Source organism: Poecilia reticulata, chromosome 1, assembly GCF_904066995.2.
Source record: "Poecilia reticulata chromosome 1, P_reticulata-male-v2, whole genome shotgun sequence".
NCBI lineage: Eukaryota > Metazoa > Chordata > Actinopteri > Cyprinodontiformes > Poeciliidae > Poecilia > Poecilia reticulata.
In genome coordinates, this window is record NC_088830.1 from 3,099,584 (window position 1) to 3,160,531 (window position 60,948).

Below are 60,948 nucleotides of genomic sequence, written 5' to 3' on the forward strand. Positions count from 1 at the left end.
TAACTCAACATTTGCATTTTGATGAGATGATATATTTACAAGGGACAGAACAGAACAAAACAGATGCAGATGAGTTTTTAAAGCTCAATAACCTGCAGAACCTGTGACTGCACCATCCCACAATAGTGAAATAACTGGTGGTCTATTGATAAGTTAAAAAAAATAAGACCATCACAAGTAAACAAAAATAATTAGTTTTCAGTTAAATTGAAAATTATCCAAATTTAAATAATATTTTTGAAAAAAAGTCAGTTTTTTTATTAGAGTATAAAATATAAGACTGTGCTGAGATTTATTCAACCTTTCCACAAAATACACAAATACAGTATTTACCATTCAACTGTAGAAATAAAAACAATTTCAGCTAATTTAGTGGCACTTAATACATATTTAATTAAAGAAGTTACAACAACATTTAATTTCCCTTTGGGATGAATAAAATATTTTTGAATTGAATTGAATTGAATTTGAATTTAAAGCTTAAATCCAAAGAATGTCCATGATTACTGGAGTAGAGACAGAGGGTGAGGGAAATAATAACTCTACCCCTGATTTGGCAAGTTTGCACATTAACAAAAATATTTGATTAAATAATTCAAAATAATAAATGTTCAGAGCACTTCATCTGCAGTTTCAGTTTTCTGTTCAAATGTCTGTCAAAGACTTTGTTTCAGAGTGTTTTGTGGTTATATTTGTTTCCAAAGTTCCTTGTGGTTTTCTTTTTTTTCAAAACCTCTGATTTATCTAGGAGACAAAACAAAAGATTTTAAATAGATAAAATAAGTCAAATACTGCTACAAACAAACAAACAAACAAAAACAAAGTTTACCGCTGAGTCAAAGATATGGCTACATGCTGTAATGGATTTTGAAGAGCCATTGCTGGTCAGTTCTGTTTGCAATGCCAATTCTTCATCCAGCAGCCACAGCAGGAGCCAAACTGCTGCCAAACAAACACCAACGCCCACCTGTCAGCTGACTAACATTTTGTTCTGCCAAGCAGCAATAGCAGGTCTTGGAAGGGTTTATTGATCATGTGACATTTAGTGGTTTCTTTTCTATGTATTTTGGTAGTCTGGCCATTGCCGTCCTGTGCAATTCCTCTCAAAAGAATTCTTGCTTCCATCACAGTCTGAGATTTCTCCCCTTCACTTGGATTGTCTCCAGTTGATTTTTGACTGGGCCAATCAGAACAGAAGGAGTGGTGAATGATGATGTTGATTTTCTGCAATATTTTAGAATTGCACCCTGCCTGTTTTAGCAATGACAGTAGAGGAAGTAAACGAAGCTGGTCAGTCTATGTTGGTCACACTTCCAAATATTGAATTAGCATCCATCTGTTCAGCTCAGCTTTTCTCTCTTTGCAGTGGATTATGTTTTTTTTTAAAGTGCAGGCCATGTCTGTTAAGTGTCATAGTGTTGAACTGGTGCATCATTATGTCATGGACAAATGTTAGCAGTTGAGTAAAATTTAAAACTGGGCTCTTGGCTAATAGGGGCTAGTATTTTACAAACATCTGTTACAAAATCTAGGGGAATATATTTATATTTACATTTATATTCATATTTTATAAATATGAATTTATAGTTACTGTTGTGTTCTTGATTTTAGAAGAAAAGAAACGTGGAACAAAAGAACATGTACTTTAATAGTGAACAAACATTTTGAACAAACGTCTTGCTTGCATGCTGACTTACACATGTCACAAAACCTCCAGTAATTAATGTTAAAGATCGCTAGTGTTTAACGTTTATTATTCATGAACATCACAGTTACAATAAAATGAAGTTTGATCAAAACATGCATAACGACTGAAGTGAAGAATCAACACCGGCTGCAGAGTGTCATACGGATCAATCACTGTCCATTTCTGTCCTTCTTTGCAGACTGCACATCCAGACGTTATAGACTAACTGTGAATTGCCTCAGGCAAAGTCCGGGACTTGGCTGCATAATGATGTCACTCAAGCATTGACTGCAGACAGAACGTGCCTCAGAGTTGGAGAAGAAATGCAGAGGGAAGAATTGGAGAAAAGGTTGAATCCTTGTTGCCAGATGGATTATGTTTACCACCTTTGCTAGACACTGAAATTCAACAATTTCTGGCACGACTTCACCACCTTCCAAGTTGTTTAGAGAGGCAAAGATCTTGCGGAGTAAAGACTCAAGCAATGCTTCATGTACAAGAAAACAACTTTATTGACAATAAACATCTGGACTCTAAAATTTACACAATTTATCCATATAATTTAGATTACAGTGGGGGTAATTATATAAAATCAACTTTTTTGAGATTTATATCATGTTAAAATGTTCCCCCGCATCAAAAGCAGACCTGGGAGTCAATGATCCTTCAATCTCCATTTGCTTGCTCCCTTCTCAGAGCTGTAGTCTCCAAGCTAAACATTTGCTTCACAGAGCAACCCACCCCACGCTTCCCTAATACAGCTCCTTTAGAGTAGCCGCAGCAGCAATTAGCAAAAACCTAGTGGAACTGTGAGTCTGATGACCTCATCATACAAATTATTTCTCAGTGCTACGCAAATTGCTTGCCGGTTAATGGCATGATCCGAAGCATTGTTGTGATGACTTGGTGAAGGCCGGGCCTGGGTTCAAACCTGGGTTCAGGGTTTGTGCATTATCATTTAGATCCCAGTCCTACCCTGCTTCCTGGCACCCTGGGAGCTGTGGTTCCTTTTGGAAGCAGGGCTGGTTTGAAGTCAGCCGTTGGTTGTATCACTGGCCACAGGGGTGGACACATAGAAGAGTCGTCCTTCAGATTTTTTAGACAGGAAACATCTGCTTCAGCTGCACCAAACACGAGTCCAGCTCAGACATGATGCTTAGTTGAGATTTTTTTTATTATTGATTTAGTTAAAGGGTAAAGCTGAGGTAACTAAACAATCTGAATTTCTAAAATTCTACTTCTAGTAACCACCATTATGAAGAAAAAAAGAATTCATAGAAACCTGTCTAATATAGGATTTAAATTCTATATCCTGATCAAAAATAAAAAAGAGTTTTACTTTATTATCAGCGGCCAACTTAATGCCATCCAGATCAAGTGATGGACTAAACAGTTTATTCTTCATGTGCTTTGGTAAAAAATCAATAACTTATGTTAATAGTAGAACATTTTCAGTTGAATGAAGCTGACACTCCATCTGCAAAAAAAATAACAGAAAATAGAAGAATGAGCGCTTAGTGCTTTGTTTGTGCTGCTTTGGTTTCTGAGATATTAAAACCGAGTCTAGGTCATCCAGCGGTCACTATTCCCCCATCTTGCTCCAGAACAAATGAAAGCAGTCTTACTTTTTAGTTCTTCATTTGTTCACATCTGGATTTTTAGCAACAAATCTGACCTTCTGAGCTCAGTTTAATGTCTTGTTTCCAATCATTCCATTCTCTGATGATTGTAACATCAACAGTCAAGTGTGAGCAATACATTTTTTATGTTATACATGCTGTGGCAATTACAGAAAATAGAATGTCATATTTGATAAAAGCATATACTGATTCAACTCATCGTGTCAGTCCAGGCTCCATGCACCTACATCTGCAGTGTGTGTGTGTTGGCTTCTACTTTTCAGCTGCTGCTCTAACTGCTCCTTCTTTTTTCTGTAAATTATCAGAGGGAATCATCTCAGATTAAATTCAGGGAAAAGATAAATTGCTTTTAATGCAAAGTAGAAGGAGTTCATCTGGGGAATTGAAGACATGGCTGTGATTAGAGAAGGTCAGTGCCTTGTTTCATTTGTTGTGTTATCTGTCATGGTGACTAATAACAGAATATATTAAAGTACAGACAATGGCAGAATAATAATAAAAAAGGCACCACGCAGGGATTTTTAAAAAGACGGAAGAGGACTCCATCTTCAACTGACCAGGATCACCCTTTTCAATAAACAAGTAAAAAAAAATTTAAATACATTTCTAAAAAATTAAATAATTATCTTTCACAAACATTTGACTAAATGCATCTTGACCACATGCCTTTTGTAACCATCAAAAAGCTTCTAACATCATTCTGGATGTTTGCGACTCTTCACAGCTAAATTAGAGTCCAAATGAACTGATTGATTTCTTCAGGCAGATTGAGCTTTTAAACATCAGACTTTGTTGAGACCATCCCACAGATTAATTGTTGTCCTGCTTTATCCACTCTAAATCTCCTTTTGATGTATAGTTGGGCTCATTGTTCAGCAAGCAAATGGAGATTGAAGGATCATTGAATCCCAGGTCTGCTTTTGATGCGGGGGAACATTTTAACATGATATAAATCTCAAAAAAGTTGATTTTATATAATTACCCCCACTGTAATCTAAATTATATGGATAAATGGTGTAAATTTTAGAGTCCAGATGTTTATTGTCAATAAAGTTGTTTCCTTGTACATGAAGCATTGCTTGAGTCTTTACTCCACAAGACCTTTGCCTCTCTAAACAGCTTGGAAGGTGGTGAAGTCGTGCCAGAAATTGTTGAATTTCAGTGTCTAGCAAAGGTGGTAAACATAATCCATCTGGCAGTGAATCTGATTTCTAACATTTCTAACTTGTAAAATGATTAAGTGTGATATAAAACAATAGCAGTTAAACTATACAAGAAACATAATACATAATGTTACATAATGTCACATACATAATTTTGCTAAAAAAAATTAAAAAAACAGTTAAAAACCAAATTTACCCATCCATCCATTATTTTACACTTATCCCTGTTGGGGTCGGGAAGGGTGCTGGTGTCCATCTCCAGAGGCCAACCGATGAGGGTCGGGGTCACCCTGGACATTCACCAGTCCATCACAGGACAACACCAGAATATAAACATGAATAAAACATATTTTTTCCAGGATATCAAAAAGCAACAGATTCCACCATTTGTATAAAAGTTATCATTTGCTTTTTAGTTAAATTTGATAAAAATGGGATTATAATAATTTAAATGTACATTATGTACTTTTATTAAAACATAATCAGTTTCCAAACAAATATACCAAGAACAACGTTGAGTATTGACAAACATCAATGTTTTCTCACAATTTATATATATATATATATATATATATATATATATATATATATATATATATATATATATATATATATAATATTGTATTCCAGGGGGACCTATATAATAACACCATGATATATTACACTCCAAAATCTGTGGATCAGCCACAACTTTAAAAGCACTGCCTTAATAATTTGTAGGTCTTTTCTTTAACAGAAGTTTAGCTTTTCAGGGAATGAATGTAGGAAATTTGTGTTGTGCTGAGTCATTGCCAGGCATGTCCCAATCAAGATATTTTTTTCAAAATACCTGAGTGATTTAAGATTAGACATTTGCTAATAGTGAGTTTCAGATGTTTTGCCCTTATTATTGTTTTTTTTTTCTTCAAATTAATCAACAAAACTTGTCTTTTTTTGACCAAGATACAAAAATGTCATTTAATGTCTAAGTGAAAACAATGAATAATGTGTAATGTAAAATAAATGAATAAATACTCAAATCTTTTAAATCGACTGACCTAATTCAACAGTGGTCCAGCCAGTTGGTGCTAGTAGTTTCACAATGAGTGGAGTGGAAATCACCTGAGTACAGGGGTTATGTGTCATGGGGTTGTAGTAAAAAGGCACCTGTGTCTAGAAGGTCCATTCACCTGTTAATTGGAATTCCTGGTTGCCATGACAGCATGAAGACAAAAAAAACATCCCAAGCAAATCAGAGGAAGGGTTAGTGAAAAGTACAAGTCAAGTGATGGATACAAACAAAATCTCTAAGGTGTCAAACCGTCCCTGGAGTTCAGCTAAATCGATCCTCAAGAATTGGAAGGAATATTTTACACATTAAATCTGAGACCAGATCAGGCCATCCTCACAAACTGACTGCACGTCACCGGGTCACCATGACTACACTTAAAGAGCTACGAGCTTGAGCAGCTGAATTGGGAGAGACTCTGCATTACAACCACTGTTGCCCATCTTCTTCACCTTTCAAAGTTTTATGGCAGAGCAGGTATGAGAAAGCCACTGCTGACGAAAACTCATATAAAAGCTTGACTAGAGTTTTCCAAAAGGCACATGAGACTCCATGATTGTTCTTTGGTCAGATGAAACCAAATGCAGCTTTTTGGCCATCAGACAACATTAAATGTTTGGCAGACACAAAACACTGCTAATCACTACACAAACTGCATCCCCACTGTGAAATCCTGGTGTTTCCATTTATAGGAGAATTATGGCAACATTTATTTCCCAGAAAGACAAGGATCCAAAGAATCCAGTCAAAGCTCCACAGAAATGGTTTGAAGACAACAAGGCAGATGTTCTGGAGTGGCCAAGTCAAAGCCTCGACCTCAATCCAATAGAGAATTTGTGCCAGGTCTGGAAAAAAGGGTGTTCACAGCCAATCCCCAAGCAACCTGACACAACCTGACACAGCTTGAAGAGATTTGCAAGAAGGAACAGAGGAACATTGCAGAATCCAGATGTGCAAGCCCGACTGACCTGTCCACACAGACTCAGATTGCAGCTGAATATGCTTTCATTAAATACTGATTTGAAAGAGGTGAATATTTATAAATCATATATAGAAATCAGTTTCCACTTTGATATTATACAAGGAGTGAGGGGTTGTTAAACTTCAACACAAAAAACTAATTTTGTTGCTTTTGATTAATTAGATAAAGTAATAGGAAGGGTAAAACATCCCAGGTGATGAGTGGTTTTTATACACCCCGTAGGTCGAAGACATTCTGATCATATCCTTTAGACTAGCGGTTCTCAACGTGGGCGGTACCGCGGCAGGGGGCGCTGGCGGACATTTTTACAAAAGGGGGGCGCTGGGATGCCTTTGGGGGGCGTTTAGTCAAAGGTAAACTTTACACCTTAAATGCACAATAATGCCAGTTTAGACTTTGAGCAACTTGGTAAACTTGACAGCTGTTCTTCTATTCAGTGTTTGTTAGCTTCTTTTAGCTTCTTGGCGCAGCTCCGCTCTCCTGCTACTGGTAGCTAAAATCACGATACCCTCACTGTGTATCCCTCTGAAAAATGAACCCATTTAAATAAAGAAATAAAGAAATCCCTCCATGGGTGATACCACGACAGAGAGCGTTCATTGTATAGCGTTAACACCGGAGCTGTAAGTGGTCCGGTATGAAACGGGGTGATAGAACAACACAGCACTTTTAAATTTCAATAATCAGAATGCAGAAATAGTTTCTGTTGTTTTAAAAGGTTTATGTCAGTCTGCCTTTTCCCCATCGATACTCTTCCCGATCGCCCTGCACCTTAGGGGTTAAAAAAACAGACAAGCACATTGCGCAAAACTCTGAAACAGGAGAAACAGGACATGAAACGGAGCGACGAACTAGATGTGAATTATGGCATAAAAACAGAGAATCAGACGCTGAACAGTGAAAAAATCAACACATGATGTGAAACGCATGACGATTAGGAGCTTCACATCATGAAACGCCTCCTAATCGTGAAGATTACTGATGGTCAATAAACGATAAAATAAATCTAGCGACAGGAAAGAAACTAAAGTGGACATAGCAATAAACCAAGAGAGGATAATATTAATCAAATGAAACTAAATGAAAATGAATGAAGAACAAAATGCAAGAATAAACCAAGAAACTAAAGTAAATACAGAGGAATAAACTGGTATGGCAAGACCTTTCGAGCAATACTTAATACAGAGACTGTATGGCAAGAATAAACAGACACTATTTCCAGATAAAAGGTAAAATAATATTGTTGAAATGTCATGGGTTTGTTGAGACCATATCTAGTACTGAGAATAAATATATCTTACAGACCATAACAGTAAAGAACGTATCACTTATTTATGTTTTTAATTAGATTTGATATATTTATTTCTTCAAAATTATTTTTCATGTCAGTGTTAATGTCATGAGGCTGATGACTCCATGACACTTTCAGTTTGACTCATTAGGATTTGATTAATAACCAGATTTGTTCTTTGTAATTTCTGTCCAGTAAAACTATTAATCTATAAATCAATAGACAGGTCTATATAAAGATATAATCCATGTTTCTGTCTCATATTTGTATGGCATTAAAAGGATCTGGAACTTTTGTTTTTCCACTGAAATCTCTGGTTTGCACAATAAATGCCATGTGGGTGAAATTTTATGGTTGATATTCTGATGTCCCATTCTCCTGAAGGCAGCACAGAGCTGCACCACCAGAAACCGACAAACACTGAAGAGAAGAAGAGCTATGATTAATGTAGTTACAGTTCTATCCATGTTTTAATGCTGCAGAGCTCAGTCGTTTGCAAATAGTTCAAAGTTTAAACTGGCATGTTGTACATCTTTTATCTGCTCATTTTGTGGAATATTTAACAACTAGAAAATGGCACAAAATAAGAATATTTTTTCCACTCTGATTGGCTGCTGTTAGGCCTACCAAGTTTAACTTGAATGTTTATTGCATTTTTCGTAGACGCATGTGACAATAATTTTTTTGTTCTCTGGGAAATTATTTTTGATGATAAATACAGAAACAAGCATAAAAATCAAAACATCTACAATAGTGATAGTTATATTAATAATAAAATAATAGTCAGTGCAAAGTAGCCTGCAAATTCTTTGGTGGGGGGCGGTGAGGGACCTGGATAAAGGCTAGGGGGGCGCTGGCCCAAAAAAGGTTGAGAAACACTGCTTTAGACAGTGACAGACATTTTTTTCCGTAGCTGCTGCAGCAATATGAGGTTAGTTACTGGAGGAAGCTGTTATGATTTGAAAATACATCTTTTATTTCTACAGATATATCTTACTCAACACCTGAAGTTACAGTCTTAAATAAACTCACAAAAGATTTATGTCAGGGTTTCCTGTGACTTAGTTTATGAATGGTGTTGAGTGGATTTTTCATTTTTCTATATTGTGATTGAGTGAGTTGTAGGACTTGTTTTGTAACATTGAAAACTCAGCATTTTTTGGTCGTGAAATTGACTATTATTTTCCTCGTATAAGCAATTATCTAAGGATTTCTGAACAGAGCACAGAACAGGTGACATCACAGAGATAAACAAGAAGTTGTATTTTGTAGTGTCTTTCACAGTAATTATTATAAAAGGTGAAAAACATCTAAACTGTTTTAGAGAAGGTATACTTGTAAATTTAAGAAAATGAATGACTAGTCTGTTACTTAATAGCTAACACTGCAGACCTGTGATGAACTAACAACATGGAGCTGAAGTTGAATTTAGTTCACTTTTAGTTCAGACTTCAATTCTGATAATGAAAACATACTGTATTAATCCTGTTTGATATCAAACATTAATCCTGTTTGATATCAAACAGGATTAATACAGATAGTTTAAGATAGGAGATATTCTCAAAGATAAAACATTGATTAATTATGAATCAATGTTTGTATTATTCATTTTGAAAGTGGTTTTAATGTTGTGGCTCATCAATGCAATGTGTTTAACTCATAATCACAACCACACAAGTACAACAAAACAAAGAACAAAAGAAAACAAAAAATTGAGGTTTGATGACAAAAAAATATCTGAAAGTGTACACACTCACAAATATGAGATTTGAATTGTATTGAAATACATCTTTATAAAACACACTAACTCTTATTGATGTCCTTGGAAAAGTTGTTAAAACATCTATGTTTTTCATCACTAAGAAAGTAGAGTGGTGAATATTTGTAGCAGTGTTAAGAGAATTTGAATGTAGGTTAAAGTCTATTTTCTTTGTTGGATTCAGACTTTCAGTGGTTGCAGGCAGTAAAGAATAAAAAAGATCAGGTTTGTTGCTATGTGTTCATCATTCTACTGCAGCCTAAATTAATAGCAAACTATTTTCCTTTTGAATAGCTTATAATATCACTGTTCGTCCTTTGACTTTATTGTAAACCTCAAACTGATTAAATGGTTAAAATAACAATGAGTGTTTTTCCTCAGTAACAGGATCCACACAAATGAAAGATGTTACTCCTTCCTGGTGGTACTTAGGAACACTAAGAATGATCATCAAACCCGATTCCAGTAGCCAGAATTATTCTGTGCCACTAATTAAAAGTCAGCTTCTTCTTTATGATTTCTCAATCAGATAATTGCGATGAACATAATAAACTAATATGGACCTATTTATGAATACTGACAGTTTCAGTTATTTCATTAGATTATGCTGGATGATCTGCATCTGTCAGGTTTAAGAATATTAATTCCTCCACCCTGATTCCCTTACAGGTGACTGGAGATAGATGTGTGTGACAAAACTAATTTGTTTTGTTAAAAGTCATTACTGAAACAGAAGCAGAGAAAACAGAGCAGAGTACACGTGTTGAAGAAGAAAAGAAGAAGAGAAAAAACCGTGAGGACATCAACAAAGGTGTCCTTCTCTTTGTAACAGCATGTGAGTCCACAGTGAGCCATTAGCATACAACTACAATGAACCTGTAACATACAAACTGAATGAACATTTGAGCAAGAGTGGTAGTTTGAGCCATGAAACATTGTTTACTGTACAAATTAAATATGTGATCTTGAAAGTTTTGTTCTCCCTGCATGTAAAAAAGTGTCCAAGGCTCCTTTCTATTAAATTAATCCCGTTCTTATGCCTTCCTGAGATTGTTAACCATTGAAGCAAACCGGGCCAACTTGGAAACCAAATTTTTGGTTCCCATTGCCGAAATCGGACACAGCTATGTCGATTATGGGGAGAGTCTGGGACGTCGGTGCCTCAATTTCCAAAACCGTCCTCTCCTGTCCTGAGCGTACCTGCACAATATCAAACAACAAAAAATGAAGCACATCTCTGCATGTTTGCTTTAATGTCACATGTCTGCAACACTTACTTGACAGCCGTCGTATAGCGGACTGATGTAATGTGCGTTCTCGTGAGTCAGCTCCTCCCCGTTGCTGCCTCTGAAGCGCAGTGCATGTTCATGACTGTAGGTGGCCACGTGTAGCCAGGCGGCAGAGTTGAGGCAGTGATAGGTGAACGTCTGCTTTGCTGTGGCACTGAGAAGCTTCAGGAAGGTCAGCTGAACAATGTCTATCGAGAAACCATCTGACCCTGTGTAGGAGAACTGGAAGAGAGCCACAGAATGACACGTTCAAGATAAACAAATCATTTCATGGTCAAATACAGCGAAGACACAATGGAAACAAAAATTAGCTCTGTGCACATCAACACCACAGGGTTGTAATTTTTGACAAACTAAGAAGCACAAATTGCATCTCGTATTCAAACTTTCGGCAGAGCCAAGTAATTTTTCAGAGCTCTGGATGGTAGTCCCTCACAGCAGCCTCATTTAGACTCCAGGAACAAATCTCTGTCTTCATCCCTCAAACTATCTGATCATACTGTTGCTTGTCACAATGAAACTGACAGCCTGTGTTCTGTTTTCTTAGGTAAAATAATTGAAGCTGTTATTCTGGTCATTTGTGGCTCTAACTAAACCAACACTTTCTTTAAAAGCATCCCCAGGGCTGCAGAGAGTGTACCAATCAGTGCAGACTTCCTATCTATTCACTCAACCAATTTTCTCCATGGAAACAAACCAATCTGTGCAGACAAGTTTTCTCTCTGTTGTTGTGGAAAAGAGCATCACCTCAGCTCAATTACCATCGATGCTGCTTTTGATCACTGAACATTTAAAAAGCCTGAAAAATGAACTTGTGGGGAAAAAAATAGAAAGCTTACAAGAACATGTACATAAACTCAGTGGAGAAACTAATTAGTTATTACATGGACAGACTTTTAGATGATTTTCTATTGATCACCAGAAATGGATCTCTGTTGCTAGAATCATCAAAATTATCTTTGAAATCACATATAACTCCCCATAAAGTCAGAATGAAACTGATGCAGATTTATTTATCACATTGTACCTGTTTGCCTTTCCTGAATTTACTGTACCAGGTGTTAGGTTTTTCCCCTTTCCATGCTGCTAATTTCACCTGATGGAAACAAATAACATGAAGTTAGTACTGCTGTAAAACAAAAGAAGATTTAGTAATCTCTTACTGTAAGCTATATAAACTAACCGACTGGAACTTTTTGTCTGGGTACAAACACGTTTCTCCCTGTGCAGTAAAGTTACAGAAAGCTTTGAAGGCGTCTCTGTGGCAGCCCTGGTTGGGGTCTATCCAATACTCCCCTGGAGAGGCAAAAAACAACAACAACAACAACAAATTCACACAAGGACATGAATGTTTTAGACATGTAAACAGAAGAGGCCCAGTTGTTCCGATTCAAAAAGTTCATAGAGTGATAAAGTACCACTGGGGAGCTCTGGATGGAGGAGCCAGAGCTCCTTGCAGGTGCGTGCTGGGCTGTGGTAAGTCCCCATTGGGTTACGCAGACCCTCCACCTCAACTTTCATAGATGAAATTGAAGCAAACACTTCTTCCATGTCCTGAGTCTCATTATCTTTCACCAAACCATCCAGTGTGGCCTGGTCGCTTTGCACCCAACCGTCGTCCTCTCCTCTGTCCATGGTCTCCTCCTCATCCTCCACTGCAGCACCATCCACCACAGGGTGAGTTCTTCTTCTTCTTCCTCGCTCTGGAAGAGGCGAAAAACCAACAGCGGCCCGTCCCTAGGGAGAGAAAACACACCAAAAGAACAAAGAAGAAGTTAAGGCAGAGTCTTAATGAATACAGACACTTTAATGGCACAACTTTTGCTATGGGCTGAACTCACAGGTGATCCTGGAGGCCCCACAGGGCCAGTGTCTCCTCTGGGACCTATCGGACCCTAAATAGTGAATAATACAATGTACTTTAGGTTGTACTGTGGAGCTGCAAACAATGAGTGTAATAACAGGGAATAGTTAAAACTTAAAAATCAGTATCAACTGTACCTGGTTCCCTTTGGAGCCTTTTTGGCCAATAGCACCCTATTAGAAAAGGAGAGGTGTTGAGAAGAGACAAGCATAAAACTAGGATTAGTAGGTTTCCAGAAAACTGTCAGGTTAGCAATTGTTTAGTCTCTTTACAAGCTGTGAGACGGCCTATAGTTTACTCACAGACAGTCCTGTGGGACCAGGAGGTCCAGGTAGGCCTGCTGGGCCGACTGGACCCTAATTTTTATTCAAGGAGACAAAACTGTAAGTAAACAAGACGAGCTTCAACAGAAACAAAAACAAAGAAATAACTGCCATCTTAAACACTGTTGTTGTTGCTCAACGTCTGCTTGAAGCTGGAAATGTCCCGATCAAGTCTGAGGTATGCTTGGTTTTTGAAGTTGCCACAAAACTCAACTCTTGAAACCCATTATTAGTACCCTGTCATTTTATGTCAGCTGCACCCATAGTTTCTGTGAGCATACAGTTAAGCTAATTATTAAGAAATCCCAATCTATTTTTATGTGTATGCTGTACAAAACTGTATTATAAGCAACAAAATCTGGATTTACAGAGCAGGCTCAGTTTCTTTAAACAGCAGGGAGCATCCCATAGAGGTGCTGCCCTCTCAGAGGTGGAGGTGAAAATGAAACATGTTTAAAAAAATTGTGTTATCAATGTACATTTTTCTTATTAATGTGTACCTGTATGCAATCTGAATTATTTCACCAAGTGACTCTCAAGTATATAATTTCATTGTGTTCTGATTAAGTTCTGACTCTGGGTGTTTCAGTACCTCATCTCCTTTTGGACCTTGAAGGCCTTGGTTTCCTGGTAGTCCTCTATCACCTTTCTCTCCGATGTCTCCTGGAGGTCCTATGAGTCCGATTAGTCCACCATGACCCTGTGATCACATCATGAACAAGGTTACAAACACAATGGTGAAAATATTACAGTAAAAGAATAGTTGCATGTTTTTGATGAACCTTGTCTCCCTTCCTGCCATGATCTCCCTTGAGGCCGGGTAAACCTGGTGGACCCTAAAGAGTCAAAGGTTACATAGTCAAAATCATGGTTTTTTTGTTGTTTGTTTTTTCCATCAACCTGATCAGATCAGTCCTAAAACACTAGTATTCATATAATTTCATTGATACATTTTCTCTACTCAATTGAAGAAATGTAATTTATTTTTGATAGCTATAGATCATTATTATTAATGTTTGCAATTTTAGTTAAAGGTTAATTAACATTTTAACCAAATTCATACCGTCTCCCAAACAGAAAACTTCAGGTTAACTATTTAGTGGCTCTCAACCTGAAGTAAAAACAAGGTCAGTGTCCTTGAACCTTTAGATGTTTTCCTACATCAAATGACTAAACGGCTTCTTTAGCCTTTATTCAAGCTCCAGTCAGCCTAACAAACTAAGTTGGGGTGTGCTTAAACTGAGACACACCTAAAAGCTGCATAACACTGGCAGTTGAGTCCTGCAGTTTGAGACCCCCGCTTTGAATGAATCCCACCACCCGTCCAGCTGGCCTTGTGTCAGGCGCTTAGTGAGCGAAACAAATGAAAGGTAACTGGACGCTCCAATTAGGCGATAGTTGTTGTCTCATGTCTAGAAACGATTCACTTCATTTGTAAAAGTTCATATTATTAATTAGTCTCATGCACATTAGCCTAAACATTTAAAATGAAGATCTCACCATGGGACCTGGAAGTCCAGTTTGACCCGGTGGCCCATTTAAACCCTGCTCACCCTACAAACACACAAAAAGAGAAACTTGTTGAGCGTGGTCTTTACTCTGCTTTCTTTCTATTGGCACAAACAGACTCACTGCTGGCCCAGGGATTCCTCTCAGGCCCTGTGGACCATTTTTTCCTGGATGCCCTTGAGAACCTCTGGGTCCGGTCTTTCCAATGGGACCCTCCAGTCCAAGGGCCCCCTGACAGAACGACAGAAACATGGGACATCCTCAGACACATGGGTCATTTCAAAGGTTTTTTTTTAAAGATGCTTCAAATGTTTACCTTTGTTCCTTTCAGACCTTCTTTGCCTTCCTTCCCTGATTTTCCCAAGTGTCCCTGAATGTTTACAGGTGAGTTGAAAGTAGCAGGAAATCATTCAAATTTTGAAACTTGATACTAAGAAAATAAAAATTAAAAAAACACATAATCAGAGATACAAACCCTTCGTCCAGGAGGCCCCGGTGGTCCAGGCTCCCCCGTCGGCCCTGGGGGTCCCTGAGGAATTCAAAGAATGAGGTCCCCTTGTATGATAACATAATCTTAAATAATGACATTGAGGACGTCAAAGGTTACAGTTTATAAAGTGAGACTTACAGATTTACCAGGTTCTCCGGTGTCTCCTTTAGATCCGAGGAGGCCGTCTACACCCTAATGAGGAAGGGAACAGAGTGGGCAGAGGAAAACTAAACTACAAAACATGCATAGCTGTATTAAAAAGTAGCATTGGAAAAATATTGTGAAAAGCACAGCTGAGAATTTACAAAAACTTTGTGCACAACAGTGAGTAAATTGCAAAGATGCAATGTTAGTTTTATACACAAATAGCAGGTCTAAAACAAATGTAAAAATGCCAACAAATGTTCATATTTATTTACTTTTTGATTTTGTCCTGGAACAGATCACAATCTTTCACTACAAACACGCAACATTAATAAATAAAATATCCATCACATACATACATTAAAGAAATGTTATATTTAAATGATCTTGTGGTTTCTTACAATGTTAATATTAAATATGCAATATATAAACATAAATATAAATAAACAGTTGTGGTTAGGAGTCGCTTCCTTCCCTTCTATATTTAATCTTTAATTGGAATATGTGGTTTAATCAAAGTTTAACTGATATCATATTGACTTTTCTATTTATTTTTATTTTTTTACAAAATAAATGTTTAGCTTACATGCAGTGATTTGCAAAAATATGTTGAACTTTTCCATATTTCGTCACTTTCCAACCAGAAGCCAACACATAGCAGAAGCTCCTCCTGCCACATGTCCGCTGTGTCCAACATGACTTCTGTCAAACTGTAAACAGGACTTCTTGGCTTCTCTAACAACGACTTTCTTCCAGAAAGACATTTGTGCAGTGATTACTAATAGTTATCCTGTGGACAGATTCCCCCACCCGAGCTGTGGATCTCTGCATCTGGTCCAGAGTCACCATGGGCCTCTTGGCTGTGTCTCTGATCAGAGCTCTGCTTGTTCAGCTGGATGGCCTCGTCTTGTAGATTTACAGTTGGACCAGACTGTTTCCATCTCTGGATGATGGATTCAACAGTGAGATGTTCAGAGTGTGGGAAATCTTTTTACAGTCTAAGTCTGCTTTAAACTTCTCTGCATCTTTCTTCCTGACCTGTCTGCTGTGTTCCCTGGACTTCATGATGGTGTTTGCTCTCCTATATTCTCTGAACCTCTGAGGCGTCACAGAGCAGCTGGGTCTCTACTGACATCAGATTACACACAGCTGGACTCTGTTTAATCACAGGGAGCCATCGAGTAACTTCTGAAGGCAATTGATTGCACTCAAATCAAAGGGGGCTGAATACTTCTGTACACTCTGCTTTTCAGTGTTTTTATTGTAAAATATGTTTTGAACCACATATATTTTTCTTTCTACTTCACAAATGTATACCACTTTGTGTTGGTATGCCAGATAAAATTCCAATGAAATATATTTATATTTTTAGTTGCAATGTGTCAAAATATGGAAAAGTTCAAGGGGTGTGAATAGTTTTCTAGTTTTGTATGTTCTTAGAATGTGAATGCACATCAAATGTTCCCACACATACAACACAAGCTTCTGAGAAATGTGTTTTACGTTGCTGCCTTACAGCAGTGAGATAAACAGATGAACAGTCAACACTTTATGATTATTTAAAAGACAAAACAAGTGAATTTCAAGCAGGCACTCACGTTGGGTCCTGCCTCTCCCTGCTGACCAAGGTCACCAGTCAGACCTATAGGACCCTGTGGAAAGAAGAAAATACAACACATTAAACCTTACAATCAAAGCACATATTTTGTTAATTTTCAACAATGTGAATTTGCTATTGCTAAAATATTTCAAATGTTTGATTAAAGCTAAAGTGAGTCATTAGGCTAAAAAGTTTGTTTCCAATAGAGAATATGGCAGGCATCTCTTAAAACATGTGAGAAAATAATAGAAAAAAAACTATTATTGGTCAAACAACAAAAAATATTTTTTTGCATTACAACAATCACACTCTTATATTCGCTAACCAGCATTTTTCATGCTGGAAAATTAGATTTTAGGGATGTGATCAAAGTCTGTGATAGTGAAGGCCTCTGTGTCTTCACCTCAATCTTTAGCTGCCAGCCACAGATTCAGTATTGGATTTATGGTCAGAACTCTTCACAACAGAGGAAACACAAAATAAAATAAAGGGTCTGAAAGAAAAATGAACTAGAGTTCTTAATCAGTTCAGAAAGGCCACAGGAAAGTGGCCGGTTAGCAAGGAGCTGAGAATCTGGAGGCCATCGATGACAGAGAACCAGGACGACTGGAGGTTGGTGGTGATGGTAGACCCTGAAGCCATGAAGAGTCTCTGAAGGCCTGTAGCTAAAAATGTATATCTCCAGGTGGAATGCAGTTATGAACTAAAGACGCAAGCAATAAAAGCTTTTGTAGGCTGAGGTATGACAAGCGTTTCAGATGATTGGTCCTGGTTGCCCTGGGTTACTCCTCCTCTGTCTGGGAATAATTTTGGTTACTCCTGGAAAGGTTCACTAAGAATTTAATCTGTTTGTGGATTCTGCCTTAAGTCTCAGAGGCTGAGAAAAGACTCTGAGACCATTTGGATGTTACTCACTGTAGTTCTAGTCTGTTCTTGAATTTTTTTTCAGCTGTACCTGATGCATTGATTTGAATTCCTTTTATCCAACTTCCTGTTCTCAGACAGACTGGTCCTGTTTAAGTAACTTCTTGATTCTTGTGGCAAGTAAGATGAAGCTCTTTTGTACCTAATTATAATTAATTCATGGTTTAATTGGAAGAGGCCAAACTTTCTCAACAAGAATACTGCAGTTCCCCCAGAGATTTGATGGCTTATTGTTGCCGTTAACAGGGCAGTTACTTTATCACATAGCTTCTTTTTTTCCTAATAAATTAAATAATTTTCTTGTTATACTCATGTTTATCTCGGTCTGATATTAAAATTTGTTTAATGATCTGAAACATTTATATTTGACAAACACTCAAAGACTAGGAAACCTGTAAATGGTAAATACTTAACAGTATTGGTATTTTACTTTAAAACCACAAATTTATCTATCACCCATTTATTTAATACATCTGTTCAATTCTTTAGGAATCGACTGAGCGTGCTACAGTAATGTGTGTCATTGCACATCACACAGTACAGTTTGAGTGGCCCTTACAGCATTGCCCTTTGCTCCATCCTCTCCTGGAATGCCCCTGGCCCCCGGGGGACCGGCGGCTCCTGGAGGGCCCGTATCTCCCTTTTCACCTTGGTCTCCTTTGTCACCCTGTAAGCAACAGGAGAGGAGAGAGGAAATGTAAAGTGTGGGAGACTCTTAAGGCAATACAATTAATTGCTAAATAAATTTTTATTCCAAGGATTTGCAAGCTAAAAACCAAACAGACTCACTAGCCTTCCTGGAATACCGACGGGTCCAGGGTCACCCGCTTCTCCATCCTCTCCCTAAGAGGAAAAAATATTAAGTGCAAAAAATATGAGAAGTATTAGGATATTCAAGTGAAAACAGTGAAGTTTTTTTTACCTTTTCCCCCACAACACCCGGCTGTCCAATCATCCCAGGTCTGCCGGTTTGTCCCTGTGCCACACAAATTATGTTTATTACCGTACGATTTAATTCTGGAAAGATTAAAGATTCAAAATCAAACGCCTAAGACATTACCAGTCCTCCCATAGGTCCTTGAGCACCATTGGGGCCTTGTAGTCCAGGTGGACCCTACAACCAGGTAACCACAATAAATCAACATTTTTTTCATACATTTGTGACATTAGAAAAAAAGGTGCGAAAGCAAACAAATAGAATAAAGAGAACATAAACTTACCATCAGACCAACATGTCCACTCTCTCCCTTTTCTCCAGGTAAGCCAGGCATACCCTGGGACAATATGTACAGAATTATTTAACTGAAATAAAACTAAATTAATATCCTTCAAGAATCCCCACACTCGCAAACCTAACCTGTAATCCTCTCGGCCCTCTGGAGCCCTTGAAACCACGGGGCCCCTCGTCTCCTTTGGGACCGTACATACCCTGCTGCCCTCGAGGGCCAGACAGTCCATCTACACCCTGTTAGACAGGTGGAGTCTGATGTGAATACATTCAGGATCAACGTCTCGTGACATAGTGACAACAGATTGATTACTGGGATCAGTCCATTGTGATCGTGTATTTAGGAAATGTAATCATATTGTGATATATTACATTAAAAAAACGTCACAACAGAAATTCTCTTTTTCAACCATCAGTCCTAACAAGGCAGAAAAGAAAAGAGATGAAGACTCACTGGAAGACCTGGCTGACCAACTGGCCCCTGGGTGCCAGTAGGACCCGGGGGACCCTGTTGAGAAAGCACCAAAGAATTATGCGAAATTGGATCAGGTGATCATAACTGATCCTTCTGAAGCACAACCTGACCCCACACTCACCGCTTCCCCCTTGTCTCCTTTGCTGCCTTTCTGTCCAGGTCCTCCCTGCTCCCCCTGTGGACATGAAACACAAAACATCTGGAAACTTTCCACTTGACCAGCACTGAATGGTGAGTGGCCAGCTGCGAACTTAAAAATCCAATATTTCTTTCAATTTATGAACACACCATCCCAAGAGCTAACATCTCGAGCTAACAACAGTTTTTGATGTGGACTTGGTTACTGAGGGAAGAACACTCCAATCTGAATACTTTCAGTATCATTGAGGTGATGCAGAACATTTGTAGGAATCAATTTAAAATGAATCTGTATTTTCTACAGTTTCAAACAGGCTGAGAATCCAGCAGATAACAGGAAGGCTGAAGGAATTAGAGAGAAGCAGATCGATTTCATTTTTTGGAGCCGTCAAGCTGAGTTTTGATGCTGGGTGTGGAGACGTTGTAGAAAAAATGCTTTTTAAATATTGTTAATTGGAGGTAATACAGAGTTATCAGAATAAGCTATAATCTGTATAGGAACACAGATTTACAAAAAGCATAAATCAGATATTGGCCCCAGATCCTGTATTTATTTCTCTTGTACTGTAACACATCATGGATACTTTACCTTATCCCCATCATCCCCCGAAGGTCCTGCAGCTCCTGTTGCTCCGGGCATTCCTACCAGACCCTGATCCCCGTCCTTACCCGCAGGTCCAATAGGGCCCTTCTCTCCCTGAGGCAAATACACCGAGCTCATTTTAAAAAGTGCAATTAGGATATAAACAATACAGAGAAAAATTACAAGCAACAACTCATTTATTAAAATTACATACAAGTTTTGTTTGTGTGTTTTCTTCATATTCTCTGAGGATGCTTTCTAAAGCAGCCTCCGGTGTCAGCAGATGAAATGATTATAAGAAACAAAAAGCATGCTGATAATTACAGGCTCCCCCTTCTCTCCCATTGGTCCCGGTCCTCCAACTGCTCCGGCACGACCAGGCTGTCCGATTGCCCCAGCTGGTCCTGGAGGGCCCCGTTCTCCTGATGGCCCCTACACACAATATATTAGCCCTTTAAATGTCTTCAAGTACCAAATTACTGCAGAAGATAATGTTACATATGGGGAAACACAGCTGCAGAATGCCTGACAGGGAGTTAAGGTAAATCAGAATTGTTGTGCCATTACTTACCAGAGATCCGGCGGATCCACCGGGGCCTGTTGCTCCTTTCAGACCCGGGGGTCCCTTTAAATGTCAATAAAGCATTTTGTAGAACTAAACTACTAAAAGATCTTCACAAAAACACGAACACAGATGTACAGTATTTCAGCAGTTATGTGGTACCATAATTCCAGTAGCTCCTCTGCTCCCTCTGAACCCCTTCAGTCCAGTTGGACCGTTCTTCCCTGATGTCCCCGGTAAACCAGGGTCCCCCTAAGACATGAATTAACAAGAATAGAAATATTACCTACAGAATAAATGGAATGATGAAAACAGAAATAATAAATCTGTATCTGACCTTTCCGCCCTCTTTCCCAGCAGCCCCAGGTAAACCGTGCTCTCCGGGTACCCCTGGTGCTCCCGGGTGACCGCGGTCTCCTGTTGGTCCTGGTTCCCCTGATTTCCCCTGAAGCAAACATCACACATGATTTCAGTGGTCTTCAATAATAACAGTAACAGGGTATTCCAATCCAACCCAATGAGACAGCAGGGTTTTGAAAATGAAGCTGAATGTAAGGCGAGGTATCATATTGAAATAATCCAAACTAAATCTCAGATGGAGATTGTCTATGTACTCAGTGTGACGAGATGTAAATTGAATCTTTTTGACTCTTAAAAGGCCTTGATGTAATGCTTCTGTTTTAAGTTGTATAAAAAACTGAGACAAATTGAACTAAAATACATTGAAATAAACTGAAATTACTTGAAATATTTTGAATGTAATCAAAATAATTCAGCTAAATTAATTGCAATTAAAAAAATAAGTTAGATAAAATTTTATCAAATTGAAATTTAACTGCAATTGAATTGAACTAAATATTATGTTACATGTAATTACCCTGGAAAATTCTTCAACTCAAAACAATAGGTTCAAACAGAGGCGCTTACCTGCGGTCCGACCACACCTGAAGGCCCTGGGGGGCCCGTTTTTCCTTGAAAGCCCTGAAAAAAAGTTGGACATTAAATACCGACAGTGTGTCTGCAATCCTTTTAGACTATCATTGATCAGAATCTAAATGTAATTAAAACCCCAGGCTGGGATTCAATCCCGCTGTGAGGCTCAGTACCGGTTGAGCCATTGTTTCTGGGTAAATGTGTGTTTAAGACATCTTTTGAAAAGAATAATGTAACTCACTGGTTCTCCTCTTTGACCCGGATGACCCGGAAGTCCATCCTTCCCAGCTGGACCCTGTAACAATAAACACAAGAGCATAAAAAATATAATGTCATAAACATAAGTTAAAACAAAAAAGTAAGCACAACAGTAGAGTAGAAAATATAACAAATATTCTCTTTTAGTAAAATATAGTCAATTCTAATTTCCCATTCATAGTTCTGTGTCAGTAATAAATAAACATTAATCCACATCTACATCCTTTTCTATGACAAAGTTTTGTTTACAGTAATATGTACATGGATGTGGTCAGAACTTGACGATCAATAAGCAAAGCTGCTTTGTTAGAAAAAAACATATTTGAAGTGGATCAAGTTAAACAATAGTTTAACACTGGATCTGATTCTGGTCTACAGATCTGACTCTGTTTAATTACCTGGCAGCTTAAACTTACAGATTTATTTTTTCTTTAAAAAAAATCAGGAAGTAAGATCCAAGCTTTTGACTATTTTGCATATTTCATGTTTTCACAGATTTATATCAAAATTTGTGGTTCTGTTTAAATTTTGTAAAACGAAATAAGTATTTTTTTTTACTGCTTACGCTTGAACCTTTAGGTCCCAGTTCTCCATTCCTTCCTTGTGGCCCTGAAGGTCCCTAGAAAACAAAAAATGCAAAATGAACCAATAGAGAAGGGGTTAATATAGTGATAAATGGCATCCAGTGCAATGTTTTGGTCATATTGAATCAGGTGTGTAAAAGCAGGAAAACATCTAAAGCGGACATGGCAGTTTGCCTTGAGGACAGATCTGAAATTCATTTTAACCTGTTATTGTTAGCAAAACTACTGAAGCCCAGTCAGACTTTAAATGACATTGATCCTGTGACTGAGCAGGTGACCAACTATATGAACGTCTGTGAACCAGTGAGATGCTTCACCAAACACAAACCCTGACTTACCAGTGACCTGAAGAAAAGAAGAACCATAAAGTCGGAGTCAGAAGCAAGTTAAAGTTAACATTAGAGACAGCATGGAGGGGTATGGGGGAAAAAACTCAAGAGTAAGCTCCAAGATAATGACATCAGGAATATGGTGAAGGATGATGAAGATCACAGGCTAATTAAGTCACTAGACTCATGAGAACTGCCACCTCCAGTAGCTCAGTTCTCACAAGGTTAATGCCGACAGCAGGAATAAACCAGGTGTTGTGCCAAAACCCAATCACATTCAGCTTGAGTGTCTCGTCGAATCGTTTTGAGTGACTTTCTCTGTCATTTAGTTCTTTCATACAAATTATGTTCCCACCAGTAACACAGATGTAGTTGTATTCTCAAGGTTGCGGCAAAAGTTTGTCTCTTTTATATTTTCCTCTTCCTATAATTTGGGATGTTCTCCTCTTGAGTGTCCATGTTTGGTAGTTTGTCATAATATCTGACTACTTAAATTCCTAATGTACCCATAGCAGTAAAAGTGTACTTTTCATGGGTTATCTGCGTCAAACTAGCTTAGATTTTGAACCACCGTTTGACCACTGCCCTGTGATGGATATAATTCAATAAATAATAATAAAAAAGATTTTTGATGGGGTTTTTTTCTTTACTGAGGGGTTCTGTTAATTTTGTTAAATTAAGAATTTTAGAGCACAGGAAGTTTTATGCACTGTGTTGAAGAAGGCATTCTGTGTTACACCGAAAAGATACCAAAAATGCCAAATATAGCTGGGGGGGTTTTCTGCCAAAAAGCGATTAAGGTCCATATCCTGCACAGTGAAAGGCAATTTCTACCTGAAATGACTGTTTCACTTAACAGGATTATGTCCTGGAGATATGGGCGATAGACATCGAAGATAAATGTGCTTCAATTCTCTCTTGTGTTTTAATTTAGGCTCTATTATAGGAATTACATAGGAATCTGCACAGCATTTCAATGATAAACGTATCAGACTCTGAGCATCTAATTGTAGTTAGTATAAATAAAACTACAGTTTGTATATATTTGTACAGCAGACAGACAGACAGCTTGGGGCTAAAACTTGGCATATGGACAAATTTAGAAAAGTTGTATGTAGTTGCACCGGTAACCCACGGCTCCTTCTTTAAGTTTTGCTCAGAGCTCCAGGGTGATCAGTCTGGATTCATCTAAATGCTAATAAACAATCATCAACATTTCCCAGCAGATCGATATGATCTCTAAGCACAGGCTCCCTCTGAATCCTTCCATTGGCGATGCTCTCCATCAGAGCCAAAGCACTCCTCAATTACGTGGCTCACCTTTGCGCAGCTACTTGTATATGTGTGATTGTATGTTTACACACCTTAATCACCTTTAAAATAATGAAACCTGTTAGGAGTTAACCTGCTGATCCAACCCTGTTTTCTTTTTTAGTGAGAATAAAATTACCGTATAGATGCATTTTATGTGCTTCGGCGCACAAAACGATTATATATTTGAGACAAAAACTGAGGCAATGTACTAAGGTAAGGTAATATTATTTATATAGCATATTTTCAGCAACACGGTAATTCAAAGTGCTTTACATGAATTACTATTTACATTCCAGTGAGGTTTTCACATCTTTTTATTTTATTTTATTTATTTTGTGTGCATATTAGGTTACTGATCAAATAAGTAAAAAAAATTATTTATCACATTTTTTCTATTAGGATTTTATGCGGGCTTCTCACATATAATCAATAAAATATACGGATGTTTGCATGCATAATGTTTTTGTGACATAATTGCATATTTTACCCTCTCTCCGGGAGATCCTGGGGGCCCGTCATGTCCTGAGGCTCCCTGAGAGGGAAGGAGAACACAGGATCAGTGACAGAAGGCAGAGCAGGAACACAGGGAACAGAAACATGTTGCTGCGGGTTCAGGTGAGAGTCAGTTAACCTTTTCTCCTGGTTTCCCTGTAGGACCTCTCACCCCCCTGCCTCCTCGGGCACCCTGCCAGAAACACAACATAAAAAACACTTTGAAATCAGATGAAAGGTGAAAGCTGCTTAGAATATGTCCTGACATGAGAAGGAAGCTGTGGTTCAAAAGCAGAAAGAAGCTCCACATTATCCAAGGCTGTGTAAAGTTCTCTTTCACTGGGATGCTCCATGATTTTCTTTTCTTTCTTTCTTTTTTGTTGCAAAGGTAAACAGAAACCTTTAAACCATCAAAACTAGCAGTCATCTGACTTGGACATAACAAAATGAGAACATTTGCAGCATTTGAAAAATGTGATAAAAACAGATACTGGCACAAATAAACTTTACAAATCTCAGGCAGGACAGTAATGACAGTAGAGTGATTTTCTTGTTTATACTAAAAGTGAACATCTTATGGTCAAGACTCACGTTTGGACCTCTTTGGCCTCCACTTCCTGCTTGTCCTGCAGGACCCTGTTAAATGAGACAAATGTCAGACATTTATGAAATATAGTAAAGATTTCACAGCATCTGTTCTGAATGCTTCTCTTACTTTCTTCCCTTTCTCTCCAGGAGCCCCCTGCGCACCAGGAAAGCCATCAGAACCCTGCAAAGGAAGAAAGGTCAACATAAACTTAATCTGCTGCTTCATCATTAACCAATTTTGAATCCTCAGTTCATTTTACCTTGGGGCCCTGTCGTCCTGGATACCCAGGTAAACCTGGAACCCCCAGTTTCCCCTGAAACACAACACTAGTTGAGTGAATTTGCAGATAAACGTAGGTTAAGACTGTTCTGTTAATTATACGTGGCCTTATGCAACATGTACCTTCTCTCCAGAAATGCCAGCCGTCCCGGCCTCTCCATGAGGACCCAACTGACCTTTGGGACCTTCAGGTCCATCTTCACCTCGAGACCCTGGAGGTCCATTATCTCCAACATCCCCCTTTGCTCCCATCTCCCCTTTTGCCCCAGGAAAACCATCTTCTCCCTGCAGAAAACAGCAGTGTGATAAACTAAAAAACTGAAACTCGTGCAGTAAAACAGGAGACACTTCAGTTCATCCATAGGTTTAAAATAGCAGCTCTAGACATCTTGGCTTTCTGAATGTACAAAGATGATATTAGTTGTGTTACGTTTTACCTTCTCTCCTTTGCTTCCCTTCAGCCCTCTGATTCCATCTGCACCCTGTCAAACATCAACATATAAAAATGAAACATCAGGAGATGATTCTCACTGCAGCATTTGGTCAGAGGGAATGGAAAACTCCTGCATGCTGAAAAACATTACACTCTTAGTTTCATAACTTATTCATACGCCTTCAACATTTTTCCCTTTTTATGAAATTGTAGCCACAACCCGTACTGTTTGTTAATGTGATTAACCAAGTAGCATAATTATAAAGTGAAAGGAAAACTTAAACCTGTTTCTTTTGAAATCTTTAATATTTTACTTTGTTTTTTGTCCATTCAAGATGAGATGAAAGAAATGCCCAGTTTTCAGAGGAACCATATTCTCTAGAGTTAACTCCTTCACTGTCATGAGGACAGTTATGGCCATGTAAAAATTTTAGTGATGATTATTAAGCCAAAGTAAGTTATTTTCACCCTGTTTGTCTTCTTTAAAGGTTAGACTGACTGGGTGAATGACAGGGCCGTCCTCTTGATAGATTATTTCAGCTGAGCTGATGTGTTTCATGAGTTGTTCTAAGATTGGGATATTGTCAGAAACCTAACCCTGCTTTAAGGTTCTCCACACCATTCTCATTGACTTGTTCAGCAGGTCTCTAATTCGTTCTGATGCAACAGACAGATTTAAACTAAGGCAGGCAGGCAGACTCTATTTATTCATGCTGGATTTTATTTGCCATTATCAGAGGATGGGGAGTTGGAAAAACAAATGAATCCCCATTTTTCACAATCTCAGTTGTAACGAGATGAAATATGAAAAAGTGAAAGTGTTTCAGTACATTTGCAAGCACCATGAATGAGCATTTCTCACCTTAACTCCCCGTTGTCCGGGGTATCCTACAGGTCCCTGCACGCCGGAAGGACCCTAACAACAAACATATGCACATGTTGAAAGAAAATCTGTATTGAAAATAGCATCAAAAGTACAAAAGAAAGTTTGTATATGCTTACTGGCAATCCCTTTTCACCTGGAGTCCCTTCTCTTCCAGGATGACCCTGTAGACAAGCAGACAAATACTTAGTCATGTAACTGAGGTTATTATGGTGTAGAGACTCAGGAATGCAACAAGGGTCTGAAATAGACAGGGTCAGTCCCAGAGTATTGCAGGCCTGGCGGGCTGCTAGGCTTTACTTGCTTCCCACCAGGCTGAGCTTTGTTTGCTTATTCATTTTAAATACACCAGTAACTATGATAGTAAACGTGAGTTAAAGAGTATCTTTTGTATAATGGTTAAAAGTGCAGTGACAACATATTATGGTATGCATGCAAACACTAAGGAAGGCAGTTTGAGGTCAGGCGTCTTTTATTAATAGCTGGAGTTCCGTAACCGCTGCATCTTTCTACTCACGTACATGCTACCGCTAACAACTTAATCAAATAAAGTGACAAGTCAAGGATAAAGGACAAAAATAAGTAAATCATTGGACACTTTCTTTTTCTGACGTCTGAAGAGCAGCGGAAGGGATAATGAGTCTGCTTGTTCACCTGCTCACTGCAGGAAGAGGGCGCCACCGAGCTGATGTTGTTTACATTACCTGAGCTGTGGATTGCTAGATGAGGCAGTACTAGCTGGCATGGATGGATGTCAGCATGCTGCAAAGCAACCTTCTGCATATGATGTTATAATGTGCCACCAACCTGAGAATACCTTGTGTATGAAGGAAAATGTGTCTCATTTGCATTTAGAACTCTTTTTTTTCTTTTTGTCTGCGTCTGTGCCAGCAACTAAATGAGTCACACCGACAGCCAATCAGAATGCTCCCTGCAAATACTTCAATCACTTTGATAAGAAGCAACTAATAACACGTAGAAAATCAAAATACTGCACCAGTGGCAGACATTGCTAAACAAAACTGGAAGATTTAGGAAAACGCAAGAAAGCTTATTGTAATAAATACTTGAATTTTGTACCCTAAGAATATTAAACCTACAAATACTTACCTATCATTATTTATTTTATTTTATTTAACTCTTGAATGTGACTGGCGTTACACTGCTTGTTTTAGCATTCGCTGGCTAACTACTTAATCAGGTTTTAACTTAAGTGCCAAAAATGTTTATTTATTTTAGCTATATTTTTTGAGGACTCTGTAGCTGATGTTTAAGTATTGCTTATAATGTCTTCCAACAACATTAATTCTTAGCCATATTTTCAAATTTCCGCTCAATGTTTAACATTTTTAACAACAACACGGTGGGCCACTGGAGAGCCGCCCTGCCTACAGGCTGAGCAGGTTTTCTGGGACAGACCCTGAACATGGAACATGAAATCTGTACGTACTGGAGGCCCGTCATTTCCAGGTAAGCCCTGCATCCCTTTCTTCCCTTGAGGTCCCTGCCAGACAGTGAGAAATTGTCGATCAAGAGATCTTATGCTAAAGAAAAAATCCCCAACTAAAGCTCACTTACCTTCTCTCCTGGTAGTCCTACCAGCCCCTGAGGGCCAGGAAATCCCTGCAGATGCAATATCACATTAGTCTTAAAACTAAGCCATGGAGTTCATTTTCAGCATGCTTTATTTTAGCACATACAACAATTCCAGGGTTGCCTTGCTGACCGGGTGCTCCAATTTCTCCTGGTGGTCCCTGTTGCGGACAATAATTCATGTAAGAGTAATGAACTAATTCAGCACCTTTAGGGTCACGTATTTTACTTTGCTTACTATGTTGCCTTTTGAGCCTTGGACCCCATCAGTTCCACGAATGCCCTTTGAGGAGACACAGCATGAGATTTAAACAAAAACAAACATTTTCTGCTGTATCCTGAAATGCAGAGAGCAGATTTCCTGATGATCGGTTTTCAGAATCATCAACCTTCCCATACAAGATTTTACTGCATTGCCTGCTGCTTTTTAATAGATGGCTTTCAAGCCCTAATTGAAAATTTGCTTAAGTTCATTAGCGCTTCCTAAATCAAAATCCAAACTGCGTCTGTAAAATATACAAATGAAACGATGTTCACAGATGCTGACAAGTGCTTACTCATGTTCCAACAAGCACACAAATCAGACACAGCTGAAGAAACCACTTCGGGCGAGTAAGCAGTCATTCTTTAGATGAGATAAGGATTGTATATATGTCATTAAGAATCCAAGAACTACTTTAACATTGTGATTAGAAGGTGCAGCCCAGAGATTATTGATGCTTGACTGCAGAGAGTCACTGGAGCTAAACATGTAATCCCAGTAGCGGAGTCTGTTGTCTGTGAGAGAGTTCAGTGTGTGTAAAAGTAAATCTCACGTGTAGCATATGCTAAACTAGCATGCAAGTATTTAACACTTACCATCAAGCCTGAGTTTCCAGGACGACCTCTAGGGCCAGTCAGACCTCTGGGACCCTTGAAATACACATCGAAGTTACACAAGGTGATAAAGCTGAGAATATGCAGACAGGTGTTTTGCTTTTCTGAAAGAAAATCGATGATCTCCCAAAGCTAAACGGAAAAATGGACTTATTGTGGAGCATTTTGAGTTACTTATAGATTCTGAAAGTGTAGATTCTATGTTATCCAATCAAAAAAGTTCTTTATTACAATTGTTGTGTGCACTAACAACGCTTTAGAGCTATTTGTAATTTAGAAGCATAATAAAAGAAAAATAGACTTGGGGTTGCCTTGGAAAAAACAAACATTTTCTTAATTATTTTATTTTAGGTCTTAAGATGCAGTTAGTCAGCGTGGGGCGCAGCTCCGTCCACCGCCTCGTCAGTTCAGCACAGTCACAGACCTAGATCTGCATGTCTGTGCGGCATGTTATGTAATGCTGTTCAAAATCAAAAGTTCCTGAACTCACCTAGAGAAACTTTCCACTGATATCTTCGGACCACTTATCCATTATTATTTTTAAACACAATCATTTGGTAGCTAACTGTAGCATCGCACTTTAAACTCACGTCATGGCAAATGAACAGTTGTTTGCATGCAGTACCTCGTGGATCACTAGGGGGCGCCCATGAACCACCAGTGGTCTGAGGACCACAGTTTGAGAAGATCTAGACCAGCTCTGTCCAAAGTTGGTCCTCGAGGCCCGGCATCCTGCACATTTTAGTTCTCTCCCTGGTGGTAGTAACAACCTTTTGAGCTTGTCAATGTTCTTCTTAGGCCTTATAACGAGCCTTCATTTGATCCAGGTGCGCTAAACCAGGGAGAACTAAAACATGCAGGATGCCGGCCCTCGAGGACCGACTATGGGAACCCCTGAGCTAGACTAAAGGTTTTCTTTTTTAGGTCTGTTAGGTTTGCCGAATATTTTTCTATTAACTAAATGCAGAGAAAATTGCTTAATAATTTTCTCTAAAGGCAGAGGTTTACACTAAGATGGCTCTTCCCTTAATGTGGGAAAGCTCAGATTGTGATAATGATGCTTTGTTATCTGATGGAGGCACATCTGTGAATGAAATTTAAGTCAGTGCATCAAACACAATGCGTTGTGTGAAACGGGAAAACAAAAATAAATCAGTCAAGATAGCAGGAAGAGATTTTGAAACTTGTGGAACTCAACAAGTCTGGTTTATTTTTAGATACATATTTCACATACCTAAAGTGCCAGATTCGCCTATTGAAAGAATTATATGCAAGTATAAAGACCATACAAATGTCCCATAATCAAACTATTCATGAAGCTGATGAAAATTGAAAGTTGAGGCATAAACACTCACAGCATCACCCGGTTGACCTCTTGGCCCTGGTGGCCCCTGAGAGCCCTGTAAATATATAGATAAATACAAAATCATTCGTCCTCCCATAGTTAAAAACATCAAAATTACAAATATTTATTTCTGGCATGGCTTCCTACCTTTTCTCCCAGCTCTCCTGGAGGACCTAGGGGTCCTGGCTTCCCCCTGTCTCCCTGACAAAACATTACAGAAAGATAATTGAATTGTGGATTTGATGTCCCGTACTCGTTCATCCCTGTCTGCGTACCTTGTGTCCTTTATTTCCTGGGAGGCCAGGTAAGCCATCAAAGCCTCGATCTCCCTAGCAGGAAAAAAACAGGAGTAAGTCCATATTTTGTGGACGCAGAACAAGAAGGAAAGGAAATGTGTGTCTGGAACATTAATTCACCTTTGCTCCAGTTTCTCCTATCGCACCGCGGCCCCCGTCTGAACCTCCCCGACCCTTAGAAACATGTATATCAATGGACTACATATAATTTGAAGCTAAATTTTACAACTCATAGGAAGATGATATTGATAACAACAAAAGATGCAGCACATTAAATATCCTCACCCGTTTTCCAGGTCTTCCATTCTGACCTGGAATACCCGATAGTCCTGCAGGACCCTGAGAGAGGAAAATGAGAGAGTACAAAAAAAAAACTGTAGCTGGTATAACTGGAATGACAACACAGGTAAACTTACAGGTGGTCCCATTTCACCGCTGCTCCCTTTCAGCCCTGGAGGCCCCGATGCTCCCTTTAGAAAAAGCAAAAACACAAAAGTGATAATTGGCCAACATTTGCATTATGCTTTGTCAAGTCCGAGGACTCCAAAGTACTTTACTCTACAGTCAGTCAGACTATCAGACTATCTGCAGCACTGGGTCCTTTGACCACCACCAGCAACGCAAATAATGGAGCAACCCACCAGTTACAGGCCAAATCCCTCCATCCTGAGTCACTGCCACCTCCAAAGACTAATTCAAGTCTTTCTTTTATCACATTTTTTAACACAAAAAGCAACATGTATTACAAGTTACAAATATTTATTTTAAAAAATTAGAAAAATCTACACAAGAAATAAAGTGTATATTTTCATGTGAAGAAATATGATCACCCATTAAATAATCAGATGTTCACATATTAATGTCAAATCTCATCTTTTTATTAAAGATAAAATGTCTAATTTTCCTTAAACACTCTGGTGCACAGATTTTTGGATCAGTTCATCATCACATCATTCTACATGTCTGAGGTGTGAAAAGGTCAAACTTCTGTCAAAATGCAAAGTGATGTTGTTGTCATGTGTATCCAACACATGAGATGCTTGTTTGCTGAAGGGGAAATAAATACTTGTATGTCCTGCATTGCATTTTATGTTTAATCTCACAGAATACAAAGGACTCTCATTTTATTGTTTTAATTTCTCTTCTCCATTATTTTATAATTTTAGTTTTTCAAGTTTTCTGAAGGTCTTTTTAAAGTTTTGTTAAGAATGTAGTTTAAGAAACTGAAGTAGAATTAAAGGGGAAAAATGCAGCAAAGATGTGACACGGGTCTGTGGAGGTCAGTTAACCTTCAGTTGACCTTCTACTTTATGAATGTATAAATATCTAAATTCATCTAAAGTGACTTTAATACATGTCTTGTTCATAAAGCTAACATTAAAACACTAATGTGTTTGCAGGGTAACTTACCAGTGGTCCAGGTCTGCCTCTGAGACCCAGTGGGCCAGGAGGGCCCTTCATGGCCAGCTGGAAAAAGAGACTTATTTATATTAATCCCCAAAAATAACTGATTTAAATCAGTTGTGCTTGATGCAATATAATACTATGTTTGTGTACCTTTGTCTGTTGCAGGATGGCCTGAGCCTGAGCCTCCTGTGCAGAAACAACAGCTCCTGTCCTCGGATCGCCACCCGACTGGAACTGAAGATCAGAAAAAAACATAACTCAATACTCCACCTAGTGGCCAGGGAATCTCACTGTCAGCCATGATTTGATAAGTATGTACTGTCAACAGTGGAACAAAATGAAACAAAACAAAAGAATTTATGAGGGAAGGAACACAATATGCTGTCTTAACACAGTATTGAAAGAGGTGGGATTATATAGATCTAGAACTATTAAACTTGCCCGATAATAAAAAATGTAATCAGATTATCGTAATGAAATCATATACCACTAAAAATTATTAAATAATGAGTTGCCGTTATTGTAAAGTCTAAAAGACTAGTTTACTTTAAGACTCTAAGAGTCACATTTTTCAGTAACAACTCTGAAACTTTTCCATTTGCCCTGAGGCTCTTCTCTAAGTTAATAGCAGCCGAGCCACAGCAGCTCGGCTGCAGCGTTCAGGGCCTCTGGGAATGCAGTCTGTTACCGGTATGAGCATTATGTTTCCTGGGGGACCTGGGATCCCATCAGCACCACTAAGGCCCGGCCGCCCTGGAGGACCCTAACAGCAAAGAGAGAGATGAAGACAGATCTGAAGAGACATCAGTCTGTTGACTCAGTCTTTGAGCACACAGACGGCAGACCCAACCAGCTCTCCAGGGTCTCCTCGAGGTCCCACTGGTCCAGTGATTCCTGGAGGCCCCGGTGCTCCCTGCACATCATCGTAAACAACATTTACTGAGTTTGAAACGACGCTGTTTATCCTAAAAATATATATATTCTACATTTTCAGCTGTTGTGGTTAAATTTGCACCTGAATAAAGAGGTACTGTACCCAAACAAAAACATGTTTCTAGTTCACTAACCTCAGGTCCTGGAGGTCCATATGGTCCTGTAATCTGGGTTCCCTGTAAAAAAAAAATAAAAAAATAAAAGAATCACCAAAACAAAAGGTTTTTGATGTTTCTTTAGGTTACATCTGACCAGGTTAATATCTGACCAGTACGACCAGAGGTAATCCAAACTGCAGTTATCAAATGACGATTTCATTTACGAAGCCTAAACCACCAGGATTTGTGTAAAAAAGTGTTTTCCATCTAAAGCTGTTAAACAGTTGTGCCTCCGTCTGAAGCACCGATTGTTGTCACCATTTACAGAAACTGGCACTTAGTTTGTTACCTCAGTATGGAAGATTTTTGGCCAACTCTTCTTTGCAGATCTTAGTTTTAACTCATGCATATTGGAGAGGTTTTGGAAATGAAAGGCTAAAGGCCACACCTTCTCAATTTGAGCTTGAGTTACTTTCTTCCTTTCGTAACGCCATAACTGTGAGATGAACAGCACATCTTCTATTTACACAGTTTCTCTCTGTACAGTGTTAAAACTGGACAGATAGAAGTCTGAAATATTTCTGTGTTTCAAAAAAGAAATCTGGAAGTGGAAAATACATTTCAATATAAAGTGTGAAAAGCATTATTGTTTGGCAATTGCTAATAGTTGAGAAAGTATTGGGCTAGGTTTAGACTGTTATCTGAGAATGGGATCCCTTTAATTTGTCAATTTCAGAAATGAAAAAGGGATACATTTAATATTTGACGTGGATCATAATTCCAAGAAAAGGAAACACATTGTGTCTGGGTGATGGTTGGTGGTTATAACAGGTTAATATTAAAAATCCTAATTCAGCAATCTAAACTGAAAATCATAATATTTTTGTAAATGAAGCATTTGTACCTTCTCATCAAATTATTTAAGAAGTGAATCAGTAACCCATAAAACAGCCTGTTTTTGATTGTGTGGTTTTCTTACCAGCCCCAAATAGCCAGGCTCTCCTTTCTGTCCTTTTTCTGGTAAATTCTAATTTAAAAGACGTGACAGAAATAAAAACATTGTAACTGTACATGATTCATTATATTTTTTATTTGATTTCATGCTGAAATGAACAAAGCCTTTTACACCACCTGTGTGTTCAGCAGGTACTCCCGTTCTCTCTGCGCAGGTCCGTAACGTTCGTTGTACTCTTCGTCGTACTCCTCGTACTCGTTGGCATGGTAATAGTTTGTTGTGTTGTCATAGTCTTCGTACTCTATGAACTGTGCGACACATTGACAGATGAACAAATTATGAAGGATAAGAAAAAGTCGACCATAGAAACAGAAATCATTGGTGGTTACTGAGTCTCACCTCGTACTCTGTGACATTAGGACCAGCTGTCACGGTGGACACTGAGATATCATCATAGAAGACGCTGTAGTCGAATTCTTCTGCTACTCGTTTCTTTGGTGTTCCCTCTTCCTAAAGACCAAAAAACAACAACAATAAAGGACACAAAGCTCAACCTGTTTGATGTCAAATCTACTCTATATCTCTTTAACTAAACCTAACTTCATGATTTTACATTTATGCTAATTACATCGCTGTTATAAAGTTGGCCATATGTTGTGCACCAACATCATCTAAGCATTCCAGACAAAACGTTAACACTGTTTGGCAACTTTCAGCAGCCTTGTGTTTGCTTGTTTCCCCAACATTTTTATATATTCTTCTTTTCCGAACAGAACAATAAATAGAACTGTTGTGAGCTACAGGCCCAAACCTGACTGAAAACAAACCTTTTTAAAAAAAAATTCAGATAAATCTTGTTAAATTAACACCTCCGATTTATGTCTTACGTTGACTCTTTTGGTGAATTGCAGTTCTAGAAGAGCCTGAGACGAAATGTTAAGCCACATAAAAAATATGTGTTGAGTTGTAAGCCAGATGGTGAATCAAACAGCAGCAGAAGGAAATGATTAGAAAGTTTTCCTAGACGTTGGAGCGTTGTGAGCTTTGATTCAAGACAAAGCCAGACAGATAAAGGATGGGGAAGATCATTTAAACTAGTTATGCAATCAAATGTTTCCGAATATTTAGTATGTAAAATAACAACATTTTCTTAGCGTGCCTTTTGAATGTAGTGCGTAACTGTACCTCTTCAGTCTCTATCACAATGCTGTCATAGAGTAAGGGTGCGTCGCAGTCTGGGATGTAGTCTCTGCAGTAGGTCTCTGCTGCGCGAGGATCATCCACAAGAAGAAGTTGCTGGATTTGTCCCTATGATTGTTTTTAAAACAAACAAACAAAACAGATGAAAAGAAATGTAAGGAATGCAGACAGAATAGATGTCACCAGTGGTCCACACTAAGCAGCATGGTATTAATAAAATAAATGACACAGCACATGCACATGTCTGTCATGTATTTATCACTAGATGTGTTCATATAGTCAGATCAAAGTAGCACAACATGCTGTTTTTATTGTCGCTCTGCAGTTAATGGTCTCCAGAGCTGCAGCCTGTGGTGGCGCCAGCGCAATGCTTCCACAGCACAGACATCTCCTCTGCTCTCTGTTTTACACGTGCACATACATGAGGAGCCCGGGCCAAATACAGCAAAAAGCTGCACTGCAGATGTCCCACCTGACATCACATAAGGTCACCGTCTGCACCTCAAGTCTGTGAAAATCACTTCAGGCTGCAATCAATAAAAAACCGCAAACAGCATACGTAAACATCCAAAAGGAATAAACAGCTGAGAGGTCTCTCACGTTCGACTGTGTCAATGTCTAAAAGATCTGCTGATGAGCTCAAAAGGTAAATATTCATATTAAAATGTTGCTGCACACCTCCAGGATGTAAAGGCTCAGGGTGGTTAGGGAAGCTGCATTTCATCCCTACCACCACTGGAGGGTGGTGTAGAGATGAGTCTTTATGTCTGTTTTTTAATAAATTATTTAACAAATAATTCAATTATGCAGTCACAACCAGACCACTTACCGCTCTTAACAAACACTTACAAACCACCTCTCTTTAAATTGCCCCCAAAACAACACAACATCTTAAAATATACAACCTGAACTGATATTCGTCTCTCATCTCATTCTCTTCGTTCCTCCTGATGTAAAGGGTGTTGCTGCTTTGTAAATGTGAATGGCCACAATGAAACAAGTCTACTCAGGGAGGTTTGAGTTATTTACAAATTCTAAAAGTATGGATTCTAAGCTTGGAAATCAAAAGAGTTATTTAATACCAGTGTAGTGTGCTCTAATATAACATTTTAGGGCTATTTGTAGTTTAGAAGCATAATAAAAGAAAAGTAGGCTTCAGTAGTTTTGGCATTTTCTTTCAGGCTATAGATAGCCCAATGTAAATATGGGCACCCATTGCTCCCAGAACCACAGTTTGAGAAAGACTTGACTAGACAGAGATGTTTGTGAAAACGTGTCAGACTCTCGGACATTACCAATATTGTTTGCTTTGTTTGTTTTTTTCTTACATGTTGAGAGAGGTGTTACTCCTTTAATTTTACAAATATATATTTTAAAAAAGATAGCATTTGATAAAAAAAACGGTCTTTATGCCGAATTATTGTGTTAATGTCAGCTGCTTGACTTCACATCATAACTCACACCCCAAAAGCATCCTCAGAGTTTGAATTAATAACAATATGCAACAGATGTGCAGCGTTTAATCCTTCGCTAGTGCTGGTTTGATGGTTGTTCAGGAGGCTCCACTTGGCCTGCTTTTGGGTCAAAGATGTATGGTTGCACCACTGTGCATCTGTTTCTAGCCATTTTCACATGTCTGAGGTGCTAATGTAAACACTGAGTTGGAAAAACTTGACCAACAGCAGCTCATTTGCAAAATTGTGACTTAGTCCTAAAACAGTGCATTTCTCAAAACAGACACAACTGAACAGGTGAAATCTCAATAACTGAGAATGAGTTTGTCCATTAAATATACTGAACCAGTTCTGTATAGACGCAGACCTGTCCTAGCTTGTGCAAGGAAACATAATAGTAGACCTTTAAAAATGCTTAGATATATTCCCTTTATCTTAATTCACTTCACCAACACAGAATATTTTGTGCAGATGCATCATGTATAATTTAAATAAGAAAAAAAAACAATCAAATACAGGTTGTAATTTAACAAAACACATAAAGTGCCAGGAGGGGTGAATACTTTCTCAAAACACGGTAGACGGCGCATGTATGAGCAAGAATGGCTGCCACAGGAGATTTCTCTAACGTGTGAAAGGATACAACACTCCTGGTATGTCTTTGATCAGAAAAGAACATTATAACATAATTTGAAAAAATGTTTCAAGGCCACTAAAAAGATAACAAGAAAATTTGAGTTCTTGGAAGCAAAGTTAATTGAGGAATAATCCAAAACAATATAAACATGTTCCAAAATCCAATGATGACTTCTCTCCATGCAGGTGGTGGGACCCAGTCAAGCTTCTCCTACCCTTCCCCCATGCCTTCCATCAGGAAGGTGCCCTGGCCTCTCTAAACTGGGAGAGGTATGCCATTCATCACGGTCTGCCTTCACAGAGCTCTTTGAGGTCAGCTTCTCTTAGCCTGAGGCAGAACTGTTCAAGCATCTTCAAGTCTCGCTCACTAATAACAGTAGGAAGGAGAAGGAGACAGAAAGATTGGGAACTTTTGGTGACAGAAGCATCGCTCCTATGTTGTGTTTTAGAGCTAAGACAAATGTTAAAGTTCTGGAAATATGGTCAATGTTTGTTAGCATTTAAGGGCCCCTGAAGGACCAGAGGCCCAAAGCAGCAGCTTAGTTCATTTATATTCTAAATGTGACCAGCATCACAGTTTTTTATGATTCACTGACTGATTACTGAATTGGGATTTAACAGAAGTGCAAAAATGTATATTATTTACTTTAACTGTATTTTTTGTCCTTTTGAAGATTACATATATTTGTATGTTTAAGTTTTGTCAACAATGTTTTCCAGTAAAATAATTATCCAGTAATATTTTTTAATTTCTTGCCAACTTAACATTTTTAAGTTGGTGGGCTGTTAACGTGCTGCCCTAGCTCCCATACCTTCTGGGCTTTAGCTAGTTTTATGGGGAAATCATTAAGAGATGACAACTCAGTCCACCACAATTTTAACTTTTCTAATTTTGAACAACCGGAAAATGCAGTGAAGATTCACCTCAAACACCTCCTCGTCCAGCAGGCGGGTTCCAAACACAGTGACTCCATCAGTGCTGACGTGGGGATCCGGACCTCTGAGCAGGTCCAGAGTCTCCACCTTTTCACAGTCTAAGTATAGAGTCACTGACTGGCCCTCCACACTGTAGGCAATTCTGTGCCACCTGAAGACAAACATAAGAAGGACGTTTCGCTATCTTACACCTTGCATGCAAAAAATTCATTTGTACCGTTTCTTTCTTCCTTTTTTTGTGACATTTTTTTTTTCTTTCTGTAATAACCCACTGGCTGACTCTGGCATTTGTTTTAATTGATTTTAATATTTCTGTTATTGTGTTGAGATGTATACAGAAATCCAACACAAGCAAAAGGAAAAGTGTTTGTATGAAGTTACCCACTTGCCATCAGCCAAGTTGATTTTTCTGAAGGTGGGGTAAAGTTCAGGAGTTGGCTGACCCTCGTGATCCTCATACAGAAAAACAGGAGAACGAGCAAGCTCCAAACCCAGCTGTTGTGTGCCCTGAGAAAAATAGTTTTAATGAAATATATCTAATCTGTTATTATTAGGTGTAAAGTTTTGCTAGAACAAGATTTGTCTTAACTTTTACATATGATTCTATACAAAATGTAGTCTTTTTGTCAAATCGAACTGCTATTGGATAAAAGACTCAAACAGTTCTAACTGCATCTATCTAGAACTGATAATTAACTATGTTTCAGTGTAAATTTCACATTAGCATTTCCAGTTCATACCTGTGTGTCATACAGGGAGAGAAGAAAGACTTGTGATCCTTTCACAGCTTTAACCGTCGTCATGAGTGAGAAATCCACAGGAAATGGCAAGTCTGGTGGACAGGAAAGGGAAAAAACCCAATTATGTAAATGGATTTATTTTTCCACCAATAAATGAATACCATGGAGTTTTATCAAAACTTAACCTGGAAAGAGTTGCTTGGTGGGCGCGCTCAGCTGAATCTTCTTGTTGATTTTAAAGGAAAGGTCGGTCTCTGCTCGGCCCGTCCTGCTGGTGCACAGCCCTGCCTCCAGTGACACGCCCTCCATGTCCTCCGAAAGCTCTAGTGTCTTTATGAGGTCAATAGGATTAGCTGCAAAGACAGATAAAACAACATTCTTGTAACTGATTGGTATTTGTGGATGTGATTCTATATTTTGTTATGATTTATCAAGCTAGAAGACTGCGGTGGACTGGCGACCTGTCCAGGGTGACACCGCTTCTCGCCCGAAATGTCTCGCTGGAGATAGGCACCAGAACACCTCCTGACCCTACTAGGGACAAGGGTGTAAAAAATTGGATGGATGGATGGATGGATGGATGGATGGATGGATGGATGGATGGATGGATGGATGGATGGATGGATGGATGGATGGATGGATGGATGGATGGATGGATGGATGGATGGATGGATGGATGCTAGAAGAGCCATATTAATAAAACACATTTTAAGTAAAACATCCAACAGTTTGATTTTCATGACTTTTGGAGAGTTATTGTAAACAAAAATTTATTTCTATAGCAAATACAAAAATGTTCCAAAGTAGGTCAAATTATTAGTCCTCTTGTGGAATTTTAAGTTTTTGTTGTTGTTCAAAAAATTCTCAAGTGCTCTTAAACAGATCAATGATTTTTCAATACAGCTTTCCCGAGCATTAGTTTTTATTGAGGTAAAACTAAGGGTTATCCTACACTTTACGCACAGCATAAAATCCTCATTAAGGGTTTGAGTTCTCACTTGAGAAGGCATCATGCCAAAAACAAAAGAATTCAGTTTAGACTTGAGAAAGTAAATTGTTGAAGCTCCCAAAGCAGGAGAAAGATATACATATCACAGTGAATATCACAGCACTTCCAAGTGTCAAGAAGTGGAGTGAGAACAAAGTATCATCAAGACGTTCAAAGAGAACTACACAGTGGTGCAGTAAATAGTCCGGCAGAGGTAGGAAGTGAAAATTTCAGTCTGCGGAAAGAAAGCAAGAGTCCAAAGACCCTAGAAGAGGGGTCTCAAACTCCTGTCCTCAACGGCTGGTCTCCTGCAACATTTAGATGTCTCACTGCTTCAGCACACCTGGCTCCAATATTAGCTAATTAGCAGAGCTCTGTAGAGCTCAACTGCATGCTAGTGAGGTGGTTTCATTATTTAATTCAAGAGTGTAAGAGAAGGACCACATCTAAAAGCTGCATGACTCTAGCCCTGGAGGAATGCAGTTTGAGACCACTGACCTAGAAAAACTACCAGAACACCAGTTAATGATCCAGCTAAGTCAGAAACTTTAGTGTCCAATAAGACAGTCAATAGAACCCTGAATAGAAGTAGACTGCAAGAATGCAGGCCAAGAAAAACTCCACTTCTAGAGAAGAGACACATTCAAACCTAAGGATAATCTGGAGAAACATTATGCATACTGGACCAAGGTAGAGATTTAGAGTTTGGAGAAAAAAGGGAGAGGTGTATAACCCAAAGAACACTGTCCCCACTGTCAAACATGGTGGTGGAGTATCATGCTGTGGGGATGCTTCAGTGGATCTGGAACTGAGAAACTCAACAAGCTGGTTGAAGAAATAATGAAATAAGGATATGTGAAGAGTTTGAAAGCAGACTTCAAGCAGTTAGCAGCTAAACTGGGTCTGGGTTGAGACTTTGCCATCCAACATAACAATGACCCAAAACATACAATCAAAGCCGGTGAAGAGTTACCGCCAGAAAATGAAGGAGAGTGATGTTAACTGTCCTACACAAAGCCCTGACCTGAATCCCATTGGAAATATGGGTCCAGACAGAAAACCATCAAATCTGGAGAAGCTTGAAAACTTTGCCAAAGGCATCTTACAATCTATAATAAAAAAATGTCATTATCCAGCAAAAAGTATACTCAAGGGACTATTAGCATCAGTGGGGCTAATTATTTGAACAAGGTAGGGTGTTTGGAAAATTTGTATTAAAAAATATTGATCTGTTTAACAATTTTTTTTTTCAATTTTTGAAAAACAGAAACTTAAAATGTCGCAGGGGGATGAGGGGGGGCTAATTACTTTGACCTCAATAAGCTGATCAGTGTCATCCACGTCATCTATCAGTGGTGATCAATGTTTTGATTTACTTATGCAAAGTTAACTAATACATAATCCAAAGATGACTACCAAAAATAAAGAAAGACATCAATAACTGCAGAGTTAAAGTTGTTGCAACAGAAGTTGACTGGTAGTTTTAACCAAACGTTAGCTTAAGCCATCATCACTCTTCATAGTACGGCATTTTTGGCTGCTAAGCAGTTAGCATAAGCAGGAGCTAGCTTTGTTCAACTATGAACCTTTAATCAAAGTAGAAAATGTGAGCGTGAGTGTCTGAGTTTACGGTTTTTCTCCATTATAATCAGAACTTTGGCCCAACCGTAAAATCTCAGTTTCTGCAGCAGCTTACGTTCATGTTCAATACATTTGAATATAATTGAAAAATTCATTTGTTTTAGTAACCCATGGATTGGGTTTTGTCAATCCCCAATCCTCCTTAGTCTTTATTTCTACCACTACTGCATTTATTTTCTGCTTTATTTTTTCATTCACCCTGCGACAGACTGGTGACCTGTCCAGGGTGACCCCGCCTCTCGCCCGGAACGTTAGCTGGAGATAGGCACCAGCAACCCTCCTGACCCCACTGAGGGACAAGGGGTAAAGAAAATGGATGGATGGATGGATTTTTTTTATCCATCCATCCTAATGAAAATGTGGCTTTTAGAAGTAGAATAAAACATCAGACCAATGAGGGAAAAACATTTTGAATACAGAAATGTGAATGGAGTTAATGAAAAATATATTTTAATACATGCTTAAAGGTTCTTATTTTTGAAGAGATACTTTTAGTTTGTTTCTCCTTTTTTGTTGAATTTGACTGTGTATTACAAATCTCTAGTTTTATTTTGGCACAACTCCATGACAGACCCACCACACAGGTTGACTGACAAAAGCTTTTAGACTTTTCAAACTCATACCAAAAAGACATCCCCAGCAGGAAGTCTGAACACAGAACTCTCTGATGTGAGGTTGCATTGTAAATCACATCTACTGTATATAGACCAGGGGTTCTTAACCTTTTTTGAGGTACCGAACCCCCCAGTTTCATATGCGCATTCACCGAACCCTTCTTATACCTCTCCTCCGACACACAAATACTTTGCGGTATTCTGATTTAGTAATGTAATTATATTAGCTGTGTTACCACAGCAACCCCGAAAAGATGCAACTAAGGAGCAGATTTAGACTATAGAATGGGGTATATGCCACGGTCTTCCGTTTTAGCACTTCCACATTTTTTTGCCACATAGAATGGTTCCGGTGAACAGACAACAGTATGTTAACAATGGCTCCTCAGTCACTGCAGGACTATTAATGATGCTTATATAATTATTTAGACGTCCTGAAACACTCCAACAACAACAAAGGATTTAAGCTGGATGTGTCAAAACTTCACAATAACGTCGAAGGTAAGTTAATAAATCGTTTGTATTCATCATAATGCCTCATATGTCTGACATAGCTAACAGGGACAAGCTTACAAAAGTGCTATGTAAATGTTAAGTGTTTTGATTATCTGTGCAGTGTGCAATCTATATAGATATTCTGTATAAATAATTAAAGATATAGATATGAACATATATAGATCTGTCTATATTGTGCACAAGCTATCAGTCGAAGCTAAAGTTAGCTTCTGAATGTAGCATCTAATTCGGAAAATAGCTAAAGGGCGATTACACTTAATTTTTCACTATCTCGAGCTTTTTTAATGTGTAGTACTTTAAAAACTACAACACCTGGACATTTCAAACCAAACTAGATTATTCTGTACTAACAGCAGAATAAATAAAACATTTGTGAAACCTTCTAATTGATTTGTGAAATTTGTAAAATGTCAATAGATTCCAGAATGCATTAGATCTGAATTATTAATTTGGCATTATTATTTTAACTTTCTGTTTTCTTTCTTTTTTAAATCTTTATTATAGTTGGAGTTGGACAGTTCTGTTTGATGGCTTCCTGGAGGGAGAGATAGGATGAGCTAATGTTGCCAACAACTTTTCTCCTGCTATTAATGTTTTTGCTTTTCTTTGTATAAAGTATTTCTATCAGTTGCTCTTTTTCCGTTTTGTATACTGTATTTGTTTATACAGTATTTTAGTATACAGCATCTATATTATAGAGCAAGCTAATAAAACCTGAAACTGACTCATTGAACAAATCAGTGTTTTCTGCAACAAAAGACTGCAAGTAAAAACGTATGAGAAACAGCAACATGTTGATGTCCAGAACATATTTTTTTGTAAAACTTTACAATATTCCAACAACTTTTATCTTGGAACACTTCATATGCAAACAAATAGACTCAATGACCAGAACGGTGCTTTGATAGAACAAACAAAGTAAAAATTAGCCATAAAAGTTGTCTTAAAGCAGGGAGAAATCTGCTACATATTGAAAATGGAGAGAAATGAGATCAGAGAACTCATAGAAGAAATAATATATCATGTGACAGGAGGGCATGCTTCTACTGGTGTGGCTTCTTTTTACACGTAGTTCAGAGGCTTACGTAATCCCTCCATCTCCATCTGTTCTTCACCGTTAAACACCCACAGACTTGTGTGCATGTGTAGGCACACATCACGCTGGAAAGATGTCAGAGTGAGTGCCAGATGTAGTTTTGCCCTTTGGTTTTTGAGTTTACTCGTCTGTTTGTCCATGTGTCTGCACATCTATCAGCTACTAATTGTGTCCATCATCAGCCGGGAATCATATCATTAGCAGTTATAATTGATGCAGTTAAATTTTGACAGTGATTCTTGTGACTTTATAAGCTGATAAACGACTATTGGAATTTGAATTATTTGCTCAGAGCTTTGTGCTCAGCCTGTTAAATACAATTCTCCAGCTAGAATTCTCATAGACGTCAAAAATCTCTGATTTTCACGTCTCTCCTTTAGACCATTTTCTTTCCACTAAGTTACTTGACACCTCTTAGATTATCTGTATTCTTTTAACAATAACCACAATTTACAGCAGATCTAACTAAATCTGATGTAGTTTTGATCTGCTTAACAGCATTCTTTTAAATGTAAAAAGAAAGTGTCCCCCACTGCAGCACCGCTGATTTAAATGATTGTATTACCTCATTAACATGCCTGCAAACCTTTTATCACCAATTGATTCCACAACGCTGACCTCTCCATATCCTACATTTAGTTGGAAATGACTTAAACATAACATTTATTCAGAGATTCAATAAATTACATTCTTGTTTGCAAAATGTCACAAAATGTAAAACAAAAACATTAATATGCATTGCAGGTATTAATATAACCAGATGTTAAGGCCTTTTGTTACAGATACAACTTTTCTCCACAGTAGATCCTGGCAGGCACACTGCTTCTAATTTCCTTGCAGTTTTTACAGCTACAGTATGAACAGATGCTGACATCTGAATACACTAGAAGACAAGACAAGACATGGGCCCTTTTTTATGTATATGTACAATAAAAACTTTGGGCTGCCTTTGTTGCTCAGTGATAAGAAAAAAGGCTTAAAGCAACTTCCATGTAATGTTCACATGTAAATATGTTTTGCTCACGTGCATCAAATGAGACATTCTGGTCTTTGTCAGCTGTTGCTGCTGCTGCTGTCCTGAGGCTCTGCAGGGTTGTGTGAGCGGATTACCATCAACATGCACACACATGCATAGTATGTTGTGAGTCTCAACTAAAAGTAGAAAAACTGTCTTTTGGGGGTAAAAAAAACATACATATTTTCCTTTTGGGACTGGATGAGTCACTATCTAAACACTACATATAAAGCTAAGTAATGTGTGATGTACTGTATGCAGCTAAGACACTGATGTAACTTATTTAACAAAATGAACATATCTGAAATGTATCCTCAAAAGTAAATTAGAATTCTACTCTCTGTTGGTCATTTTCTCTCTCTGCTGTAAGAATGTGGTGTAAACCCATGAGGTCCATCACAGTAATCAGCATAAAGTCTTCAATTTAACAATTTTGGCTCTAGTATTAATGTGGGTCCTATTGAGTGAGAACAAAACAAAAATACTGTATTTTGCAGACCTGATATTTATGTAAGGTAGTTATAGGCAGACTGGTTTCTTGAAAAGTTTCTGTCTCCTTTTGGAAAATGTTTAACCATTTTAGCTTAAAGTTTATATTGCATTGCACTGTATTCTCTTGAGTTGCATCAGGAAAATACTACAAAATTAAATTAGCACTCTCTAGATGTTTACCCTCATAATCAAATATTACAACTAAACCTTTAATACTGTAAGTAGAGAAAACATGCTCAAGTTTTTAGTGCATAGTAAACAATTATTCCAGGGAGTACCTGGAATAATTTATGGATTATGGGATATAACATGCATTTTTTTTTTTTTTTGCAAATTTACTCTTATGTTTTTTACATGATGTCACACAGAGTAGTCTAAAATATATCCACAAGTGAGTCTGGAATTAAAGTAATTCAAATCTTATGACACATTAAATCATCCCTTGAGTTTTCTCAAACTTAAGAATTATTATGTAAAATCTTGCATTTGAAGAAGGTTGTTTGGGTCACAGCCATGAAGCTCTGAACAGAAAACAGTTGAAACCAGATATTTACGTACACTGAATAAAAAGACATAAACATTTTTTTTCACTCGTTGAAGTTAAATCAGACCAAACATTTTTTTATTTTTGCTCAGTTAGAATTGAAAAAAACTTATTTCTATTTGCTAAATACTAGAAAACTTAACGAGGACATTTTTTAAATAATTTTTTTGTACGTTTCCTCAAACTTAAAAGTTTACATACAGTCAGTATCAGAGTCTTTCAGTCTGTCTTTCAGACTGTGTAATTGGGTCAAACGTTTTGGAGGGTTTTTCCACAAAAAGTTCCACAAAAAGACTCAGTTCCACAGAACCGGTGGAACTGAGTCCATTTTGTAGGTCCCTTCACTCACACACACCTGTTCACACAAACCCACAACTTCTTCATAGGACTGAGATCAGGACTTAGTCATGGCCACACCAAAAGTCACGCTGTAACCACTTTGGTCAGATGCTTGCGGATATTTTCCATTTGAAGACCTTATTGCCTTATTGAACTAATTAATAGTTATTTGTAGCAAAACAAAACGTATTCTCTTGCACAACATAGGTGTAAACAAATCAGACTATGTGCTGAGGAAGAGCAGCTTTTCCTGATTAATTGACTCAGTTTTGCCTTTTGATGCTTATTGGTTTTTGGTAGTTAGTTTTTATATCCCTCCTTGATAGATATTCCACGTTCTCTGCGCTCACAGCTGGATTACTTTTTACAAGTTGAATCAGTACACAATGGCTCCTTTTCCCACAGAGGACTGCTACAAACACCTCCAGAAAATAGAAGTGAGGGAAATCAACAATTATCCAAATCAAGTGACTGTGGAAGTGAATGCGGGATCTGAACATCTCAACCTTACCAATGAGTCGAAACAATGGAAGGTCTAACAGACAGCTACTCAGCACCTTGACAAACAGTTCTCCCTGGAACTCTCTTGGTGCAAAGCCGAAGAATAAATCCATCCTTTACGTCAGGGAAGGTGGTTAACAGGAAAATGCTGCACTTGAAAAATAAACCGGTTAATGTGTTTCCAATCAATGAGAAAGCATCAGCGGACTGTGGTCAAAACAAACCACAACAGAAATCCAACTGGAAAAACTGGAAATACATTTTAAAAAACAGGTTTGCTGTTCTTCTATAAGAATATGAGTCTCTGAAGGACAGCTTAATTTAAAACAAGAGGCTTGGGGCAAAAATCAAACTCTAAGCACAATTAACATAAATAAATCCAGAAGGCGTTAGATAAGACAGAGAGCTGGTAGTTGTTGAGGGCACAGTAAATAGGATTTCAGCCACAAAACATACCAGAGTACTTAGCTTTACCAATGATATGGTGTCTGAGATCTAAGAGAGATAAAATGCTTATGTCAGACTATAATAAAATTATGAATGAGCATCCAAAAGTGGGAAACCTTTTCATTATCCTCACAGAGGATTTTATCCACCTGGTGAACAAAGTTCAAGATCTGACTATCAAAGCATTTCTCAGCGTACAGTTCAGAGTGAAGACAGCGTACAGTTTTTGTCTTCAGAGTGAAGACAAAATATTCAGCAGACCTTTCTGATCAACAGTTCAGTGAAATTTATCAATAACTTAAACATTTCATGGGAACAGAAGCATAGCTTTAAGGCAGATGGATTTTGTCTTAATAAATCTGGAAGACAACTTTTGACATCTAACATCTTTTATTCTGAAAAGTAAAATAGAGGCTCTGCCAAGAGTCAATGCCTTCTAATGTTTTGTGAGAGCATAAAGTCTCTCTTATGTATGAAACATAAGGCAGGGAGTGCATTGCAAGCTTCTTTCAGGATTCACTGAAGTGTAAAAATGTATTCCTGGGAAAATCTTGTGAATGTCTATCCAGGTAAAGGACCCCACCTGAGTCATGTTTCTAAACATGTGTAAGTTGCACAAATATAAAGTTAACTTCTTCAATCATTTTAGTGACCTTCCATCTGTGTTTGGGGTTTATTATGATTGTTTCATCATTGTAGAAGATCAACACCTGTGTTGATAACCCTAAAAACAGAGGGGCAAAATAACCATGTGATTCAAAATTTTGGTTTGACTCAACATGTTAAACAGCCAACACACAAATGGAAACATACTCTGGATTTGATCATCTGTAAGGTCTTAATATTTCTAAGGTGTCTGGTCTGTAACTGATGTCACCCAAGCTCAGATTACAGCATACATTGAGTTACACCAATTATGCAAATAATACAAAACTCACAATGTCACCTGGTGAGTTTGAACATATTCAAGTACTGAATCTGGCATGGATGTGTCATAACTTTCTTCATTTGACTAGAAACAAGACTGAAGAAATTATTTTTGGACATAAAGATCAAAATCAGGCTCACAGGAATAAATCACAGATGGAGCACTGGATAGAGAAAGGCCAGGCAAGCATTATTCCAACACTTCATTACTTTCCTTTATTTGTCCACTGCAAAGTAATGGTTCTTGTTTGTTTATTGTTTTATATTTTTGTCATGTAAAGCACTTTGAACTGCCTTTTTACTGAAATGTGCTGTACAAATATACCTGCCTTGCTTTAAAATTATCTCATAGTTCATGCATTCTTTAAATTGAAATAATTTTAGCCATTGTAACTTACCTAAAACCTAAAACAGGACAGGTTTAGTCTGACTTAGTGTTCCACAATGCGAAGAAAAGAAAAAAAAAGTCCATTGTCATCATCGAGTTTCATGTCATAACTTCATATGATAAATGCATTGAGACATTTGTAACACATTGAGCCTCAGACTATTTTCCATCACTTAAAATATATCTTAATGCATAAGGAAAATATCAGCATTTGGGAAAAGTGCAATTTCCTTATATAAAAGTTAATTTAGAAATATAAATAAAAAGGAAGAAAATAAAATTGATGAATCTGTATAAGAGCAAAACAATAGACTGAGTAGATTACAGCTCTGCTGTAGCTGCCTGTGAAAATTGTATTAATCCTTTATGACTATCATGTCACTGACTCCAAACTATTACTAAACACAACATGAGTGAACAGAGAATGCATTGATTACCAACAGAAGTGTTTGCCATCCTTCTATACACCACAGCATTACGCCAGGCGTCAGGCCAGCAAAACTTGAGAACTTTTCATGTATTTGCTTTGGTAGCAAACAATATTAGCAAACCTGAACCTCAACTCTTGTGTTGGTAGAAAATCTGACTAAATCAGGGATGTCCAAACAGGCACGATTAAAAGACAACAGAGATTGTCTGGAAACCAGATGTGTCTGCGCATACATGTACGCGTGTGTATGCGTGTGTGTGTGTGTATGTACGTATTGTGTTGTGTGACTGAACACCAGGTGAGACTCTTTATCGTGTGCATGTGTCGGTGTACATTGTAAATGTGTGTTTTTAATCAGCCATTCATTATCTTAGTAATGGCAGGGAATGCATTAACATAGTTTGCTGCAGAAACAGGATCTGGGCTGATTGAGCACCAAAACATCAAATCACCCAAAACAGGTTTAAGACTCTGCTTGTGGCAGCAGCCTGGCACTGCCAGGATTTGTCATCTTCTTTCCCTGCAGCTTGCTTTAGATATTCCTTTGAATAACTTGACTTGATTCCACTCCAAGACCACTAATGATAAAAACCAGATGGATTGCAATATACAAAGGAGAGACATAGAGAACAGCAATGAATGAAATAAAGGGACCATATGCTTCATTTTCCCTTCTCTTACATGGGTTTGATCAGAGATGTATACTAAACTGTCAGAATTTTCCCTGAATCAGTTTTTAATTATGGAGTTAGAAAGAAGGATGGACCAGCTGGAGAAAAAATACAGTTATCTTAAAAGATTAGAGGAATCTGAGCAACAGTCATTGTTCACTTCTAATGCAAGCTTTTCAGTTTGAGTCATTGAAAATGCAGAGTTTCTTTGGCTGGACTTCCTTCAAAGACTGCATCAATATTTATCCATCACAGGGTTCAGCACCAGGTGGTTCTGGCCTCTGTTATTGTTGGATGTTCCATCTCATGGTGGTTTTGATTTTTAGAGAACAAAGAGTGAACATTTGAGAAATTTGTAGCATTCTAGCTCTATAAACATTGTCTTTGCACTGAAGCCTGCCAAGGTTTTCCAAAAACGTATATAAACAGAGAGGACTTAATTTATTCATAACCTCATGTCTTGATTAATGTTCACAGGCTGCCACTGCTTTACAAGCTCAAAAGAAATGAATATTTTTCTGGGATTATTAAAGATCTGATAATCAAAGATGTCGCAGTTCATCAGGCCATACCTTTGTTCATGCCTATGGGTGAACAGCAAAGTGAACATATCTCCAGATTGTCTATGGCTCAGTCAGAATCACTATTTTATCACAATTTCCACATATAAAAGTATGACTCTCCAGCAACATATCCTAAGTGCTACTTGCATCCAGTAAAACCAAAAACATGCCTAAGATTTCAAGTATACCGGCACAAACATTTTGTGAACTGAAAAAGGTTTTTTGGTCTGACTGTTCTGTTCTTTGTGTGGGAAATGTTTGAGTATCTTTTGGTGTTGAGTCCTGAAACATACAGTGGTGTTGTTGTCAGTTGCTATGGCAACGAGCCTACATGTAGAAGCCAACACATAGCATTCAAGGGGGTCCATATATCATTTGACAGGTTATTGTTCCTTTTATTTTTATTCTTTTTATATTTACTAATCTTAATTTGTCAAAAGCTAATTTGGCCTCATTCCAAATTCTTCAAAATTCACACTGAACTGTTTCTTTTTACTATTTTCTTCATTTGCATTTAATAGTTCTCATTATTCTTTTAATTTGAACTTATTAATTTAGTTGACTGTTCCAAGCAGCTTGTTTGCTGGGAAAATTATTTTAACTGCAAGTTGAAGTATTTTTGTTAATAAATCTGTAATGACTTTGGCCCATCTGCCTGCTGTTTTCCCTTTAACTCTCCTTCCCTGCAATCAGGCTCATCTGATCCACCTGCATGCTGCTGCTCTGCAGTGCAATCAGGCACATGTCAGGATGTAAACTTAACTCTTCATCTATTTTATAATACCATGCCTCACCACCAGTCACGGTACTGGAACAGTAGTTGAGACTGAAAACTATTTGGCTATTTTCTGATTATCAAGTGTGGCTCCAACTTGCCAATTTTGTTCTAAATGACAAGTTTTGTCAATTGCCTCTGGCACTTATTCCTGCAGTGAAACTGTTGCACAAAAGGTATTTGGTCCAATGGATGAGTTTACCATTTTCCAGGGGGACAACAGTGCTGGACTCTGTCAAGAGTAAATTGGAGGAGATGATTATAGTGTGGGACTGTTAGAAGTTGGGCTAGTAACATATAAAGTTAATGTTCACTTAGTTTTGGGAGCAGGGCCACGCCCAAAACCACACGTAATTTCTCAACAGCTCACCAACACTTCACAGTCTGTTACATTTTATGCGACCATCAGACTGTCAGATGTCCATGCTTCTGGAATGACTTGACTCACCACAGCAATCCCACGAATCAGCTCTATCCAGACGTGATCTTCTAACCGATCCAGCTGCTGCAGAAACATCTCCTCTTCCAGTGATGAGACAGGCTCTTCATCGTAAATGCCTCGATCTCAGTCTCACACCATCATACCAACAGTTGAGCATCAATCCAAGAGGATCTCTTCACCTCCAACAACATCTAAGGCCCGTAGCCACGGAGCACTTAGAAGCAAAAAGCAACTTGTTCCAAACCACATGTGGGCTTACGTTGGTATCTGCACTACTCCAATTGTTTCTTTGTGAATCACATGTTCCAGGAACACAGAACAAGATGCTCTGTCTCGACTCTCTTTTCAGAAGTTCCAACTCTTGGCTCCAGAATTAGAAACTCCAAACCCTCCATTTTCTTCAACGATCTTCAAGTAATTCCCCAGTTATTCAACCTCATCAATGCTTCTCAGAAAGCCGCCCTTAACAGCCTCACTCCTCGAACTCTGTCAGCCTGTTTGTTAGATTGGAACAATCTAACAAAATCTTTCCACGCAGATAATCAACTGTATTTCCCTTCTCCTGACACCACATCAGTCTGTCCCTTTACGTACACTCATTCAGTCTTCAAAATATGTCCTTGTACCATCCAGACTTACCTCTTTGGCATTAATTTTTTCTTCAAGCTGGTATCAGGTAACAGCTGTTCATCTATTTCTCGTGGTCATCTACCGATGCTTCTTAAAGGATGTTAAAACCAGTAACATTCAGCCATCCTCAGTCATTTCATCCTTATGCTGTGCTCCAGATATCCATTTTCCTCCATTTACCAGACATTGGAATTCATGTTTCTGCGAGCCCTGTTTGGCCTCCTGCAGTACTAAGTTTGCCCCATTTTCATCTATTTATCCATTTCTTTCAGAGATCTCCATTCAGAGTCATAATGATCTCCATTCTCCGTAGAAGTAAAAATGACCAATTTCCTGTGTCTTTTTCAATTAATCTCCGCTGTTATAATGTATTTCTCAGAACTTGTGGACCAATCTCTAACTATGTTCACTCCAGACTATATGCAAACACTTCACCTCCAGATCCACTCTTCATCACTGAGTCAGGAAGTCAAGTCACCCGATTCTGGTTCACCAAGCATCTCCGGCAAGTTCTGTGTTGGTCTGGCATTTTACCTGAGTATTATTCTGTGAATTTGTTCCACATTGGAGCTATTCCTACTGCATCAAGGCATACAGGGCATCACAGGTCAGATAATTCACACACTCAGTGGTTCAGTATCTGACCTAAAAATATCTGCTTCTGGAAGAATGGCCAAAATTGACTACAATAAAAAAGATTTCAGAGATTTTGGTCCATATTGATAGAATATAACGGGAGTAACCAGGAAGGAGTTAACGGAGAATAAGTTGTACTGGGGACAAGGAATAGATGGTTAATTAGAAATGGTTTGCAGGTGTGAGGGGAGAGAGCAGAAAGCAGGCTGAAGAGAGAATGAGAGAGAAACTGGCATGGGGTGAGCGAGAGCACACAGGGGACTAGGACATAAATCTAACTCTAAAGAAACATAATTAAACTAGAGTAACTAAGAAAGTACTAGACAGAAAAAATAATAATCATAACTAGAATTACTAAGTAGGAAATAAAGTAAAAGTAGAAACAAGGCAGAACTGCTGTAGATAAGAAACTAAGGAACACAAATAATGACAAAACCAAAAACAAACTAACAACCCACGATCCTGACATTCCCCCTTCTAACACATTCCAATGGTGCTCTTTTGAGTCCAGTCTTGAGCCTCTGGAATAAAGTAGGGGTTAGTGACAGATCATCAAACCTTCAGTATTAGGTTTGATGATCTGCCAACCTGGAAAATGATCAACTAGAAGGCACATTCTATGCATGGATGTTCTATGCTCTTCATAAGACAGCAATTTTATTCATCTTTGCTAAAGACACTCTAATGTAATATAGATTACATGTGAATATGAACCTGTTAGAGATTTAATGTAGGAATGTAGCTAACAAATCAGAGAACTGACATATAAAACCTTTGAGATGTTGTTTTAAAAGAGCTTAACTTGTTTAAAACTCTCCCCATACACTCAATAGGAAAATACTTCGCAAAATGCCAGAACAAAAAAACAAAAAAATTTTCAGTCAAAACCAAGAACTGGGATGAGTTCCTGGGATCATTAACTCATCCCAGGAAAGGATGAGTTAATGAGGAACTTAGTTATCACCCTATAACTCAGCTGCAAAAAACGCCTCTAGAAACAGCATTCTGCTGGAGGTGACCTTAAAACCTCACTTCAACAAAACGGCTCAAGCTATCAGTTCAAAGATCTCTGTCATCAATCACTCCTGCAAGAGATTTTCCTCCCAGTGAGCCAGTACACCCACTTCTTTTCAGATCCTCCAACGTAAGCGTATTATGTATGATGGCTAATTGTTCATTAGGGTAGAAAAGTGCAGTGCTAGCTCTTCTGCCGGTGATGGATAATTAGTAACTGACACACAAGGTGAAGAGTATGCAGGTAGAAAAGGCATTTTTGTTCTCGTCTTTAACAAAAACGTCTGCTGATAGATGAAGAGTTGAGAAAGACAAATTACATTTCAGCATGAGGTCATCAGTGATTCACAGCAATCTGTCTACAAAAGACAAAAAACTGCTGGATTTATTTTGTTTACTAAACATCTGGGCTTATCCTGCTGGGAAAGAAGTTAAACAAGTTATAACCAAATATTGTGACCCGGTTTGTTAGGTTATAGAAGAGACTAGAAGGAGCCTCCTCATTCTTCATGAACGATTATTTCTCAACAACCTGATCAGACTTTAGACATGTCCATTCTTGATTTTTTTTTTATTATTTCTTTTTTAGTTTTTTTTCTTTTTATTGATTTATTCAAAATAAATGTATTCATATTCAACATCCAACCTGCCACAGAATCTGTGTCAGCTGCCATAAAAGTCAGATGCTGCCACCACTAAGCTGTATCAGTTTCCAGCAGTAATGGCAGCTAACAGCAGTCGTGGCAGCTGACACTGAAAGTGCCACTATAGCTGCCACTGCCACGATTTGAACTTGCAGTCTCTCAGTCATTGGGTCTATGAGGCTGAAAAACACACAGTTCAACTTGCTCTCGAACATCAGTGTTGGAACATTACCTTGCAGTAGTAGCGCAGCTAGTAGAACCCTTCGGCATTTCCTGTTTTTCCGTCCATGTATGTCATAGAGAAAGTACCTCCAAGCAACGCTTTAGTTTGTCTTGTTTGATGAAGAGGATCGCGCATGTTTAGTTTTTTTCTGGATGTACTCATGAACTCAACAGGTGAGTGCCTGGAGGGTCTGAGTGTTTGTTATTCCTGTCCAGACCGCTATGGCTGGACAGGAACTGACCCTCACATTTGCCAAAATCGACTCATTTATTCTATCAAATATGATCCAAAGGAGTATTTAATAATAATAATAATAATAATAGTTCTATTATTGATTATATTAATATTAATTATTTATTATTAAATTGCCAAGTACTTAGCACAAGCTACCTATGTTCAACATTCACAATTTGACCTGAAAATTGTTTACAGAGTCAGTGGCATAGTCAAAGCTGATTATTACAGGTTATTTATTTTACCCCAATGCTGAATTTACATTACTGGGATTAAAGTTAAGCAATTCTAACCAAACACTAAACATTGTTACACAACTGACTTAAAGAATGAAGTGAAAGGGCTCCTTTTCTATCATCTACCATTTTCAAGTCAAGTTTATTTACAAGATATTTCAGCAACAAGGCACTTTAAATTGCTTTACATCTTACAGTTTTCAATTATTAAATAAGCAGAAAATGTTACAGTTTATCAAATGTCATCAAATTCAAACAAATAGACAACAATTTTGTTGATCAGTTTGTCCCTTACTATTAATTAAAGGCAACTCTAAAAAGGTAGGTTTTTAGGTAGGTTCTGCCCAGTAATTGAGGAACAAAAAAATGAAAATGTAAAAACACACAAGGGTTGTTTTTTGTTTCTAAAGAATTGTGATTAACACAGACATCTACAGAGCCGCTGATTGATTCACACTCTGAAACTGACCCCAAATGTGACCCGAGGGGTCACTCAGTAACAACCTGCACACACAGAGAGGTGTTTGAACATGAGTATATTACTACAGTGCTGTAGCAAAGAGATTCCTCCTGATTTTGCTTATTTTGTCACATTCAAATGTTCCATATCATTAAGCAAATTCTCATACAAGACAAAGAAAAGCTGAGTGAATATCAAATGCAAATGATGATAATTCTTAAAATTTTTAAGGGAATAAATTAAATGTCCTCTTTCCTTTCCTCTTCACCCTCTATACAAGCAACTTCAGAGCTGCTGCACTGAGACTGTCTTTACAAAAGTTCTCAGATGACTCAGCTGTTGGTTCTGTCAGTGAGGATGATGAGGTTGAGTACAGGGTTGCTGCTGTAGGCGACTTTGTCACATGGTGTGGGCTGAACCACCTGCAGTTCAATGTGACAAAAACCAAGGAACTGGTGGATCTGAGGAGGAGGACCAGGATGTTGGTGACCTGTTACCATTAGGGGACCAGTGTGGACATTGTGGAGAATTATAAATATCTGGGATTCCACATTGACAATAAACTGGACTGGGTCAAGAACACTGATGCTCCACACAGGAAGAGCCAAAGTCGCCTCTACATTCTGAGGCGGCTGAAGTCCTTCAACATCTGGACCATGCCGGACCTGAGCAAGGTTGCCAGACCATAGTCTGTGGTCTGGCAACCACAGACTATAAGTCTGGCACTGGAATCCTGTATGCTGTGGAGTTAGATTCTCTGGCAGTATAAGGATCCTGTAAAGGTACAGGAGGACAGCGAGTCGCATCCTCTTCATGACGTGCTGGCCGGCTGCAGGAGCAGCTTCAGCCTCGGACTCATTTTAACAAAGTGTACCACAGAGCAACACAGGAAGTCATTTTTGCCTGTAGCCATCAGATTTTACAATGCCCACGTCTGAGCAACTTAAATCTAATTTTCTCTGCACTTATTTATTTTCTTATAGATTTTATTTATTTATTTATTTATTTATTTATTTATTTATATTCAGTGGTATTGAATAACTTACATCACTCTTAGGTATATATGCTATACATTTGATCTCTTCTGGTTATTTGTATTAGTAACATTTAATACCTCGGATGGAGTACCTTGTCAACTAATAAGCAATTTCTCATTGGGATCAATTAAGTCTATTCTATTCTATTCTATTCTATTCTATTCTATTCTATTCTATTCTAAATAGTAAATGTTTTGTACTTGTATAGTGCTTTATTAATTCCATAGGAATGTAGTACTTCACACTACATTCAATCTTTCACACATTCACCTGCTGATGGTGGTGAGCTACTGGGCAGTAGCCACAGCTGACAAAGGGCCAGGCTGCCATGTATCGGCCCTCTGAGCACCAGCAGCAGGCAATATGGGTGAAGTATGATTTCACAAGCCTAACCATGACTTGTCAGAGTAGAGCCAAAAAATAATTGTAGTAGGGACTGCTGACAACACTGAGTGTGCAAAAAGATCTTGGAAATGAACACATCATCTGAAGAAATGAAGAACAGATGAAAAACAAATCCATTAACATTAACTTTGAAAAGAGTTACCAAGGCTTTGAGGCTCCAGCAAACCACAGTGAGAACCATTATCCATAAATGGAGAAAACTTGGCACGGTGGTGAACCTTAGTGGACAACATCTGTCTCCCCATTTTGTCATTGACTACTCACTGGATTTCAGAATGAGATTTGATTATGCCATTCTAACACATTGTCTTACTAGAAGGTAAACCTCCCCACAGTCATTCAAATCTTTAGCAGCTTCTAACTGTTTTTTCTTCAAAGACAAACCTGTATTTAGCTCCCCCTACTTCCCCATAAATGTTGACAAGTTCCCCACTGCCAGGAAGCACATAGTAAATTAGTTAGTTGTACCTGATTGTATTTAAAAGCAACAGACTAATACATGATTTTCAAAATCCTTTGTAAATGAAAATATGAAGGTGGGTGAATAAGAATGCATGTTGAAATGTAAAGATTTTCATTTGTAAAAGACTGAAAAATGTATTATTGGTTTAACTACACACATTTTCAATGGAAAACATTCAAATTTTACTTTAATGTGTTTTACACTTTATTGTGTAAAACCTTAACACATTAAAGTCTTACTTTAATGCATTTTATGGAAATTGTCTGTAAAGCAAAGCAATAAATCCACACGGAAACAGTCCAAAGCAGTGGTTTTAGGAAGACGGCCACTGACTCCAGCAACACTGAGAATAAGAAACAAAACCAGCGTGCTGACTGCAATGACTGTAAACCAGTGGCATCAAAACCAAACTTTAATCCTGACAGTTTTTACCATATTTTTTTCAAATTTGCCTTTGAGAAGTTATCCAAGGACTGGACATTCATCAGAGACCCATTAAAGATCAACTTTTCCCTAAAGCTTTTATTTTAATTATGACATTAAAATAAATTCCTACTGAAAATCCTCTATCAGTGTTTAAAATGAGAAGCTCACCAATGCCCACTTTATTTAACCATCAGTGAGGCCTCTAACTACTCCTGCAGATTAAAATCCTCCTCATCTGGTTCCTGTGCAGCTCCAGGCGCTGCAGCAGAAAACAAAGCACTCCAAGTGCAGCTCAGCCCACAGCGCACTTTGGTTTGCCTGAGTCTGTTCTGCATTACCCAGCTGAGGAGGTTAAATATCCGCAAGTGCTGCAGTATAAAGATACAGCAGAAGGTATGGTAGAACAAGCCCAGACACATAAAAGGCCTATACCTCTCCAGACTGTCTTGTGCACCAGGCTTTGGAGCACAGAAAAGGGCAGATCAGTGTATGAAGTTTAGAAGGAAGCACGACCCGGTGTGATGACATAACCCCTAAAACAAAAGCATCCTTTACCCTGGAGAGCTTCGATTAACTCGGAAATGATAATGATAATCACCTGACCTTAAACAATAAACAAAGCAACAATTAAACAGTATCTCTGGAATGTATTATTTATTTTATACAGATAACAAATTGAAGATTATATCCCTCTATAGATCAAACTTCCAGAAAAATGCAAAACAGTTGAAACACCGAGCTCCTTTAAGTCTAGACTAAAAACCCACCTGCTTTTGAACGATCATAAATGAAACATTGACCAACATTTTTATGTGTGATGATGGCATTTGACAAAATGTAATGTTTACTGGTTTACTGTGTGGAGTCTTTTATGACTTTGTATGAACTTCCTTGTTGCTGAAATATGTTATACAAATAAATTTGATTGATTGATTGATTGATACTCAAGGGGACTTGTTGCAATAGACTGACAGACGGAGAGATCAGGAGAGAAAATAACAGAAATAGGGAACCAGTTACGCTTAATGTTTGTCTGGCAAGGCAAATTAATTTGGACAAAGAAAAAAAAAACAGTTTCAAGCAAACACAAAAGAAACAATCCTACCTACCTGCGTTTGTGATATAGAAGAAAGTGACAATCAGTAGCAGCAGCAGCAGCAGAGGCGGCGACATCTTTGTGCGGCTCTTTATTCTCCACCGTTTCACCATTCTGCAGCGATACTAATCACCAACAATAACTCTCTCCAGGCGGGACGCGTGCGGTGAGCCGCTCTGAGTGAGCCGCAGCAGTTCACAAGTGCGTCTGGGTGCGCGTTCCGACAGCCGGCAGTTGAGAGAGCGCGCGTGCATCAAGACAAATTTGGATTTACGTCAGATCAACCTCGAACTAATTTTTGCTTCACTTCCAACTGTTTAAGGTCTGAGAGCATGAACTCAGCAGTCCGGTGGCAAACACAAAGAAAGTCCAAGAAGGTGTTTTCTCTTTCATACTCAGAGATTTTTCCTCACTTTCCCTTCCTCCTTTCACTTGGCCACCCCTCCCTCACTGAGACGGTTTGGACTAGTGGGGCTGGACGCAAAAGTATTACGAACTGTGTGATTGTTTAAATAATTACTGGGTTGCTTAGATATGCTTACTAGACTATTTAGTAATATCATTAGCTCACATTAGATTAGCAGTGGGTAGAGTATTCAGGTGTTACTACCTCAGCATATTTTTTTCTCATAGGTAAGTAAAATATTGGCATCAGAAGTAAGAGATTTTTTTTAGAATGGCCAAAAACTAAATAACTGATCATAACATTTGAATTATGTTTTCAAAATGAAATTAGACAAACAAATTGCAAAATTATGTGTAAAATCTGGGATTATCCATCCATCCATTTTCTTCCACTTATCCGGGTCAGATCACCCTGTCTATGTGAAACAGCCCAGAAAAACACACAAACTCACTTCAGCCGCTTGTATCTGCGATCTCATTCTTTTGGTCACTATTCAAAACTTGTGCCCGTAAAAGAGGGTATGACTGACCAAAAGATTGAGAGTTTCACCTTGTGACTCAGTTCTCTTTTCACCATGACAGATCGTCAAATCTACCGTATCACTGAAGATGCAGCAACAATCCGCCTGAAACCCTGAAACTCCTTCCCTTGGGGAAGGACCTTTTCCCAAATCTGAAGAAGGCACTCTACTCTTTTTCAGCTCAGGACCATGGTCTCAGATTTGGAGACACTGATCCTCATCCCGGCTGCTTCACCCTCTGCTGCAAACTACTCCAGCATAAGCTGTAGATCACAACCTATATTCTATGTCAGCTCTCTGGACCGACTCCCACTATGATTGTATTGCCTACAAAGTATAATAAGGATTTATTTCTGAGCTTGCAAGCTTCCTGATGCACCTTTTTACAATCTCACCGCACATAATACTTCTGGGGGATTTTATCATTCATGTGGATGATGATAATACTCCTCTTCCAAAGACTTCATATCCTGCTTGGATAGTTTTGGACTCCAGCAATATACTAATTTTCTTATGCATATCAAAGGACATATCTTGGATTTCATTTGTTGCTCAGGAGTTATACCAGTTGACTGTAATGTTGATTTCATCTCCTTTTCAGATTGCATGCTTCTATCATTCAAAGTTAACATTTCACTTTCTAGATCCTCCCACGTCCCTTCCTCTCCAGCAACCCATCCAACGATTCCAACATGGTGGACGATCTAGTAGGTGAAGGGTGAACCCCAACATACAGGCACCACGATGGGAGGCCAAAAGTATGCCCACTCCTTCTCTGTGCCTCTCACAATGGTCAACTAGGCAGAGCCTGATCCAAAGTCCCCAGGCTCCACTTCCTCAGTGGAAGCTGTGATGGTGGAATTGAGG

At 38.3% G+C, this 60,948-nt stretch overlaps 1 protein-coding gene across 1 annotated transcript; it reads right to left on the minus strand.

The window, feature by feature from the left end:
- Positions 1 to 10,488: 10,488 nt before the first annotated feature.
- On the minus strand, positions 10,489 to 59,642 carry LOC103462069 (uncharacterized). Its single transcript, XM_008404579.3, has 66 exons — positions 59,169 to 59,642; positions 39,448 to 39,615; positions 39,263 to 39,354; positions 38,908 to 39,029; positions 38,511 to 38,673; positions 35,482 to 35,604; positions 34,696 to 34,806; positions 34,473 to 34,604; positions 34,321 to 34,368; positions 33,378 to 33,419; positions 33,161 to 33,223; positions 32,999 to 33,073; positions 32,461 to 32,544; positions 32,314 to 32,370; positions 31,320 to 31,373; positions 31,189 to 31,242; positions 31,024 to 31,077; positions 30,883 to 30,936; positions 30,755 to 30,808; positions 30,618 to 30,662; positions 29,245 to 29,298; positions 28,625 to 28,669; positions 28,494 to 28,547; positions 28,372 to 28,416; positions 28,244 to 28,297; positions 26,913 to 26,957; positions 26,773 to 26,826; positions 25,915 to 25,959; positions 25,601 to 25,762; positions 25,458 to 25,511; positions 25,325 to 25,378; positions 25,201 to 25,245; positions 24,749 to 24,802; positions 24,605 to 24,649; positions 22,456 to 22,509; positions 21,874 to 21,927; positions 21,627 to 21,680; positions 21,037 to 21,144; positions 20,862 to 20,951; positions 20,709 to 20,762; positions 20,462 to 20,569; positions 20,144 to 20,251; positions 19,538 to 19,591; positions 19,396 to 19,449; positions 19,071 to 19,178; positions 18,934 to 18,987; positions 18,774 to 18,827; positions 18,636 to 18,689; positions 18,503 to 18,556; positions 18,273 to 18,380; positions 16,788 to 16,841; positions 15,184 to 15,237; positions 15,031 to 15,084; positions 14,872 to 14,925; positions 14,679 to 14,786; positions 14,547 to 14,600; positions 13,829 to 13,882; positions 13,639 to 13,746; positions 13,026 to 13,079; positions 12,861 to 12,896; positions 12,701 to 12,754; positions 12,278 to 12,596; positions 12,043 to 12,155; positions 11,887 to 11,955; positions 10,848 to 11,081; positions 10,489 to 10,770 (listed from the first exon to the last, which is right to left on the minus strand). Exons 1-66 carry the CDS (start codon positions 59,266 to 59,268, stop codon positions 10,624 to 10,626), a joined length of 5,241 nt encoding a protein of 1,746 aa, XP_008402801.2. The 5' UTR covers positions 59,269 to 59,642; the 3' UTR covers positions 10,489 to 10,623.
- Positions 59,643 to 60,948: the final 1,306 nt, after the last annotated feature.

Bases quoted from the DNA above. Each gene is read 5' to 3' on its own strand.
- LOC103462069 (XM_008404579.3), bottom strand. From the start codon at position 59,268: ATGGTGAAACGGTGGAGAATAAAGAGCCGCACAAAGATGTCGCCGCCT. The intron at 14,926-15,030 runs GTTTGTATCTCT...GTAAACATTCAG, and splicing joins CGGGGCCTCCTGGACGAAGG to GGACACTTGGGAAAATCAGG. The intron at 11,082-11,886 runs GTACAATGTGAT...GCTCTCTTCCAG, and splicing joins AATTCAGGAAAGGCAAACAG to TTCTCCTACACAGGGTCAGA.